This window comes from Bubalus kerabau, chromosome 14 (assembly GCF_029407905.1).
Source record: "Bubalus kerabau isolate K-KA32 ecotype Philippines breed swamp buffalo chromosome 14, PCC_UOA_SB_1v2, whole genome shotgun sequence".
Taxonomy (NCBI): Eukaryota; Metazoa; Chordata; class Mammalia; order Artiodactyla; family Bovidae; genus Bubalus; species Bubalus kerabau.
The window spans coordinates 21,092,118-21,164,206 of record NC_073637.1 but is presented as its reverse complement, the minus strand read 5'-3'; the positions used below and the strand labels follow the sequence as shown (position 1 = coordinate 21,164,206).

At 43.5% G+C, this 72,089-nt stretch overlaps 1 protein-coding gene across 1 annotated transcript; it reads right to left on the bottom strand.

Moving 5' to 3' along the window:
- Positions 1-38,999: 38,999 nt before the first annotated feature.
- On the bottom strand, positions 39,000-39,401 carry LOC129627204 (small vasohibin-binding protein-like). Its single transcript, XM_055546837.1, has one exon. The coding sequence runs from the start codon at positions 39,399-39,401 to the stop codon at positions 39,201-39,203; it is 201 nt and encodes a 66-aa protein (XP_055402812.1). The 3' UTR covers positions 39,000-39,200.
- Between the last annotated feature and the right edge of the window lie 32,688 nt (positions 39,402-72,089).

Here is a 72,089-nt window from a genome sequence, read left to right as displayed (position 1 = left end):
CCCTGGGTCAGGAAGATCCCCTGGAGAAGGAAATGGCAACCTACTCTAGTATTGTTGCCTGAAAAATCCCATGGACAGAGTAGCCTGGCAGGCTACAGCCCAGGGATAACCTGATAGCAAAAACAGGCAGGGTATCACATGGAAAGAAAAATTCAAACCAGTAATTCTGAAGAACATCAATTCCAAAATCCTCATCAAAGTATTAGCAAAGCGAATTCAAAAATATATTAAAAGGATCATACACCATGACAAAATGAGATTTATTCTAGGGCAAGAATGGTTCAACATTTGCAAACCAGTCAATGTGATATACCACATAACAAAATGAACAATAAAAATTATATGATTATTTCAACAGATGAAGAAAAAGTGTTCTACAAAATTCAACATATATTTATGATTAAAACTCTAAACAAAGTGGGTATAGAGAGGGAGTTACCTTATGGTCCAGTGGTTAGGACCCAGCACTCACTGCTGTGCCCCGTGTTCAGTACTTGATCAGGGAACCAGGATCCTGCAAGCTGTACAGCACAGCCAATAGAATAAAATAAAACTCAAGAAAAAGTGGGTATAGAGGAAACATCTCAATATAATAAAAGCCATATGTGACAAGCTCACAGCTAGTATTATACTCAATGGTAGGAATTTGAAAGCTGTTGTCTAAAATCAGAAACAAGATAAGAATGACCACTGTCACGACTTTCTTTCAGCATAGTACTGGAAGTCCTAGGCATAGCAATCAAACAAGAAAAATAAATACATTGGGAAAGGAAGAAGTAAAAATCTTAGCACTTGCAGGTAACAGGATATTACATTAGAAAATCCTTAAGACTCCACTCAAAAAACTTATTAGAAATAGTAATTTATATAATAAAAATAATTGATTCAGACTAGAGAGGATATTGTCTAAGGCTATAAAATATGTTTTTATAGCTACTTTACCTGGAGAATTAGATGGAATTTTTTAAAGATGTGAGTTCTGGTCGAAAACTTGCAATATCCGTTATATTTATATGACTTTTCTCCTGTGTGAATTGTCTGATGACTTGTAACGTGTGACCTCTGACTGAAAGCTTTTGCACAGGCATGGCATTTTACAGTGTTCTCTTGACTGAATTCTCTGATATACTGTAAGGTGTGAGTTCTGACTGAAGGTTTTTCCACATCTGTTCCACTTAGAGTTCTTCTCTGGAATGAAATGCTTGCTGTGCTTCTTCAGAAGCGTTTTGCACACCAGTTACCTTGGTGGTCTCTCTCCAGGGTGACCTCTGGGATGTGTTGCAAGGTAGGAGCTCTGGCCGAAAGTTTTCTCACAGTCATTGCACCTGTGAGGTTTCTCTCCTGGGTGTCCCCTGATAACCAACAAGTGGGAATCCTGACTGAATGCCTTCTCACTCTCACTGTTTATGTAGGGACTGGGTTTCTCTCCACTGTGCTTTTTGATATTCACTGAGAGCCGAGTGTTCCTGAAAGGTCTTCCCACATTCAAAACATACATGCGGTTCCTCTTCCGTGTGAATGGACTGCTGCTGATTGTGCACTGTGAGGTCACTGAAGCCTTATCCATCCCTACCATACTTTTAGAGCTTCCCTGCACTGTGAATTCTCTGGTGCTCAGTGAAGGATGAAGCTTTGGCTGAAAGCTTTCCTACATTTACCACATTCATAGGCTTTCTCCCCAGTGTGAATTCCCTGATGTTGAGTAAGGGAATTTTTAAAAACGTGTTCATTTAATTTTGGCAGTGCTGGGTCTTCACTGCTGCGTGCAGGCTTTCTCTCATGGTGAGGAAAGGCCATTCTGAGTTGTGGTGTGTGGGCTTCTCGTTGCGGTGGCTCCTCTTGTTGCAGAGCAAGGGCTCCAGGGCACGCGGGCTTCAGTGGTTGTGGCTCGCAGGCACAGTAGTTGTGGCTCATGGGCTATAGAGTGCAGGTTCAGTAGTTGTGGCTTGCAGGCTTAGTTGCTTGGTTGTGGAATCTTTCTGGACCAGGGTTCGAACCTCTGTCCCCTCCATTGGTCCACCAGGGAAGTCCTTGAGTAAGGAATTGTTCTGAAGTCATTCTCTGAATTTGCTACATTTGTATGTGGTCTCTCTAATGAATTAACTGGTGCTGAATGAAAGATGTGGTGAGGCTGAAGAGTTTTCCACACTCATTACACTGAAAAGGTTTGCCCCCAGAATGGCTTCTCAGGTGCTGAGTACGGTGTGCTCTGCAGATGAGGCCTTGTCATGTTCTGTGCATTTGGATTTCCCTCCCACATGAATTATGTGGTGTTGAGTTACTGATGAACTTTTACTGCTGAATGCTTTCCCACATTCTTTGCAATCACAAAAATTCTCTCTAGTACCAAGGGTCTGCATCTGAATAGAGCATCCTCTGATCAGGGCTTCTTCTGCATCCAAGGACCCTCGTTAGCGTGAATTATCTGTGTTTCAAAAGAAAAACGCTGCTCTGGCTGATGGCTTTTTAACATTCACTGAATACAGCTTCTTTCCAGCATGAGCTCTGTTGTGTCCAAAAGTCTGGGAAGACCATCAATTTGTTGCCACATTTCTAGCACTCTGGAGTTTCTTCCCTGAGCTGACTGAGCATCCCATTTTAGAACCTTTTTCTGGTAGGGATGCTGGGCTGTCTACACAGAACTGACAATGCTGGTAGCCCCTCTTTCCATCAGTAATAGCCAACTGGTGTTTGTGACTTGCTCCAGAGTTGTGCTGAGTTGCCTCTGCCCCCCAGCCTCCAGCTGCCTTGGCACTTCCAGGCCTCATATACTCTGGTTTCTGGAAGATGGTTCTTGGTGAGGAAAGATGATCTCTCATCCCAAGTGTCTTTGTGAAGCCTTCAGTCTGAGAGATACAATCAATTAAAAGTTCTTTTGAGTACTATGGTGGAAATTAGATAATATGGCAATAATGAGACTGGGATAACAGGACAGAATTTAATACCTGGTGACATTAATTACCATGTTATTAAAATCCACAATTTAAAAAGTTTCCCTTAAGGGCAGATGCATGTTGATGTATGGCAAAACCAATACAATATTGTAAAGTAAAAAAAAAAATATAATAATAATAATAAAAAGTTTCCCTTAATTAAATGCTTTTTATGGTCCAGACATATTTTATAGCACCTTTTGTATAATTAATACATTTAATTCACACCACTACCGTGCCTCTGAAGTAGGTCCCATTATTATCTCCATTTTATAGATGATGAAACTGAAGAAGTTGCCAAAGGCTATATAACAAAATACAAACAAAAGTAGTCTGGCTCCACAGATATTGCTTTAAACGACTTCATTTCTCAGTGGAAAACAGGAAACAACTCAAATGTTCAATGGTTACAATATTACATTCCATAGAAATTTTGGAAAATAATGTGGCCTGGGTAGATGTCAGTTTTTATGTTAGATTAATGTAGCAGAACACAATTTATGTATAAGTACACTTTTAAAAGTTACATTAAAAGCCCTTTGTAAAAATGAAACTACCTCCTACTTTGGGCATGGTGAGGGATTACAGGTGACTTTTTCATTTTAAAAATTAATTGTAATCAATTTGTCTTCTTTTTCTGGGAATCTGGCAAGCTAGGTTATTCAGACCAATCATCGTCCCTCCCAAGAAAATGAAAAGTGTATGTGATATTGTGACTTAGAAGAAATACGTATTCAGTTATTCATAGGTCCCAATGTATTTCTCATGTAAATGGCTTCCGTCTTCACCTTCTGGCTCCAACTCCCAAACTGCTAGAATAGTCCAGGTGTTGAGAGTGACCAGTTATCTTTTGTTATGCGACTGAGGTGACTTTTGGAAGCACTTTAGAATGGGGCTGGCTGCCAGGGGAAGCAGCCTGTGAACAGAGGGTTGGGCTTTTCAAGACCACCCCGATTTCTGGGAAGGGGAGGGTGGCTGGGGGTCTGTCAGTCACCCGTGGATAATGATGTAGTCAATCTTGACTATGTGAAAAAGCCTCCATAAAAACCCTAAAGTCAGCTTTCTGGCCCCTTTGCAGAAAGCTTTAAATGCAGGGAACCCACATGCTTCCACCCATCTCCATGTGGAGCCCCAGGCCTCAGAGGACAGATGCTACTTTGTAGTTCTTCACCTGGCTGTTGAGTCATATCTTTTAATATCCTTTAATGATAAATCAGTGATCTAAAGAGTCATTGGGATAGTAAGCAAGAAGTAATAAGTAGGAGGAATGAACAAAACATTAAAAAATTTATAGTAGGTTAACAAAGTCAAAACTTGGTTCTTTGAAGAAACAAAGTTCACAAATGCCTATTGAGACCAGTCAAGAAAAAGAAACACCAAGAGTCAACATCTCAGATGGAAACATGTGCACATATAAAAAGATGAGTGTGTAATTTTGCCCATGATTCAGTGCTGTAGTTTCTGTGAGACAGAAACTTAATTTAGGGATCAGAGGATGTGTCCCTCAGGAAGTGGCCTCTATGATGAGAAGTGTGTGTCCATGTCTGTGGGTTGTGTGCCTGTTGTCTGTGTGTGTCTATCTGTATCTGTGTTGTGTGTGTGCCTGTGTTGTCTGTATCTGTGTGTTGTGTGTGTGTGTGTTGTGTGTGTGTCTGTGTGTGCCTGTTGTCTGTGTGTGTCTATCTGTATCTGTGTTGTGTGTGTGCCTGTGTTGTCTGTATCTGTGTGTTGTGTGTGTGTGTTGTGTGTGTGTCTGTGTGTGTCTGTTGTCTGTGTGTGTCTATCTGTATCTGTGTTGTGTGTGTGCCTGTGTTGTCTGTATCTGTGTGTTGTGTGTGTGTGTTGTGTGTGTGTCTGTGTGTGTCTGTTGTCTGTGTGTGTCTATCTGTATCTGTGTTGTGTGTGTGCCTGTGTTGTCTGTATCTGTGTGTTGTGTGTGTGTGTTGTGTGTGTGTCTGTGTGTGTCTGTTGTCTGTGTGTGTCTATCTGTATCTGTGTTGTGTGTGTGCCTGTGTTGTCTATATCTGTGTGTTGTGTGTGTGTGTGTTGTGTGTGTGTCTGTGTGTGCCTGTTGTCTGTGTGTGTCTATCTGTATCTGTGTTGTGTGTGTGCCTGTGTTGTCTGTATCTGTGTGTTGTGTGTGTGTGTTGTGTGTGTGTCTGTGTGTGCCTGTTGTCTGTGTGTGTCTATCTGTATCTGTGTTGTGTGTGTGCCTGTGTTGTCTGTATCTGTGTGTTGTGTGTGTGTGTTGTGTGTGTGTCTGTGTGTGTCTATCTGTATCTGTTGTGTGTGTGCCTGTGTTGTCTGTGTCTGTGTGTTGTGTGTGTGTGTCTATCTGTGTCTGTGTTTTGTGTCGTCTGTCTGTATTGTGTCTGTGTGTGTGTGGTGGTAACAGCACAAAGGCCTGAGTGCTCTGGTAGAAGGGCAGGAATGGCAGTGGGCTGGAGCGGGGGATCTTGGTGGGCTGATGGGGCACAGCTGTGGGTGGGGAGGGTCCTGAGAAGGCCCATCAGAGGCGGTGGTGCTGGGATGACGAGGGAGGGAGGTAAGCCGCTGAGTTTCCAGAGTGGTTGCTGCATCTCCACACTCTGGCCAGGCCAGGCGCAGGACTCCTTTCTCAGGCTGCCCATCTGCTCCCAAGATGACCCAAGGCTTCCTCCAGGCTCCGGGCTACAGCCTCTATCTCAGCACTTTGTCCAGGGAAAGGTTCCCAAGGGACTGGGAAGGCACGGGCTGGGCCAGTCTCTGACCTGAGAGGCTGCTTGGCATCCTCTCCTCTCCTTGGATGGGGAAGAAGGAACATCCGAGATCCCGGCACCTACTTCCTTTCCCTTCATCTCCTGCCCACTGAATGGACATGCAACTCCTCCCACTTCAGGGTGTGGGCATAGCAGGGAGGCCCCGTTCACACACACACCCCCACCAGACCACCGGCTCACTTCACAGAAGGTGCAAATCTAAGAAGCAAAGGCACAGCTAAGAAAACTTCGTGAAGCAAAGGAACCGTAGCTGGGGGGTGAAGGCGTGGTTAGAAGTCATCAAGGTTGTGTCAGGATCATGCAGGTTGGAAGATGTTTGCAAACCCCTGACGTCCTGAATACAGGGATGAGACTGGAGGGGAAGGGACTAGGGCTGCCAGGACTGGAAACAGCACCACCCCTGGCTGGGAGCGCTGGTGCACAGCTGGGGACCATCCTTGGGTCACCTTGAACTTAACAGAGGGACATCCCTGTTGGAAGGGACAACAGTGAGCCCAGGTGGGAGACTGGCTGGGAGAGTCCCTGTCCCCCACTGAGCAATACTCCCCTCCCCCCAGTTGACATAAACCTCCCCCTGTAGCCCCAGGAGCTGGAAGACCTTCCCTTCGGCAGTGCATGCTGCTCATTAGGCCTCCTGCTTAATCACGGGTAACTGCTGCTATACTCGCACCTGGGACACACGTGCACACCTCCCTGGAGATACCCAGACTCCCTGTTCAGTGTCAGTGCAGGTGACAGTGACAGCCGCTCTGGGGCCAGACTTGCAAGCCCATGCCTAAATCATGGCCGCAGACGCCCCCTGCACATCCTGCCGGTCGCTCCCTACCAGAGGCCCAGCAGCGCAGGTGAGTCTGAGTGTCCTTGGGGCTCAGGTCAGGGCTGGGCTGCTGGTGGGCTTGTGCTTCCTGGTGGAGGTGCTCGGGGCTCAGATCTGAGCCCACAAGAGCCTGGCCTCCAGTCTCAGGTAGCACCCAGTCTTGCCTGGGTCCCGTTTCAATAGGACTGTGTGGGCTGCGGCAGCTTGTGGTGGGGACTCTGACTCCCCAGAAGTGTAGGGGAGGTGTGTCTGTCCTAAAGGCTCCATGCGTGCTGAATTCCAGCCTGCCTCTGACTCTCTCTACTTTTCTGCCTTCTCAGTGAAGAAAGAGAAAGATAACCATTTTTGGTTATCATGCTATCCCCCTGGCTTTCTCCTTGCTGGTCTCCTTTTCATTCTAAAACTAAATTCAGATATCCTGGAGTCTGGACAACCTTCACATATTCCTTGATGTTACTTCCTCTAGACATTTGCACATTTCTTATTCTGATAATTTAAATTTAATTGTTAAATGTGTTTATGAGTTTGTTCCTCTAAAATCAGAAATGAAGACTTCACCAATCATTGAGTTGGGAATAAGCAGGGGTTCGATAGAGTGGAAGAAAGAGAAGGCCTGAGCCTGGGTGAGCATAAGCCGTCCCTCCGCATGCTCTGCTCACGGTGACCAGAGGTACTAACCATTGGCCATCCCAGTGAGCCATTTGATTTCTTTGGTTGACGAACTCTCTCAGGCCTTCAGAGTCCCTTCTCTCTCGGTGCAGATGGTGAGGGCCAGGGTCCCTGGGATCCCTTCTCTGTCAGTGCAGATGGTGAGGGCCAGGGTCCCTGGGATCCCTTCTCTGTCAGTGCAGATGGTGAGGGCCAGGGTCCCTGGGATCCCTTCTCTCTCAGTGCAGATGGTGAGGGCCAGGGTCCCTGGGATCCCTTCTCCATCAGTGCAGATGGTGAGGGCCAGGGTCCCTGTGATCCCTTCTCTCTCAGTGCAGATGGTGAGGGCCAGGGTCCCTGTGATTCCTGGGCTTACCATGCTCTTTTGTTGTGTTCCAGGAGGCCACCTGGTTCCCCGGCCACACGCTGGCACAGACATAGCACAGGTGACTACTGATGCCATGGTCCTGAAGGCTGTGTTCCTCTTCCAGGAGGGAGCTGGCATTCTGGGAAACGCCTTCCTCCTGTCCACCTATAACTCCTCCTTTCTCACTGCACACAGGCCAAAGCCCACAGACATGGTTCTGTCTAGCTTGGCTGTGGCCAACTCCTTGGTTCTCGTCTCCAAGGGGACACCTTATGTGGTGGGTGTGCTGGGACTCCCTGGTGCCCTGGAGACCGCTGGGTGCAGAGTCACCTACTACTTGCACAGGGTGTCCCAGGATCGTTCTCTCTGCACCACCGGCCTGCTGAGCTGCCTGCAGGCCACTGCCATTAGCCCAGGAGTGCGGCATGGGCAGCCCTCAAGGGCCGGGCGTCAAAGAACGTGGGCTCCTCCTGCCTGTTCTGCTGGACCCTGAATCTGGCAATCAACTCCTTCTCTCCCATGCAGATAAGTGTCTCCTGGGACAATAACAGTGTTTCCAGAACAGAGAACCTCCTCTTTTGCCAGTACAAGTTCTCCCTGTCTGGAATATCTGTAATCCCAGTCTCCTTGGTGGGTGCCATGTTAATAGTCCTTATGATCTTGGCCAGCGTCCACATGGTGTGTCTCCTGCATAGTCCCCGCCGGAGAGTGCATTACGTCCACCACTCCAGCCTAGCCCGTAGGACATCTCCTGAGAAAGGGGCCGTTGACACCATCCTGCTCGTGGTGGCTAACTTCATTCCCTTTTACTTTCTCAATTCCGTGTATATATTTTATGACACAAAGTCTTTTAGTTCCTACTTGTGGCTGCAGCACACGCTAAAGCTTCTTGCTATATGCTTTCCCTCCCTCAGCCCCTTAGTGCTGTTGCTTCAGAACTCCAGAGTCCTGGGGTCTTGCTTTTAGACCCTGGGAGTGTCAGCCAGTCTCTCCTCTCTCTTGCCTGCCTGCATAGCTTCCTTCCTTTCTTCCACAGGCTTTTCATGAAACTCCTGCAAAGTGCTTGTCATTAATACAAATAGATCCAGAACACTCTTACCAATCTTTGCAGGACCTCACAGCCTATCAAAAAGACAAAGTGTAACATTAATAAATCCAGTACAACACAGTGTGGTTTTAACTTAAGATATTTAGAGGAAAAATAATTTATCTCACACATATCAATATTAATGTTTTTCTTTCTCTTCCATGTGTATGGGAAGAAAGGTAGGTATAATCTGGGAGCACTCTATCGGGATTTTAATAAGTTTCTTTGCTGTTATAGAAAATTGAGTAAAATAAAGCAAGGAAGAGCATAGCATTAGCATTTATCAGATATAGTTTTCATCTGGACCATACCACTTCTTCAGGGCTGTGTGATTTTATACTATTTAGCCATTTTGAGTTTCAGTATATTTTATGTCATAGAATTATAATGAAGGTAACTGTGACTCTGTGACACTAAGCATCAGTGTCTAATGCTGCATGACTTTTTAGTTACTATAATTAGCAAAATATGTTATTAACAATGATAATTGATAGATACATGACAATTATGGAAAATTTAAGAATATTGGAACCACAATTCACATTAAGGTAATACTGATTTCATTAGTTTTAACAAACTCCATGAGTTATGTTTCATCACATATTCTAAGTCAGATATACTGTATACATTGTTATTATTAGTATAACTCTCTAACACACATGATATAATTATTGTCCTTTTCCATGTGGATTGTATGACTCCTGTATCATTTCCAAGGTTGCACAGCAAAGAAGTATAATGTTTTTAAACAGACTATTGGCCAACACTTAGATTCTTTATATAATTTAATATTTCACAAACAGATACTTAATAAAGAGCAGTAAACTATGAGTTTTAAGAAAAAAAAAAGAGAAGGTTTCCATTGGCTTACTTAAAAACAAGGGCTTCCCTTGTAGCTCATCTGGTAATGAATCCACCTACAATGCAGGAGACCGCAGTTTAATTCCTAGGTCGGGAAGATCCCCTAGAAAAGGCATAGTCTACCCACTCCAGTATTCTTGGACTTCCATGGTGGCTCAGATGGTAAAGAATCCACTTGCAATGCAGGAGGCCTGGGTTCAATCCCTGGTTTGGGAAGATCCCACTCCAGTATTCTGGCCTGGAGAATTCCGTGGACGGTATAGTCATGGAATCGCAAAGAGTTGGACACTTTGACTTTCACTTTCACTTAAAAACGAAGTAATCATAAGTTAAATCCTGTGACCTGCCTTGATTGATTAAGCTCATTTTACTTGTTGCTGCAGAAGACTTGTATGTCCTTCAAATGTAATCGAAACAATGTTTGCTCAAGTTGTTTTTGTTGAAGGAACTTGGAGTCAGATGGTGCAGTTTGAACTGAGCTACTAAAGGTGGGCTAAGACCACTGACCCTCCAGCTGGGCACATATAAGTTTCCACCCACTCACCTTCTGACTTCAGAGGGCTAAGAGCAACCCCCTGGGAACACCCTGGCGTTACCACTTCCTGAGTATGTGTTCTAAAGCGTGCAGCTTAGGTGTGCCTGTGCTGGACAATTACCTCACCTTCTTCTCATTGCCCGTTACATTTCCCCACACTTGCCACATCTCAGCTTTACCCGCACAGATCACAAGCCCTTCACTTTCTGGGAGGCTGGGTTCCAGACTTGTTCTGTCTCCACACTTGGCTGCCTCATGGATAAGCTCCCTCTCAGCTGCACGGCTTGGCTTCTCAGCATTTGGCTTGCTGCAGATGGCTCAGTGGTAAAGAATCTGCCTGTTGATGCAGAATGCAGGATATGCCAGAGACGTGGGGTCAATTCTGGGTCAGGAAGATTCCCTGGAGGAGGGCATGGCAACCCGCTCCAGTATTCTTCCTGGGAAATCCATGGACAGAGGAGCCTGTTGGACTACAGTCTGCAGGGTCACAAAGAGTCGAACATACCTGAGCACACATGGAATTTGGGGAAATCAAACCTGGTTTGGTAACTTATATAACTCAGAGAATTAAAAGTTGCAATATCTGTGAATTCCTAATACCCAGCCTAGTGTGTGTTAAATGCAGAGAAAATGCTCCCATTTGTCACTCAACTCGGGGGAGCTCATTGCAACGTTTTGCTGCCCACACCAAGGGACAATTCAGATGCTCACCTTGGTGTGTAAATAAAGCTCAGATGAATCCATGTTAAATGTTACAGCATAAAGGTATTCACATTTATTATTTATTTTGTGGTTCCAGTAACTATTTGCTCCAGGAAAAGCATAAACAATTCTGAATAATAAACATTGGGTTTCTGATTAGCTATAACTTTTCCAAAACCACGGATTCTCTGATGGCTCCATGTGGCTTCTGAAGGGAGTAAATAGCCCACAAAGAACAACTTTGAACCACATCCTAGAAAACAGACAAAGCTAGTGAAAAGTAAAAGAAGAAAAAACAGACCATCGCAGGTCCTGGAAATTGACGTAGGAGCAGGCCAAAATGAAGACACAATCACTCTGAAAAGTCAGCTGCGTCTTTGAAGAACAGAGAGGTCGGTGGCACCTAACCCTGACCCACACCCTCTTTTCCCTGACACGCCCCCTCTCTCCTGCTGAAAACTCAGGCTGCCAAGGATTCACTCCATCGGGTGTGACCAGGAGGATGGGGATTCCTCCTCCTCCGTCTCCAGGCAGGAGACTGGAAAGAATCTCCCTGAAAGAGTCAGGCTGCCAATACTTCTCATATCCCCAGCATCATGTGAAAAGGGCACAATTCAAGGATTAAGGTTAAGGGTTCCATCTCCTGTCAGTCTCCTCGGAAGCAGGAATCAATCTCTCCTGTGAAAGGTACACCACCTGAGAGCTGAGGCCTGAGGCTGCAGGGCTGGAGGCGTGCTGGCTTCTGCACATTAGTTCCTTCTGGAAGCCTTCTGTCATGACTGCTGAGGTGCCATTACTTTTGTGACAGCCGAGGCCAACTCCTCTCTCGGCCTATTTCTGAGAAAAGCTGAGCCTGAGCCTCTGCAGATTCTCTGCATTTCTTGGCACAGAGACTGACCCGCACCCTCCCATCCTGCCAGACCCCTTGTACAAACACCTCCCCTTTAAGAGTTCTTTTTCCTCATCCAGATAATAACACCCAAGTAAGCAAACCAGCCGACAAATCTCCAGCTGGTCCCTTTCTACCTCAGCCACTTCAGAGTCACTCTCTCAGAAGTACTTTAGCTCAATGACTTACTGCTGTGTCCCTTTCTCTGGCACAGTGCCATCCCTGGTGAGCCCCATCTCATGTCGCCATGACGGCCTTGCTCAGGTGAGCTGGACACAGTGCCCCAAAGTGGCCCGATGGAAGCACCGTACCTTCAAAATGACCGACACCCCAAATCCACCATCAACATGGTGGTCCAGAGACTGGGGATGTGCGTGTGCCTCCCACAAAACCGTTGCTCAGGAGACCCCAGCATCTATCAACAATCTTCTCCATGTTCTCCTGACCCTTTTCCTTCCTCTTTTCTGCTGATATCTTGCTAGATTGTTCATGGAGAGATTAGATACCATCCAGCAAGAGCAGACTCATCTCTCCAACACATGAGAAAAGAACAGACACCAGCCTGCACCCACTTTATCCTCCTCTGCCTGCCTGGCCCATCATGGCAGCAAAAGGTGTCCCTTCTCCCATCAGAAGCAAACCCCAGGTAAAAGACTTAGATGTGAAGGAAACCAGATTATTGTCTTGAGCTTCAGACACTTTAGGGCTTCCCAGGTAGCTCAGATGGTAAAGAATCTGCCTGCGATGCAGGAGACTGGGGTTTGATCTCTGGATCAGGAAGATCCCCTGGAGAAGGGGATGGCAACTCCCTCCAGTATTCTTGCCTGGAGAATTCCATGAACAGAGAAGCCTGGGGTCCATGGGGTTGCAAAGAGTCAGGCGTGACTGAGCGACTAACACATACATATACATACAGACAGACACTTTAAAAAACAGCAAAAACAAAGCAACCCCCTCAAGACAGCAAGTGCAAAAAGGGTGTGCTGAGCCTTCCCCTCTTTCTTCCTGGAAGCAGGAGAGAAAATATACACCCCTACCCCCGCAGAATATGTCCTTCATCTGCTGGAAGGTGAATGACATTGTTATTGTCAAGGGCAGAGAGTTGAGAACAAGGGAATTCTGTACAAACAGACCTTTTCCGCCTTAGCCTCTCCACATGGTGTACTTCCTTTTTCACAATCACCTCTCTTTGTTCAACTCAACAGAAAAGCATTTAGGTTTTGCCACTTCTCCGGGTCTTTCTTCATTTCCTTGGGAGGGTGCCCTGGGTCATGTAAAGCTCATGGGAAATAAATGTGGATGCTTCTCTCCTGTGCATCAGTCTTGTGTCCACTTTGTTCTCAGGATCAGCTGTCAACCCTCTGAGGGTGGAAGTGTGGTTTTGTCTTGGCGATGTCTTTCTTGCTGGGATCACTGACTTCTACCTCGTTCCTTGGCTTAATTCTCAGTATGCTAACATGCTGTTAGCTACCATCTTCAGAAATTCTGAAAATGAAACACATTCTCACCGTATGATCCAGCCATTGAACTGTTTGGTTCCATGGACCCAAGTGAGTCAAATGCTTACATCTAATGCTTATATAAGTCTATATAGGACTTTAATGGCAGCTTTATTCATAACTGGCAGAACGTGGAAGCAACCAAGATGCCCCTCAGGAGGTGAATGGACACACAGACTGGGCTTCATCCATCAACAGGATGTTCTTCAGTGGTGAAAAGTCGTGAGAGAGATGGCGTCATGGGGAGACAGGTGGGGAACCTTCAGTGCATATTATTCATTGAAAGAAGCCAATCTGGAAAAACGGCAAAGCTCAGGATACCAACTACCAGGACATTCCCGAAAAGGCAAACCACGAAAAGGGTGAAAAGATCAGTGCATAGCCAGGAGTTTGTGGCAGCGTTAAGGGGTGGGGGATGCTAAGCAAGTCAAGCACAGAGGATTTTTAAGACAGGAAATTATACAGTGTGATACATTCACAGTGAGATAAGAGTCGTCAAAACCCATAGATGGTACAACACTAGGAGTGATGCCTAATGTCGATGTTGGACTCTGGTGACATGATGTTTTCATGTAGATTCATCCATAGTAACGGGCACATGGAATGCTGATAGGGTAGTTGGGGAGCAGGAGGCTTTGAGCACCTGGGTGGGGGGTGGGAACAGCAGAGCAGGGAGCTTAAGGCACCTCCCTGTACTCTGTCTAATTTTGCTGTGAACTCAAAACTTCCTTAAAATAAGGATAAAGCCTGTTTAAACAAACATTCCAGTAGCATGCCATCGCTGTTCCTCTTCAGTTCCTCAATTTGTCTGATCCGCTTGAGAGTCAAACTTCAGCAGATGTTTTCCTTTCAACCTGCATCCTTTCTCAGTTTCATGTGACATCTGCTTTTTACTCTCACTATACTCTTTAACTTTTTAAAGAGTATTTTTCTTCTTTTTAAATTTATTTATTTATTTAATTTTTGTTTTACATGATCTTGGTTCCCCAATTAGGGATTGAAGCCAGGCTCTCCCAGTGAAAACACTGAGTTCTAACCACTGGACCACAAGAGAATTCCCTTTTTAAAAAATTGATATATAAATGACAATAAAAAATCAATATATAAATATATTGAGTTGGCCAAAAATTTCTTTCAGTGTTTAAGTAAAAATAAAAGACACAGTTTTGATTTTCACCAAGAGCTTTACTGAACAATGTATTCACCATTTCGTTTCACTGCCTTCTGCCATTTTCCAGGTATCTTTATAATTCCAGGTATCTGTCCTCCAAAAACTTTTTATCTTTTTGCACAAAGAACTGTTCCAGGTGCCTTTTACAGTTGTCCATGGAATTGAAATTTTTTCCATTAAGATAATTTTGTAAAGACTGAAATAAATGGGAATCTGAAAGTGAAATGTCTGCTGAATATGGTGACTAAATCAGAACTTCTTAGCCTAGCTGTAATAGTTTTTGCCTGATCATCAAAGAAACATGTGGTTTTACATTATCCTGATGGAAGATTATGCATTTTCTGTTGACTAATTCAGGACAATGCGAGTGCTGCTTTCAACTGGTCTAATTGAATGTACTTGTTGGAATTAATCATTTGGTTTTCTGGAAGGAGCTCATAAGAGAGGACTCCTTTCCAGTTCCACCATATACACAACAACACCTTCTTTGGATGAAGATTGGCCTTTGGTGTGGTTGGTGATGGTTCATTTCACTTGCCCCACATTCTCTTCCACTCCATATTTTTGCACAGTATCCACTTTTCATTGTCCATCAAAATTTGTTTTAAAAACGGGATGTTTTGTTATGTTTCAGTAGAGAACTGCATGTGGAAATATGGTCAAGAAGCTTTTTTTCCACTTATGTGGAACCCAAACATCAAAGTGATTAACCAAGTTAATGCAAATAATTTTCAATGCTTGATTTGGATATTTGAGTATGTCATCTATCTTCTGTGTGGTATAATGTTGATTGTTCTCAATTAATGTCTCTATTTGATCAGAGTCAACTTCAACAGGTCTACCTGACTGTGGGCATCGTCCATTGAGACATCTGCAGCACAAAACTTTACAAACCACTTTGGACATGGTGAAACAGTCACAACAGTTTCTCCATACACTGCACAAATCTTTTTTTTTTTTTTTGCATTTCAGTTGAGTTTTTACATTTCTTGAAATAATAAAGTATAATATGCCAAAATATTACTTTTTCTACCATTTTCAATATTAAAATTACTATATAAAATTCACCAATTTGGTAAGTTTTTAAAGTTTTCATTTACTTTAATTGAAGGGTGAGTACTTTACAGTATTGTGATGGTTTTTGCCATACATCACTATGAATTGGCCATAGGCATACATGTGTCCCTTCCCTCCTGAACTCCCCTCCCACCTTCCTCCCCACCCCATCCCTCCAGGTTGTCACAAAACCCCGGCTTTTGGTGCCCTGCATCATAAATCAAACTCCGACTGGCTATCTGTTTGTATGTTTCAGTGCTATTCTCTCAAGTCATCTCACCCTCTCCTTCTCCCACTGAGTCCAGAAGTCTGTTCTTTTTGTCTGTGTCTCTTTTGCTGCCTTGTATGTAGGATCATCAGTATCATCTTTCTAGATCCCACATATTTGTATTAATAAATGGTATTTGTCTTTCTCTTTCTGACTTACTTCACTCTGTATAATAGCCTCTAGGTTCATCCACCTTATTAGAACTGACTCAAATGCATTCCTTTTTATAGCTGAGTAATATTCCTTTGGGTATATGTACCAAAACTTCCTTATCCATTCATCTGCTGCTGGCTCTCTAGGTTGCTTCCATGTCCCAGCTATTGTAAATAGTGCTGCAGTTAACACTGGGGTGCATGTGTCTTTTTCAACTATGGTTTTCTCAAGGCATATGCCCAGTAGTGGGATTGCTGGGTTGTATGATAGTTTTATTCCTAGTTTTTAAAGGAATCTACTACTGTTCTCCGTAGTGGTTGTATCACTTTGCCTTCCCACCAACAGTGTAAGATAGTTCCCTTTTTCCACACCCTCTCCAGCATTTATTGTTTGTAGACTCTTTGATGATGGCCTTTCTGACCAGTGAGATGATACCTCGTTGTAGTTCTGATTTGCTTTTCTCTAATAGTGAGCAATGTTGAGCATCTCTTCATGTGTTAGTTAGCCATCTCCATGTATTCTTTGGAAAAATGTCTGTTTAGGTCTTCTGCCCACTTTTTGATTGGGCTGTTTGTTTTTTTCATATTGAACTGCATGAGCTGCTTGTATATTTGGAGATTAGTTTTTTGTCAGTTGTTTTGTTATTATTTTCTCTCATTCTGAGGGTTGTCTTTTCACCTTGTGTATAACTTCCTTTGTTATGCAAAAGCTTTTAAGTCTAATCAAGTCCTATTTGTTTATTTTGTTTTTATTTCCATTACTCTAGTGGGTGGGGCACAGAGGGTCTTGCGATTTGTGTCAGAGGGTGAGTTTTTTTTTGGGGGGGGGCTTTATTGTAATATAAAACACAGCTTACAATCACTCATCAAAGTGTACAATTCAATGGTTTTTAGTACATTCACTGCTGTTTAGTCACTAAGTTGTGTCCAACTCTTTTGCAACTCCATGGACTGTAGCCCGCCGGGCTCCTCTGTCCATGGGATTTCCCAGGTAAGAACACTGTTGCTGCTGCTGCTGCTGCTGCTAATGTGCGACCTCATAGATGGCAGCCCACCAGGCTCCCTCGTCCCTGGGGTTCTCCAGGCAAGAACACTGGAGTGGGGTGCCATTTCCTTCTCCAATGCATGAAAGTGAAACGTGAAAGTGAAATCGTTCAGTCATGTCTGACTCTTAGCGACCCCATGGACTGCAGCCCACCAGGCTCCTCCGTCCATGGGATTTTCCAGGCAATACTGTTAGGCAGCTATTAATTATAGAACATCTTCATAACTTCAAAATGGAAACCCATACTCATTAGAAGTCATTTCTCATTCTCTACCTCACACTCTCCCACACCCAGACTTAGACAACCACTAATATACTTTCTATTATGCCTATTCTGGACATTTTATACAAATGGAATCATACATTATTGGTCTTCTGTGGCTGGCTTCTTTCACATAGTATGTTTTCAGGTCCATCCATGTTGCATGTTTCACTATTTCATTTCTTTTTATGGCTGAATTATATTCCATTGTATAGATATACTACATTTTATTAATCTGTAACTTGCTAAGAATTTGGATTGTTTGCACTTTTGGGCTTTTATGAATAATGATCCTGTGAACATTTGTGTACAAGCTTTTGTGTGGATATATATTTTCATTTCTTATGGGCATATACTTGAGAGTGAAATTTCTGCATTGTAGGGTAGCTATACATTTAATATTTTAAATTATGAAACTGTTTTTTAATTTTATTGATATAATCTCACCAGCAATATATGAGCATTTCAATTTCTCCATATCTTCATGAATGCTTGTTATTGCCTGTCTTTTGATTTTAACCATGTAGGTGGGTATGAAATAACATCTCATTGTGGTTTTTTTTTTAATTTATTTTTTAAATTTATTTTTTATTGAAGGATAATTGCCTTACAGAATTTTGTTGTTTTCTGTAAAACCTCAACATGAATCAACCATAGGTATACATATATCCCCTCCCTTTTGAACTTCCCTCCCATCACCCTCCCCATCCCACCCCTCTAGGTTGATACAGAGCCCCTGTGTGAGTTTCCTAAGCCATACAGCAAATTCCAATTGGCTTTCTCTTTTACATATGGTAATGTAAGTTTCCATGTTATTCTTTCCATACATCTTACCCTCTCCTCCCCTCTCCCCATGTCCATAAGTCTATTCTCTATGTCTGTTTCTCCATTGCTGCCCTGTAAATAATTCTTCAGAATCATTTTTCTAGATTCCGTATATGTGCATTAGAATACAACATTTTTCTTTCTCTTTCTGACTCACTTCACTCTCTATAATAGGTTCTAGGTTCATCCATTTAATTAGAACTGACTTAAATGCATTCCTTTTTATGGCTAAGTAATATTCCATTGTGTATATATACCACAACTTCTTTATCCATTCATCTGTTGATTGGCATCTAGGTTGCTTCCATGTTCTAGATTTGTAAATAGTGCTGAAATGAACAATGGGATACATGTGTCTTTTTCAACCCTGGTTTCCTCAGGGTATATGCCTAGGAGTGGGATTGCTGGGTCATATGGTGGTTTTATTCCTAGTTTTTTAAGGAATCTCCATACTGTCTTCCATAGTGGCTGTATCAATCTACATTGCCACCAACAGTGCAAGAGCGTTCCCTCTTCTCCACACTCTCTCCAGCATCATTTATTGTTTGTAGACTTTTGACGATGGTGATTCTGGCCGGTGTGAGGTACTATCTCATTGTGGTTTTAATTTGCATTTCTCTAATAGTGATGTTGAGCATCTTTTCACGTGTTTGTCAGCCACCTGTACTTCTTATTTGGAGAAATGTCTGTTTCTTGAAGAGGTCTTCCCACTTTTTGATTGCGCTGCTTGCTTTTCTTATATTGAATTGTATGAGCTTCTTGTATATCTTGGAAATTAATCCATTGTCAGTTGTTTCATTTGCTATTATTTTCTCCCATTCTGAGGGTTGTCTTTTTACCTTGCTTGTAGTTTCCTTTGCTGTGCAAAAGCTTTTAAGTTTAATCAGGTCCCACTTGTTGACTTTTGTTTTTCTTTCCATTACTCTAGGAGGTGGGTCATAGAGGATCTTGCTTTGATTTATGTCATTGAGTGTTCTGCTCATGTTTTCCTTTAAGCATTTTATAGTTTCTGGTCTTATATTTAGGTCTTTAATCCATTTTGAGTTTATCTTTATGTATCGTGTTAGGAAGTGTTCTAATTTAATTCTATTACATGTAGCTGTCCAGTTTTCCCAGTACCATTTATTGAAGAGGCTGTCTTTGCCCCATTATATATTCTTGCCTCCTTTGTCAAGAATAAGGTGCCCATAGGTACCAGGGTTTATTTCTGGGCTTTCTATCTTGTTCCATTGGTCTATATTTCTGTTTGTGTGCTAGTACCATACTGTCTTGATGACTATAGCTTTGTAGTATAATCAGAAGTCAGGAAGGTTGATTCCTCCAGTTCCATTCTTCTTTCTTAAGACTGCTTTGGCTATCTGGGGCCTTTTGTGTTTCCATATGAATTGTGAAATTCTTTGTTCTAGTTCTGTGAAAAATGCCATTGGTAATTTGATAGAGATCGCATTGAATGTATAGATTGTGTTTGGTAGTATAGTCATTTTCACAATATTGATTCTTCCTACTGAACAACATGGAATACCTCTCCATCTGTTTATGTTGCCTTTGATTTCTTTCATCAGTGTTTTACAGTTTTCTGTGTACAGTTATTTTGTCTCCTTAGGTAGGTTTATTCCTAGATATTTTTTTCTTTTTGTTGCAATGGTGAATGGGATTGATTCCTTCATTTCTCTTTCTTATTTTTCATTGTTAGTATATAGAAATGCAAGTGATTTCTGTGTATTGATTTTGTATCCTGCAACTTTGCTAAATTCACTGATTAGCCCTAGTAATTATCTGATACTATCTTTAGGGTTTTCTATATACAGTATAATGTCATCTGCAAACAGTGAGAGCTTTACTTCTTCTTTTCCAATATGGATTACTTTTATTTCTTTTTCTTCTCTGATTGCTGTAGCTAGGACTTCCAGAACTATGTTGAATAATAGTGGTGAAACTGGACACACTTGTCTGTTCCTGATCTTAGAGGGAATGCTCTCAGTTTCTCTTCACTGAGAATAAAGTTTGCTGTAGGCTTGTCATATATGGCCTTTACTATGTTGAGGTAGGTTCCTTCTATGCCCTTTTTTTTTTTGAAGAGTGGAAGTGAGAAACAGATTTAAGGGACTAGATCTGATAGACAGAGTGCCTGATGAACTATGGATGGAGGTTCGTGACATTGTACAGGAGACAGGAATCAAGACCATCCCCAAGAAAAAGAAATGCACAAAAGCAAAATGGCTGTCTGAGGAGGCCTTATAAATTGCTGTGAAAAGAAGGGAAGTGAAAAACAAAGGAGAAAAGGAAAGATATACTCATTTGAATGCAGAGTCCCAAAGAATAGCAAGGAGAAATAAGAAAGCCTTCCTCAGTGATCAGTGCAAAGAAATAGAGGAAAATGATAGAATAGGAAAGACTAGAGATCTCTTCAAGAAAATTAGAGATACCAATGGAACATTTAATGCAAAGATGGGCTCAATAAAGGACAGAAATGGTAGGGACCTAACAGAAGCAGAAGATATTAAGAGGTGGCAAGAATACATAGAAGAACTGTACAGAAAAGATCTTCATGACCCAGATATTCACGATGGTGTGATCACTCACCTAGAGCCAGACATCCTGGAATGTGAAGTCAAGTGGGCCTTAGGAAGCATCACTACAAACAAAGCTAGTGGAGGTGATGGAATTCCAGTGCAGCTATTTCAAATCCTGAAAGACAATGCTATGAAAGTGCTGCACTCAATATGCCAGCAACTTTGGAAAACTCAGCAGTGGCCACAGGACTGGAAAAGGTCAGTCTTCATTTCAGTCCCAAAGAAAGGCAGTGCCAAAGAATGCTCAAACTACCACACAATTGCACTCATCTCACACGCTAGTAAAGTAATGCTCAAAATTTTCCAAGCCAGGCTTTAGCAATACATGAACCGTGAACTTCCAGATGTTCAAGCTGGTTTTAGAAAAGGCAGAGGAACCAGAGATCAAATTGCCAACCTCTGCTGGATCATGGAAAAAGCAAGAGAGTTCCAGAAAAACATCTATTTCTGCTTTATTGACTATGCCAAAGCCTTTGACTGTGTGGATCACAATAAACTGTGGAAAAATCTGAAAGAGATGAGAATACCAGACCACCTGACCTGCCTCTTGAGAAACCTATATGCAGGTCAGGAAGCAACAGTTAGAACTGGACATGGAACAACAGACTGGTTCCAAATAGGAAAAGGAGTACGTCAAGGCTGCATATTGTCACCCTGCTTATTTAACTTCTATGCAGAGTACATCATGAGAAACGCTGGGCTGGAAGAAGCGCAAGCTGGAATCAAGATTGCCAGGAGAAATATCAATAACCTCAAATATGCAGATGACACCACCCTTATGGCAGAAAGTGAAGAAGAACTAAAGAGCCTCTTGATGAAAGTGAAAGAGGAGTGTGAAAAAGTTGGCTTAAAACTCAACATTCAGAAAAATAAGATCATGGCATCCGGTCCCATCACTTCATGGCAAATAGATGGGGGAACAGTGGAAACAGTGTCAGACTTTATTTTTTGGGCTCCCAAATCACTGCAGATGGTGATTTCAGCCATGAAATTAAAAGACGTGTACTCCTTGTAGGGAAAGTTATGACCAACCTAGACAGCATATTAAAAAGCAGAGACATTACTTTGCCAACAAAGGTCCGTCTAGTCAAGGCTATGGTTTTTCCAGTGGTAATGTATGGATGTGAGAGCTGGACTATAAAGAAAGCTGAGTGTAGAAGAATTGATGCTTTTGCACTGTGGTTTTGGAGAAGACTCTTGAGAGTCCCTTGGACTGTTAGGAGATCCAACCAGTCCATCCTAAAGGAGATCAGTCCTGGGTATTCACTGGAAGGACTGATGTTGAAGCTGAAACTCCGATACTTTGGCCACCTGATGGGAAGAGCTGACTCATTGGAAAAGACCCTGAAGCTGGGAAAGATTGAGGGCAGGAGGAGAAGGGGACGACAGAGGATGAGATGGTTGGATGGTATCACTGACTCGATGGATATGGGTTTGGGTGGACTCCGGGAGTTGGTGATAGACAGGGAGGCCTGGCATGCTGCAGTTCATGGGGCTGCAAAGAGTCGGACACGACTGAGTGACTGAACTGAACTGAATCATAAATGGGTGGCTTAATTTTGTCAAAGGGTTTTTTTGCATCTGTTGAAATGATCATATGGTTTTTATCTTTCAACTTGTTAATATGGTGTATCACCTTGATTGATTTGCATGTATGGAAGAATCCTTGCATCTGTGGACTAAACCCAACTTGATCATGGTGTACGAGCTTTTTGATGTGTTGCTGAAGTCTGTTTGCTAAAATTTTGTTGAGGATTTTTGCATCTATGTTCATCTGTAATATTGGTCTGTAGTTTTCTTTTTTTGTGTTCCCTTTGTCTGGTTTTGGTAACAGGGTGATGGTTGCCTTGTAGAATGAATTTGGAAGTGTTCCTCCCTCTGCAATTTTTTGAGAGTTTTAGAAGGATAGACATTAGCTCTTCTCTAAATGTTTGATAGAATTTTCCTGTGAAGCCATCTGGTCCTGGGCTTTTGTTTTTTTGGGAAAATTTTGATCACAGCTTAAATTTCAGTGCTTGTAATTGGGTTGTTCATAATTTCTATTTCTTCCTGGTTCAGTCTTGGAAGATTGAACTTTTCTAAGAATCTGTCCATTTCTTCCATGTTATCCATTTTATTGCAATATAGTTGTTCATAATAGTCTCTTATAACCCTTTGTATTTATGCATTGTCTGTTGTAACCTCTGCTTTTTCATTTCTCATTTTGTTCACTTGAGTCTTCTCTTTTTTTTCTTGATGAGTCTGGCTAAAAGTTTATCAATTTTGTTTATCTTCTCAAAGAATCATATTTTAGTTTTATTAAACTTTGCTATTGTTTCTTTCATCTCTTTTTCATTTATTTCTGCTTGGATCTTTATGATTTCTTTCCTTCTACTAATTTTGGGGTTTTTTGTTCTTCTTTTTCCAGTTGTTTTAGGTGTAAAGTTGGACTGTCTATTCGATCCATTTTTTGTTTCTTAAGGTAGGATTGTATTGCTATAAACTTCCCTCTTAGGACTGCTTTTGCTGCATCTCATAGGTTTTGAGTTGTCGTGTTTTCATTGTCGTTTGTTTCTAGAAATTTTTTTAATTTCCCTTTTGATTTCTTCAGTAACCTGTTGGTTATTTAGAAATGTGTTGTTTAATCTCCTAGAGTTTGTGTTTCTTACAGTTTTTTTTCTTGTAATTGATATCTAGTCTAATAGCATTGTGGTCGGAGGAGATGCTTGATATGATTTCAGTTTTCTTATTTACTGAGGTTTGATTTGTGACCCAAGATGTGGTCTGGCCTGGAGAATGTTCCATGTGCACTTGAGAAGAAGGTATATTCTTCTGCATTGAATGGAATGTCCTGAAGATATCAATGAGATCCATCTCATCTAATGTATCATTTAAGACTTGTGTTTCCTTTTTAATTTTCTATTTTGATAAACTGTCCATTGGTGTCGGTGGGGTATTAAAGTCTCCTACTATTATTGTGTTACTGTCAATTTCTCCTTTTATGTCTGTTAGTGTCTGTCTTACCTATTGAGGTGCTCCTATGTTGGATGCACAGATATTTACAATTGTTGTCTTCCTCTCGGATTGATCCCCTGATCATTTTGTAGTGTCCTTCCTTATCTCTTGTAATCTTCTTTATTTTAAGGTCTATTTTGTCTGATATGAGGATTGCTACTCCAGCTTTCTTTTGCTTCCCATTTTCATGGAATATATTTTTCCATCCTCTCACTTTCAGTTTATATGTGTCTTTAGGTCTGAAGTGGATTTCTTGTAGACAGCATATATATGGGTCTTATTATTGTATCTATTCAGCCAGTCTGTGTCTTTTGGTTAGAGCATTTAATGCATTTACATTTAAAGTAATTATTGATATATGTGTTCCTATTGCCATTTTCTTAATTGTTTGGGGTTGATTTTGTAGATCTTTTTTCTTCTCTTGTATTTCTTGACTATATAAGTCTGTTTAACATTTGTTGTAGAGCTGGTTTGGTGGTACTGAATTCTCTTGACTTTTGCTTGTCTAAAAAGCTTTTTATTTCTCCATCAGTTTTGAATGAGATCCTTGCCAGGTACAGTAATCTTAGTTGTAGATTTTTCCCTTTCAGTACTTTAAGTATATCCCGCCATTCCCTTCTGGCCTGCAGAGTTTCTGCTGAAAGATCAGCTGTGAAGCATATGGGGTTTCTCTTGTATGTTTTTGTTGCTTCTCCCTTCCTGCTTTTAATATTCTTTCTTTGGGTTTAGTACTTGTTAGTTTGATTAGTATGTGTCTTGGCATGTTTCTCCTTGGGTTTATCCTGTATGGGACTCTTTGTGCCTCTTGGACTTGATTAACTATTTCCTTTTCCATGTTGGGGAAATTTTCAACTATAATTTCTTCAAAAAGTTTCTCATACCCTTTATTTTTCTCTCCTTCTAAAACCCCTATTATTTGAATGTTGGTGTGTTTGATATTGTCCATGAGGTCTCTGAGACTATCCTCAGTCTTTTCACACTTTTTACTTTTTTCTGCTCTTCAGAAGTTATTTCCACCATTTTATCTTCCAGCTCACTGATTCATTATTCTGCTTCATATATTCTGCTATTGATTCCTTCTAGAGTATTTTTAATTTCAATAATTGTGTTGTTTGTCTCTGTATGTTTATTCTTTAATTCTTCTAGGGCTTTGTTAATTGATTCTTGCATTTTCTCCATTTTGCTTTCAAGGTTTTGATCATCTTTACTATCATTAATCTGAATTCTTTTTCACATAATTTGCCTATTTCTTCGTCATTTATTTGGACTTCTGTGCTTCTAGTTTGTTCCTTCATTTGAGTAGTATTTCTCTGCCTTTTCATTATTATTTTTTTTTAATTTATTGTGTTTGAATTCTCATTTTCCCAGGCTTCAAGGTTGAATTCTTTTTTCCTTTTGGTTTCTGCCCTCTAAGGTTGGTCCAGTGGTTTGTGTAAGCACTTATAAGATAAGATTTGTGCTGAGTTTTTGTTTGTTTGTTTTTCCTCTCATGGGCAAGGCTGAATGAGGTGGTAATCCTGTCTGCTGATGATTGGGTATGTATTTTTGTTTTGTTTATTGTTTAGATGTACTGCACAGGGTGCTATTGGTGGCTGGGTGATGCTGGGTCTTGTATTACAGTGGTTTCCTTTGTGTGATTTCTCACTATTTAATAACCCCTAGGGTTAGTTGTCTGGTAGTCTAGGGTCTTGGAGTCAGTGCTTCCACTCCATAGTCTCAGGACTTGATCTCTGGTCAAGAACGAAGATTTCACAAGTGGTTTGTTATGGCATTAAGTGAGATTAAAACAAATATCCAGTTCTAATGAGGTGGATGAAACTGGAGCCTATTATACAGAGTGAAGTAAGCCAGAAAGAAAAACACCAATACAGTATACTAACGCATATATATGGAATTTAGAAAGATGGTAACAATAACCCTGTGTACGAGATAGCAAAAGAGACACTGATGTATAGAACAGTCTTATGGACTCTGTGGGAGAGGGAGAGGGTGGGAAGATTTGGGAGAATGGCATTGAAACATGTAAAATATCATGTATGAAACGAGTTGCCAGTCCAGGTTCGATGCACGATACTGGATGCTTGGGGCTGGTGCACTGGGACGACCCAGAGGGATGGTATGGGGAGGGAGGAGGGAGGAGGGTTCAGGATGGGGAACACATGTATACCTGTGGCGGATTCATTTTGATATTTGGCAAAACTAATACAATTATGTAAAGTTTAAAAATAAAATAAAATTAAAAAAAAACAAAAAAACCCCCAAATATCCAAAAACTAGAAACCAAAGATGAACTCCAGACAAATGGCAGTTACAAAATCAGGCAAATAATAATCAAAATAATGGAATATACATATATACATCCATGAGCAAAGTCAAAACAGCCCAACAAAAATAAAGCACAATAGATTGATCCGGCAAGCAAAGGAAATCAAAAATTTTATTTACCAGTTAAGAGCAAAGCTAACTAAAGCATGAACTGGAAAACAAAACTAAAGCAAGGTGCCAAGGGGGGAATAAAGCAATGAAAGTAAAACTAACAAATATGCTGAGAGGAACAAAAAGAAAGAATAGATATGCAAAGTTAAATAGAGGTAGATGAAGAAGATTTATATATATTAAAGATTAACTGAAAGGGGAAAAGAACAGTAGGAAGGGCAAACAAAGGAATAAATGTAGAAAAATATAATAGGTTTTAAAGAATCAAAAGTTAAAATTATAAAAAAAGAGAAAAGATTTTAAAAATGGAAGAAGAAAGAAAAAAAAAGAAAGGAAAACTCCACAGAACTGCAAAAGCCCAACGTAGATGCAGAGGTTTATAACAACAATAAAAAGTGTGACCGAATACACACACACACACACACACACATACACTCAATAAGCAAAATCAAAACAGTTCAACAAAAATAAAGTACAACCTGGCAAACAAAGGAAGCCTAAAATTATATCTACCAGAACAAAACTAACTAAAGTACAAACTGGAAAACAAAACTAAAGCAAGGTGCCAACTGGGGAATAGAGCAATGAAAATAAAACTAACAAATATGTTGAGAGGAAAGGAAAGAAAGGAAGCATAGCTATGCAAAGTTAAATAGAGGTAGATGAAGATTTATATATATTGAAGATTAACTTCAAGTGGAAAAGAACAGTAGGAAAGGCAAACAAAGGAATAAATGTAGAAAAAATACAATAGGTTTAAGAAAATTAAAAATTAAAATTATAAAATAAAGAAAAAAATATGGAAGAAGAACAAAACTAACTAAAGCACAAACTGGAAAACAAAACTAAAGCAAGGAATGAATTGGGGTATAAAGCAATGAAAATAAAACTAACAAATATGTTGAGGCTAAAGGAAAGAAAGAAAAGAAAGACTAGATATGCAAAGTTAAATAGAGGTAGATAAAGAAGATTTATATAAAAAATTAACTGAAAGGGGGAAAAGAACAGTAGGAAAAGCAAACAAAGGAATAAATGTAGAAAAAAATAATAATAGATTTAAAAGATTAAAAACAACAACAACAACGAATCCTCCCCCAAACTGCAAAAGCCCAATACAGAGGCAGAGATTTATAACAACAATAAAAAATGTGACTGAGAAAAGAAAAAAAGCTCAAAAGCTTAGTTAGATTTCATAGTGCCAATAAAATTGACAACTACAACAAAGGGGGGAAAAAGAAAAAAGAATCTACAGAACAAGTCAAAATATAAGAATATTAAATGTTTTTCTTGAGTCACTGCTGTCAGAGTCCTTTCCCTCGTTGGGAGGTACAGTCCACTTCACCTCCCTAGGATGCCCTCTAACACTGTGCTGATTTCTGAACATGCTTTGAGGGCAGCTCAGATTCTAATCTGCTCCTATGCCTCTGTGTTCTTGCCTCCAATGTCCACAGCTATCAGAACTAGTGCGTCTTCTTTTGTGGGAGCTCTCAATTAACTTTTATCTATTCCACAGATGCAGAGTCTGCCTAGTTGATTGTGTGGATTTAATTTGCAGCTTGTACAGCTGATGGAAGGGTTTCAGGTCTTCTTCCTTAGTCACACTGCCCCTGGGTTTCAATTGTGGTTTTATTTCCACCTCTGGATATGGGTTGTCCTCTGGGGTTTGCTCTTGAGGCTGCCCTGGAGAAATTGGGTTTGCCCCTGTGAGGGCCAGATGTGGAGGCGGTGCAGCTGCTTGAGTCGCAGGGGTTCTGGCAGCACCAGGTACTCAGGGAAGTTGGCAGCTAGGGCAGCAGGAAATAGAGTGCTCTAGAAGGGTATGGCAACCAGTATTGGCCAATACGCTCCAGTATTCTTGCCTGGAGAACCCCTCTCTCTGATAGAAAAGCCTGGCAGGCCACAGTCCACAGGGTTGCAAAGGGTCAGACACTACTGAAGTGATCCTGCATGCCTAGGCGAAGGCTGCCTTGTGGCAGCTCTGCCCCAGTGAGAGTTGAGAATGAAGGTGGCACAGCTGCTTGGCTTGCGGGGACCCTGGCGGTGCCAAGTGTGCAGGGACACGGACTGCCTCTGCTGCAGGAGTTATGGCCCTATCAGAGTCTTTTTTCAAGCCTCTTGTAGCTGGCAATCAGAAGGCCTCTTTGACCAGTCTTTCTTCATATCTCCACCCGTTCAGGCACTTAGAGGTCTGTTTCATTACCTGGGGTCCTTCTCTGTTGTTCGGTGCCAGGGTCCTACTCTATAGATTGGTGCATCAGGCACTTAAAGGGGCACCCGGGGTGGGGTCCTACTCTGTAGTTCAGTGCGTCAGGCATTTGATGGGCCAGGCTCTCTATTGTTCAGCTGCCAGTGCTGGTGTGTGGGGGCTGAGAGGCTGTGGTGATGATTCCACCCTCTACGCGTGACTCAGCAGTATCGCCTTGTTTCCATGGCTGCCTGGCTTTCCTCCACAGGCATTTCCCCCCACAATCTCCTCCGTCACATCCCCTCAATCCATCTCTCCATAGTCAACAGCAGCCCTTGCCCTGATTGCTCCACAATCCCTAAACTCCAACTCCCAGCCACTGCGACATCCAGGGTATGTATGGCTGTGGCAAGGTCTGTCTGATTCTCATTCCATTTAGGCTGCTACATTTCAGCGGTTTCCCTCTCAGCCTTAAATGTTTCTCCTCTGACTCAGACAATTGCCCCCGATGTGGGGGTTGGACCCCTGCTTCAGTTCCCTCACCCGCCGAGGGCAGGCCCAGTCCTACTAACACTCCCGTTTCCCCCCCTACTTCCTTCATCCTACCGAGTTTTGTGGCTCTATATATTCTTTTCCGCTGGTCAGGTACTCCTGTCTGCTCTCAGCTGGTGTTCGGCATGCACTTCTATGTCTGCAGGTGTGTTCCTGATGTATCCGTGGAGAGAGATGTATTCCATGTCCACCTACTCCTCCTCCATCTTGTCGATCAGAGGGTGAGTTTTTAACAGATGCATTCTGACAGCTGTCAAAATACAATTTAAAAAATTGTTTCTAATGAAGTTAAAGACAACTAAGCCCTACCAGAGCCCACTCCAGCATTCTTGCCTGGAGAATCCCCATGGACAGAGGAACTTGGCGGACTTCAGTCCATGGGGTCTCAAAGAGTCGGACACGACTGAGTGACTATGCACAAGCACAGAGCTGCCTCACTGAAAAAATGAACAAAGTGTTTGGCCAGCCCAGTGTTAATTTTCTGGTATACAACATAGTGATTTTATGTTTTTATACATTACACGATGACGACCAAGATACATCTAGTTACCGTTCATCACCATACAATGTTAGTGCAATATCATGGACGCTATTCCCTAGTCTGTATGTTGCATCCCCATAACATTTGTTCTACAAGTGGATTCAGTACTTCTCAGTCTCTCTCACCCTTTGCACTCACGCCCCTGCCCCTCTCCCCTCTGTCAACCACCAGCATGTTCTTGGGAATCTATGAATCCATTTCTGTTATGTGCTTGTTTTATTTTCTAGTTTCTACACGTAAGTGACATCATAAGGGGTTTCTCTTTCTCTGTCATATCTCACTTTCTCTGCCATTCTCCCTCTAGGTCCATTCATGTTGCTGTAAGATATCTTTTTTTTTTTTTTGTGGCTTAGTCATATACCAATGGGGCTTCCCTGATGGCTCAGATGGTAAAGTGTCTGCCTGCAATGCAGGAGACCCAGGTTCGATCTCTGGGTTAGGAAGATCCCCTGGAGAAGGAAATGGCAACCCACTCCAGTACTCTTGCCTGAAAAATTCCATGGATGGAGAAGCCTGGTGGGCTACAGTCCATGGGGCCGCAAAGAGTTGGACACGACTGAGTGGCTTCACTTCACATATAGCACTGAGTGTGTATGTATATATATGAAAAGTTCTTTATCTATGAGTTGATGGACATTTTGTGGCTTGCGTGTCTTGGCTATTATCAACAAAGTTCCATGAATATAGGGGTGTGTATATCATTTTGGATCGTGGTATTGTTTCATTGGAAAGATACTCCCAAGTGTAATTCCTGCATCACATGTTAGTTCTAGTCTTAATTTCTTGAGGACCTGTATACTATTTTCTGTAGCTGTACCAGTGAACATTCCCAACAAAATGCATGAGGGTTCTCCACATTCTCGCTGATACTTCTTATTTATTGTGTTTTGGATGGTAGTCTTTTTATTTTAGGTGTGAGGTGATAATCTAAATTCCTTGTTCTGTTGATGTGCATTTCCCAAATGATAGGTGATATCGATGATAGTTGCATGTGTCTCTTTGCCATCTGTACTACTCCTTGGAAAAACGTTCAGTCCCAATTTTTAATTGGGTATTTGGAGGTTCAGTTGTGTCAGTTCTTCATCCGTTTTGGATATGAACCCCTTTTCAGGTAATATTGTTCGCAAATATTTTCTCACATTCAGGTTGTCTTTCATTTTGTGAATGGTTTCCTTTACCCTTGGAAAGCTTTTCAGTTGGATGGAGTCTCATTTGTTCTGCTTTTGTTTCTCTTGCCTGGGGGGACAGATCCAGAAAATATTTCTAGGACTGATGTCAGAGAGTGTACTGCTTGTGTTTTCTTCTAGCAGTTTTATGGCTTCAGGTTTTGCATTGAAGTGTTTGATTCATTGTGAGGTTGCTTTTGAGGATGGCATGAGAAAGGATTCCAGTGTGATTCTTGTGCATGTATGTGCACTTTTCCCATCACTACTCACCGAAGAGACTCTCTTTTCCTCCTTGTGTAGTCTTACCTCCTTTGGCATAGATGAATTGACTATATCACTTCACTTCTCTTCAGTCGCTCAGTCGTGTCTGACTCTTGGTGACCCCATGAACCACAGCACGCCAGGCCTCCCTGTCCATCAACAGCTTTCCCGGAGTCCACCCAAACCCATGTCCGTTGAGTCAGTGATGCCATGCAACCATCTCATCCTCTGTCGTCCCCTTCTCCTCCTGCCCTCAATCTTTCCCAGCATCAGGGTCTTTTCAAATGAGTCAGCTCTCTCTCTATATATGCTTATTTCTGGGCTCTCAATTCTGTCCCATGGGTCTATGTGTATATCTTTTGTTCTCATACCATACCATCTTGAGTATTATTATTATTGTAGTATATTTTGAAATCAAGGTGGGCTTCCCCGGTGGCTCAGATGGTGAAGAATCTGCCTGAAATGCAGGAGACCTGGGTTCAATCCCTGGGTCGGGGAGATCCCCTGGAGAAGGTAATGGCAACCCACTCCAGTATTCTTGCTGCTAGACCATGCTGAATGAAAGTGGTGAGAATGGTCAGGGTTAGTTAGGTATAAGCTCAACTGGCTCTCTTCCCCGTGCTCCCTCTCTATCTCTCTGAGGCTTCCAGGAGGGACAGGACTAGTCCACGGTCACACATGGCTCAAAGAGTCAACTGGACCATTGTTTTTCTACTCCCCAGTCCTGGGCACAGTTTTGTGAACTGTGTACCTTCTTTGACCCAGTGTCCATTTAGCGCTTTCCTAATTTTAATGGGGTTGTGTTAGAGTTCTTTGTATATTTTGAGATAAAACCTTTATTAAATATGTGTTGGCAAGTATTTTTTTCCCAGTTGCGTTGTTTTTTGATTTTTTGAATGAGGTTTTCACAACAGTAGCCATCTTTAATTTTATAAAGTCCGTGGAATCTCTTGCCTTTCTTTCTGGAATGGTGTGTTTTGTGTTGTGTGTTACAACTACAAAACTTGTGATTTACATGACCAAACCCAAGCTCATGTCAATTTTGTTTTGTGTTTTCTTCTATAATTTTGAATAGTTTTGCATTTAAAATTTGTGAGAAGGTAGCAGGAAGGCCAGAGGTCCCCAAGCAGCAGGGGGAACTGCAAGTGGCAGACGTTTTTTGTTTTCTTTTGTTTTCCCCTTCTCGGTTGATCAAACAGGTTCTGCCTAAGACTAACTTTTTTTTTTCCTTTTCTCAAACCTTGGGCTGATAATGGCTCAACAAAGCAGTATTCATGTCAATTGTTTCATGGCCAGGAATGATACACCTTGTGCCATCCTATCTCAAAAAATGCGTATTTGTGAGAGGGGGGCCTGGTGAAACTCCCCTCACCCTTGAGGTGTTTCTTTTATCTGATTAGAAGCTCGCTAACAGACATAAAATGCCTTGCTAAAAACTAGCAAGTGGGCATTCTATCTGCCCCCTTCTGATGTCCATGTCCTAAGCTTTCTCCATCTCTCTTATACTTGAATAAAATTCTGTTACACAAAAAGCTCCAGGGGCGACGCCTCGTCTCTGGCCCCGGATCAAATTCCTCTCCTCTGGAGGCGGCAAATCTCAGCATAGCACGTGGATAGCAGCAGCAACCTTTCAAGTTGTCTATAAATAATTTTGAGTGAATTTTGTGTACCTCATAAAATTTGCGTCTACATTTATTTCATTCTATATGGCTTTCAATTCTTTGTTCTTTACCTATTTTTGAAAAGTTATGGGATATTGTCTTCATTTGAGTTTGAATTTCCAGTTTAATGGATTTCCCTAGTGGCTCAGCTGGTAAAGAATCTGGCTGCAATGCGGGAGACTTGGGTTCGATCCCTGGGTTGGGAAGATCCCCTGGAGAACGGAAAGGCAACCCACTCTAGTATTCTGGCCGAGAGAATTCCATGGACTGTATAGTCCATGAGGTTGCAAAGAGTCCGGCTGGACTGAGCGACTTTCGCTTTCCAGTTTAACAGACTCAGCAGTTCTGCCTGCAGGGGCCACTGTGCCCCGTGACCTGTGAGTGAGGCGTGGCCGGCACTTTCCTTATTGACCACAGGGTGGCGCTGAGCCCGCGTCACTGACTCACAGCGCATGCGTGTTCCCTGCAGCTCCGGCTTAGCGTAGCTGAGGGGAGTTTCGTCCGCTCAGGCGCTGCAGGGCTTCGGCTGGGACTCCCAGGTGAGAGCTCAATCGCCTTGGAAGTCGCTGGGGTGTCGGCTTCAGGACAACACGGGGCGGCGTAAACACTGATGGGAGCTGGGATTCCTGACGACTCAGGCGACGTCGAGAAGAAAAGGTGGGGAAAATTCAGGAGAAGTTTGGTGAAGTTTCCTGTGTGCGAATGACTACTGTTTTCAGACGACCCAGGAGGCTGTGATGGAAAGCGGGGGTTTTAGTCAGTTGTAGACGGTGTCCGGGGCCCGTCTTTGAATGTGGTGTCCAGTTTTCCCAGCTCTGTTTATTGTGGGGACTGTCCTTCCCCTTGGTGAGTCCTCGGCCCCTTAGTCATGGATAACGGACCATCCATGTGGGCTGAATTCTGGGCCCTCTGTCCTGTACCTCTGGCCGTGTGCCTGTTTTTTGTGCCAATTCCGCACAGTTTTGGTGACTGTAGCTTCACCAGATTTAGTGTGGAGTCAGGGAGGGAGATGCCTACAGACTGTTCTTTCTCGGGGTCACCTTGGCTATTTGGGGTCCTTTGTGATTCACACAAATGTTAGGAGGATTTGCACTTTCTGTGAAAAATATCATTGGAAATTTAGGAAGGATTGCATTCACTGTGTGCTTTGAGTAGAATGGACATTTTAACAACCGTATTTGTTCTGTTCATGAACACAAGTTGCTGTTCCGTCACTCAGTCCTGTCCGACTCTTTGCAACCCCATAGATTGCAGCACGCCAGGCTTCCCTGTCCGTCATCAACTCCCGGAGCTTGCTCAGACTCATGTCCATCCAGGCAGTGATGCCATCCAACCATCTCATCCTCTGTCACTCCCTTCTCCTCCTGCCCTCAGTCTTTCCCAGCATCAGGGTCTTTTCCAATGAGTCAGTTCTTTGCATCAATACTTTGGCCACAAAGTATCGGAGCTTCAGCTTCAACATCGGTACATCCAATGAATATTCAGGCTATCAATGAATATTCATGATGAGCAGAAGTATCTTTAACTAATTCTTCTGTTCCATGAGCACAGGTATCTTTGCAGTGATTTGTATCTTCTTTGGTTTATTCATCATTGTCTTAAAGTTTTCAGTGTAAGGGTCTTTGACGTCCTTTGTTAAATTTATTCCTTGATATTTAGTTCTTTTTGATGCAATTGTAAATAGAGTTTTTTCACTTTTGGATGGTTCATTATTATTGTTTAGGAATGCAGTTGATTTCTGTGTATTTATTTTGCATCTTTACTGAATTCATTTATTATTTCTAGTAGTTTTTTGGTGGAATGATGTAGAAAATTGGAATTTTAAATCCCAGTTTCTGCCACATCCAGGTTGTCCACAACAGGGAGGAAAGGGAAGTCCTTTATGTTGTTGTTGTTGTTGTTGTTGAGTTGCTCAGTTGTGTCCGACTCTTTGTGACCCCATAGACTGCAGGACACCAGGCTTCCCTGTCCTTTGCCATCTCTAGGAGCTTGCTCAAACTTGTGTCCATTGAGTTGGTAATGCCATCCAACCATCTCGTCCTCTATCGTACCCTTCTCCCCTGCCTTCACTCTTCCCCAGCATCATGATCAGGCTTCCCTGGTGGCTCAGATGGTAAAGAATCTGCCCACAATGCAGAAGGCCTGGGTTCAATCCCTGGGTTGGGAAGATCCCCTGGAGAAGGAAATGGCAACCCACGCCAGTGTTCTTGCCTGGGAAATCCCATGGACAGAGGATCCTGGAGGGCTATAGTCCATGGGGTTGCAAAGAGCCTTTATAGGGAAGCCCTAATATAGTCTTCCCACAGTGCCTTCTGAATTCCATGTGGATTTTGAGTGAACTGGATCTGGATAAGGCTTGGCCTCTATATGGAAGTTTAATATTTTCTTTGCTTTTCTGGCATGGTTTTGACATGGTGCTTTGAAAAGTATTTTATTTTCCAGTAATTCCAGATGTATAGACAACTTTATGTACATGAGAGCAAGTTTTGTGTCTTGATTAGATATATCCCTAAATATTAATGTTAACATTTAAATGGAATTATTTTTATAAGCTCATTTGCAGATTATTTATTGCTAGTGTATATGTACAAGATAGGTTTTTGTAAAGTGATATTTTGTCCTATGACTTTGCTGAATTAGTTGACTAGTCAAATAATTTTTTGTTGTTATAGGAAGTTTTGCATATAAGATAGTGTGATCTGTGTTCTGTGAGCAGACAGTTTTAATTTTTCTGTTCACGTATGAATGCCTTTTATTTCTTTCCTCAGACCTCTGGGTAGAACTTCCAGTACCCTATTGAGTAACAGTGGTGAAGGCTGGCTTCCTGTCCTTGTTCCCAATTTCAGGAGTAAATCTTTCACTGTTTTACATTGAGCATGAAGCTTGATGTGGCTTTGTATGCTACTCTCACATTGAACAAATTTCCTTTTATGCCTACTTTCTTCAGTGTTTGCATCATGAGATAGCACTGGACTTTGATTATAGCTTCTTCTGCAGTAATTGAAATGATCATGTGTTTCTGCTTCACAGTTTATGGTGGTTCAATACACTGCTTAGTTTTAATAACCTGACATTTCTGGTGTAGAGATATTGCTTATGGCTCCATCCATTCAATGTTCTGATGGTTTCATGTTGCTGTAATTTGTGGGGAACTCTTGCTTTCGTGTTTATACGGTATACTGGTGTAGTTTTCTTATTATTACGTACTGTGTGATTTGATTAGCTTTGGCTTGGTGTTGGTGGCTTGAAGGGATAGCGTTAGGGCTGAGACTGGTGTGCGGGCTGGGTTATGGATTATGGTTGCTGTTAAGTGACACCCACGTTGCAGACCAGGCCACCTGCCTCTGACATCCCCATCCTGCCAGCTCCTGCCTGGCCCTCTAGAGACTGCTCATTGCCCACAGGGCAGGGGTGGTCCCCTGGTTGGCCTCCCTCCTACCTCTGCCTGTCCATCTGTCCTCCCTGAGTCAGAACACTGCTTCCTCCATGAGGCTTCTGGATTCTGGCCTTGGAACCCTGTCCCCCGCCCCCAACACATCCCCACAAGCTGTGTTGACCACGAGGATTTGTCACCTCAAGAGGCCCAGGAACTTGGACTTCCTGGGACCTCAGAATGGGACTTTGTGTGCAGATGGGCCACTGCAGAGCTGCCCAGGTTGAGATGAGGTCACTGACCTCTATGTGAGGGGGGAGCAGTCCTCATGGGGGAGAAGGCAAGGTGAGAGCAGAGACAGAAATGGGAAAAGAGAGACCTGGAACCAACTGACCACAGAGCCTGCAGGAGGAGCAGGCCCCCAGCACCTGGATCTAGGGCTCCAGGCCTGAGGGTAAGTGTCCCCTATTACGCCCCTCACACCTCCCCCCACACGCATCTGGTGTTCTGTGCTGGGGCCACAGGAATCCCAAACCTGGCCTGTGGAGGCTGGGGCGTCCTGCTTGTTGAAACCCAGGGCAGTCACTAGCTGCCTCCCTCTGGACGTAACCCCGCCCCTTCCTGGAGGAGGGACCCAGCGTCCAGGAAGAGCCACTCTTCCCTGTGGTATGGCTGCCTGCCCCCTGTCCACTGGGCATCTTAGGCCCGAGAAAGAAGCCACAGTGGTGTAGTGACCATGGTGAGTGCCTGCAGGCCGCCCGTACCCACCTCCTGCCCTGAGTGTGGCCATCTTAGAAGGGGCCCTCCAGCCCCCGACGCAGGCGCCTCGTTTCACAGGGCAGGCCCTTGCGCCTTGTTCTCGGAGGAGGGTGTCAAGAGCCATGGTGACCAACATCTGTGAGTCTGTGGGCCAGAGAGGTCTTCCCCAAGAGCCCAGGCACAGCTGGGCCAGGATGGATCCACCCCTCCCCTCCCGTGTATCCCATGGAGTGAGGATCAATTCCCATTGACCCCCAGGAAGAGACAAAACCCCCAGAGGACTAGACCGTCCACAGATCGGGGACTGAGTGTGTGCCTCATTCCCTCAGAGAGAGCGATGTCTTCACCAGGGCCTCCAGATTGGCCCGTGTCCCCACCAACATCCAGCCTCGGGGACCAGCCAGACAGAAACCCCCTTCCAGGGGCAGGGGCCCCTGTGCTTATAGACCCTGCCTTCGGGAAAGGGGGCCGGCCCGAGGGACGATGGACATGCCCCAGTGCCCCGCACTAGCAGACCATCGCCCCCACCCCCCTGCCCGCTCCTGCTCCCTGTGGCCTCACCTCCTCATTTGGAGACCCTCTTCTCTAGGCTCCAAGCACCCATGCTTCCCACCTCATCCCCATCTCTCTCCAGTTCAGTTTGCCCTTTTCCACGCCTGGTGAAGAGGAGAGTGAACGCCTCATGCCGGTGTTTGCACCTGTGTTGATGGGCTTCCCTTGTCTTCCTGGCTGCGGTCTAGATGGACACCGGGTGGTTTCCAAGGGTGCAGGGCTCGGCGTTGCCCAGCAGGGAGCAGCTCTGACACCCGCACCCCACACCCCTCGTCCAGCCTCAGGGGTGACCCAGGACCCTCCCTGGGCTTCCCCGCCCCTTGGTCGGTGTCCTCCGTCATGTGCTGACAGGCGAGGGTTCCCTCCAAATGCTCCTAAACGCTTCACCCCAACACCCTTCCCACAATCGGCCCCTTGTCCTGTGGGGATGCTCCACCTTCACCAGGTCTCGACTGCATGGCAAAGGCAGACGTCAGGCCCTCTGTATGCACTGCTGTGCATCCTGCTGTGTACACAGGTATGACCCTGCCCCAGGACTGGGAAATGCATCCTACGGGGGATGTGGGGAGACGTGACTGACCACAGGGTGGATGTCAGCTCTCAGCTCACGGGCAAGGGCAGCTGGCTTCTCACTGCTGGGACCCTTTCTCACCCAGCCTGACCATGACCTGGCTTTGTTCCGCCCTGTTGTCCCTCAGTTGGCCTCGCTCTGTGAGCAGAGCAGGCCAGTGTGGCCAGTGGCCACAGACTGAGGCCCACGGACACTAGCTGACCCCTCTGCGCCCCTGCTGGCCACTCGGGATGGGCGCCGTCCTGGGGCCTGTGTGCTGGAGGCTCGCCTGCACACAGAGGCCAAGCCTCTGCTTCTGGCTCTGGAGTCACCTGGAGTCTGCTGGGGGTGTCTCTGCTGCCTGGGCCTCTCTTCCAGGCTGGTCTGTCGTCATGGCATGCTGCATGGTGGGGCTTCCCAAGTCCCCGGAGGGGCTGGGGGCTGAGGTCAGGCACATCCTGGCCCCATGTTGATGTGACAGACCCCAGTAAACCCTGCACCTCAGGATTCAGGTGGGCTTCCTGGGCTGCTACAGCCGAGGAGGCTGGTCTTTGCTCCACACCTGTCCTTGCTGAGTTTAACTGCATCCTTCATCATAACTAATCCCGAGTATAACAGCTTCAGGGACTTCTGGGAGGCGGTCTCTGCATCCCTGACTCTGCAATCAGGGTCAAAAGTGGTGGAGGGTCTTGGGGCCCTGGAATCGAAGGGCCCTTTACCAGGGGGGTGGGTAGGAGACCCCAGGTGGTAGTTAGCTGAGTCCAAGGCCCTCCCAGGTATGAGGCATCCTAGCCCCTGTGCATCACAAAGAGGCCTGGTCCCTACTTCTGAGAAATTCCCTAGGGTGGGTCCTGGTGCCAGAGGTGCCCCTATGCTGTGGCTCCTGAGTTTCCAGGGAGGATAGAGGAGTGAGGAGAGACTTGTCCACAGAAAGAGAGCTTCTGTCAGAACATAGCCTGGGGCTGCCACACCCCGACCTCCACCACCAGCCCCAGGTGCACTGCGGCATGACCATGAGAGCGAGGCTCCTTCCCCCCACAAGACACGCAGGACACATGGGGCACTGGTCATTGGACCCCCACTCACTGTTAAAACCTCCCACTCAGGCCTGTTGAGTGAGAGACACCATTTGAAGACTATTAATGGGGTGGGGTGGGCTGGGAGTGAACGCCCAGGGCGCTGAAGCTGGGGTGGGGCAACTTGGAAAGTCACCCAAGGCCAGGCTCTCCCTGCAGCAACCCCCCATGTGAGCCCAGATGGAGGTGGACCCCTCGAGTCAGAGCCCCAATGGCTCAGACACCACATTCTGGGCCTTTGGGGCACCAGTGCCCAAGCAGCCCCCGTTCTTGTCTATACCTGCTGCAGTCAGGGCCGGCCCTGTCTTCGTCTTCTTACTAGTATTTTATTTGTATTTTTGGAGAAGATTTTTTCACAAGAAACATGGATTTTTTTTTTTTTTTCCTAACAAAAGGTTTACACATTAAGAATCTATTGTCTTGGAAGAATAGAAAAAGTCTCTTTGGCTAGCAAGGCACAATTCAGATCGGAGGAACTAGTGAAGCAAGTTATATCCTGGAAGTTCTGATTGATCCAGTTTTAGGAATAAGATTGACTGTCTTCTTATCTAATTGTGTAAGGCTCCTAATGTGCTGTCTCAGCTCGAGACTGGTAACACTCACAACCGAGCCTCCATGGTCCCATCTGGTGTGGACACGGCTGGCTCACTCTCCAGGAGGCTGCATCTGTTCACAGAAGCCACCAAGCTTCTCCCCAGGTACCCCAGTCTTGTTGTTACTGTTGAGGGCACAGACCTCTGCTCTCTGTCTGTTCCAGTCCTGCTGGGCTGACTTCTGTTTGGCCTTCTCCCCTCTACTGACAGGCTCTTTAACTCTGGGTTTTTCTTTACATGCAGGTGGATCCATGGCTTGGCTTCTGCAGACTTCTTCATCAGCGTTGACCTGGATGGGACAGAAGAAGGTTGATCCCTGGGTCCAGAGTCCAACCCCGCCACTGCCCTGTCTTCTTCATGGCCAAGTTCTCACCCCTCCCAGCAGGCCTCTTGGGGGCCACTGGGATGGGGTGTCCATGGCAGGAGCAGGGGTCCACGACTGGATGGGGGTGTCCACACCTGAACTTGAGGGTCTTTGGGGGGCTGGAGGCCACGGGCAGGCAGAAGGGCTCCCAGCGTTCAGGCGGGTCCACACGTCATGGTCGTAGGCCCGCACACAGTGCACCAGGCTCTCGATGTGGTAGAAGGTGCAGTGGTCCAGGGACCAGTCCAGCCCGCGCAGGTACCTGACCACCAACTGGTCAGTGTAGAGTATGCACAGGGAGCCCTGGCCATGCTCCCGCACTTCCGGGAGGACACTCAACATGGTCCCTGGGATCACCAGGAGGTCAACCAGCAGGGTCACCCCATACAACCTCACTAAATTACAGTAAGAAACAAAAGACACCTCCATGCAGGAAGACGGAAAGTCACCAGCCTGAGTGCTGTCCTGAGGAAGGCAGGCTGGCATCTGGGAACTGGGTGCTGTATGGGGTGAATGAGTGGCTCCCAGATGCTATATCCATGTCATGACTTCAGAATCTGAAAATGGAACCTTCTTTGGAAGTAGGTCTTTGCAGATATAATTGGTTACGAATCTGGAGAGGAGGTCATCCTGGATTGGGGTGGCCCTAAATCATTGAGAGCGTCCTTCTAAGAGACACAGACACAGAGGAGATACCAGGTGAAGATTGAGCCAGAGGTGGGAGGGAGGGGGCCACAAGCCCAGGAACACCTGGAGCCCAAAAAACTGGAAGAGGCAGGAAGGACCCTGTGCTGGAGCCTCTCGAGGGACCGCAGTACTGGGACACCCTGACCACAGACAGCTGGTCTCCACCTGAGAGGGGACAGGCTTCCGGTGTTCAGAGCCTCTGTGTGTGGTCGTTTGCCACCGCTGCCCCAGGAAGCTCATGCAGCTGGTGGGAAGCTCCCTGCCCTGTTCTAAAGCCTCCCTCCCATTAGGAGGAGGCCCCTGCACCGGTGCTGTTTGCACTAACCACGAGGTTCATGCTGAGCCTTCTGGGCACTGGCATTTTGGAGGGGGAGGGCAGACACCGCCACATGACCAGCCCCCAGCTGGGTGCCAAGTCTCCAGTGAGCTTCCCTGGGGAGTTGGGGTAGGGGTGACTGTCAGGGCTCTGCCCTTTGTCACGGGGGAAGAGACACCCCAGACACCCTCGAGGAGGGAGAGGCACGATGGGTGAGTGACCGGCTCAGAACCCCAATGATGCCTCCCCACTGCGCCCTGAGGCCTGTCAGAGCTGTGAGCACCCCAGCCGGTGCTGAGCCCTGGAGCCCCCCAGCAGGCTCCGCCCCTTCCTCCACCTCTAATAGATGGGACACCCCTTCCCCTTGTCACTTCAAGAACACTGCAGGCCCTGCCTGCTTTGTCCTCTTCTAGTTGGTGCGACACCCCTTCTTGTCATTCCAGGAGCACTGCAGACCTCGCCCTCTTCCTCAATGTCTAGTAGGTATCATACCCCTTCTCCTTGTCACTGTAGGAGCACAGCAGACCCCGCCCTCTTCCTCCACATCTAGTAGGTGGGACACCCCTTTTTGTCATTCCAAGAGCACAGGAGACCCTGTACCTTCTTCCATGTCTAGTAGGTGGGACACCCCTTCTCCTTGTCACTCCAGGAACAGTTCTGGAGCCGATGTGTGAGTGGTTCTGGGGTTTGCAGGCTGAGCCCCTGATTCTGTGCCCCCTTCACCACATGAGCACTAAGAGCAAGCTATCTGCCCTGCTGCCTGAGTGCCCTCACCCCCACTCAGTATTCTCAGGGAAGGATTAGGGGCTTCTGTAGCAGCATCTGAACCTTCCTTTAATAGGGGTGTCCTTGTTCACAACCCTTTAACCCCAACCTTTAGCAGGAGGTAACAAAAGTCTCTAAGGTAAAGGTTCTAGAGAAGAATGGTAGCTACAAGCAAAACTAGATGGAACCAGCTGGGACCAAGCTGGCAATGAATCTGACTTCCAACAGACATTGTGTGTTGATTTTACTGTATTATTGATGTAGGAGATAGATGGGCTCTAGATTAGACATAACTGGCCTCCTGTTTGCATTTCATGGGACACAAATAAGTGTACTTCATTTCATGGTGGATACTTACAACTGTTAGCATTTCTGAGGGAAGAGTTAAATGGGCTAGGTATTTACAATCAGCCTCCTGTTTGCCCTCTGAAATGGAAATAACAACAGAGAGTAAATAGCCAGTGTTTGTCTCTTGCAAACACCTTAAGGTAATAGTCATGGCAAGGACAAAGAGGGGGGCGCAAAATCCTGTATGAGTAAAGAGTTAAGGGATCTCTGCCCACCACTCTTTTGGGACAAGGGAGACACTACGCATGCACAGAAAGTCATCTTATGGGTCAAAACTCAAGAGATAATGCCAGGAGCAATGAGTCTTGCTTTTCCCAGAAGACTTCACTTCAAGATCCATCCTAGCTGAAGAGTGAATGTGCAACCAGGGGAGGGTCCCAGGGTAGGTCAGGTGTGGGAAAAGAAACCGGATAATCAGCCTGAAGGAAAACAACGACCCGGAAGAACTGCCCCATATAAGTGACTTAACCATCTCTTTACTCTGCTCCTCCTCACTAGAGGGGATGCCCACACCCTTTCTCTGCTGTGCTTCTATCTTAACAAGCCATTTCTCCATGTGCTTCCCCTTCTATGTCTCTAAAAAATTTATACCTGAATTTACAGTTTCTGTCTCTGTGATAAATACACTTTTCACTGTGGGCAAAGATCCAGGGAAAAATGGCTTCTGGCTTCTAGCCCTTGCCGATCTGGTGGCTAGGATTCATGGTTCTCATCCAGGTTTCCCAGGTTCAATTCCTGGGCAGGGAATTAAGATCTCCTTTCATGTCACCACTGGCTGCTAACTTGATCATTATATTAAGTGACACACCTACCGGTGGCCATACCCAACGTGAAGAACCAAAAAAAGTAAAAATGAGGTGGCCCCCTGCTAATTCGGAAAAGCCCTGCCCTTCCCCTAAACATACCTGCCTCCCCAGCATTAGCCTCACTCCTCCTCCCAGTGTCTTTACTGTTTAAAATCAAACCACTTTCTCCAGGTGGGCAAGAAGTTGAGCTGTGAACTTAGTTCCTGCTTCTCTGTTCTTTGGCGTCTGAATAAAGCCTGTGCTGTGTTGCTCTTGGCTTTGATTTCATAATCACCTACTTGAGCCCAAGTGGAAAAAGGAAGCCTTCCCTGTTGAGGCAGAGAGCCTTGGCCAGGCTAGGGCCTGAGCAGGGTCCTAGGACAACTTGGTGACAGTCTGTGAGGGGATGGTGGTCTCTGCCTGGGATGGTGGAGGGCGCACCTACAGCTACTGGCTCTGTGGACGAGCGTCAGGACGCAGAGATGATGCGAGCCAGGCTCTTGTGAGGGCACGAGTCAGGGCCCAGTGAGGCTGTCCTGAGGGCCAGAGTCAGGGCCCAGTGAGGGCCAGAGCCAGGCCCTAGAAAGGATGAGATTCAGGCCCTGATGAGGATGAGTGTCAGTGCCTAGTGAGGACCTGAGTAAGGCTGTAGTGAGGACCAGACGGGGCCGAGTGAGACCCAGAGTCATGTCCCAGTGAGGCAGAGTCAGGCCACAGTGAGGCACAGTTTCAGGCCATATAGGAAAGAGTCAAGCCATAGTGAGGAAGAGAGTCAGGCCAGGGTGAGGTCGAGAGTCAGGTCCTAGTTAGGACAAGAGTCTGGCCAAAGTGAGGATGAGAGTCAGGCCCTAGGTAGGACTGGAGTCAAGCCACAGTGTGGACCAGTTAAAACCCCATGATGACCAGATTCAGGGTCTAGTGAGGAAGAGTGTCCGGCCCTGCTGAGGACAAGAGTCATGCCATGGTGAAGATCAGAGCCAGGCCATAGTGAGGACCAGATTCAGGGCCCAATGTGGAACAGTGTCAAGCTCCAGTAAGGACAAGAGTCAGGCCCCCATGAGGTAAACAGTCAAGCTGTAAGTAGGCAAGATTCAGGCCATGGAGGACAGAGTCGACATAGGATGAGAGTCTGACCATGGTGAGGATGAAAGTCAGGACAAAGAGAGGACCAATGTCAAGCTGTATTGAGGACCAAAGTTAGAGCCCAGTGAGGACCAGACTCAGGGCACCGTGAGGACCAGAGTCAGCATCTAGTGAGGACAAGTGTTAGGCCCTAGTGAGGACGAGCGTCAAGACCTAGTGAGGCCAGAGTCAGGCCATTGTGAGGACCAGAGTTGGACTGTAGGGAGGACTGGACTCAGGGCCCATTGAGAACCACAGTCAGGGCGTATTGGGTACCAGAGTCAGGCCCCAGTGAGGCGAAGAGTCAGGTCATAGAGAGGCAAAGAGTCAAGTTGTAGAGAGGACAAGTAATGTCATAATGAAGACCAGAGTTGGACCATAGTGAGAACCAGAGTGAGGGCCCAGTGAGGAACAAACTCTGAAGTCAGTGAGGACCAATCTCAGGGTGCAGTGAGAACCAGAGTCAGCATCTTGTGAGGACAAGAGTCAGGCCCAGTGAGGACGACAGTCAGGCCCTAGTGAGGACCACAGTCAGGTCCCAGTGAGGCAAAGAGTCGGGTAGTAGAGAGGACAGAATAAAGTCAAAGAGAAGACCAGAGTCAGGCCATAGTGACAAAGACAGTCAGGCCACAGAGAGGACCATAGTCACAGCATATTGAGAAGCAATGTCAGATAATAGAAAAAGTGTGAGGATGCCGTGAGGACCAGAGTCAGGCCCAGTGAGGATGACAGTCAGGCCCTAGTGAGGACTCAGGCAAAGAGTCAGGCAGTAGAGAGTAAAGAATCAAGCCTTGGTGAGGTGAATCAGGCCATGGTGAGGAGCAGAGTCACATCCCAGTGAGGCAAAGAGTCAGTAGAGAGGACAGAATAAAGTTGAAGAGAAGACCAGAGTCAGGCCATAGTGACAAAGACAGGCCACAGAGAAGACCATAGTCACAGCACATTGAGAAGCAGTGTCAGATAATAGAAGAAGTTTGACGATGCTGTGAGGACCAGAGTGAGGCCATACTGAGGATGAGTCAGGCCCTAGTGAGGCCAAGAATTGGGCCCTAGTAGCATAAGAGTTAGTGCCTTGAGATGATGAGATTCATGCCATAGTGGGGCACAGTCAGGCATAGTGAGGACCAAAATAGGGCCAGGTGAAGAATTATCTCAGGCTCCAGTGAGGACAAGAGTCAGGCCCCAGTGAGTCAAAAGTCAGACTCAAGTGAGACAAAGAGGTAGTTGAGAGGACAGTGTCAAGCCATAGAGAGGACCAGAGTCTGGCCACAGTGAAGACCAGACAGGTTGTATAAAGTACTAGAGCCAGGGCCCAGTGAGGACCTGAGTCAGGGCCCAATGAGGACTAGAGTCAGGCCCAGTGAGGCAAAGCATCAGGCCATAGAGAGGACCAAAGTCAGGCCATAGGGAGGGCAAGAGCAGGCTGTAGAATGGACCAGAGTCAGGCAGTAAAGAAGACCAGTAACAGGGCCCAGGGAGGAACAAAGTCTGGGCCCAGTGAGGACCGGAGACAGGCCCTAGTGAGTATGAGAGTCAGGCGCTGGTGAAGATTTGAGTCATACCATAATTAGAACTAGAGTCAGGCCACAGGGAGGACCAGACTCATGGCCCAGTGAGCAACAGTGTGAGGCTCCGATGAGGACAAGAAACAGGCCCCAGTGAGGCAGAAAGGAGAGAGGAAAGAGTCAGGTCATAGGACGAGAGCCAGGCCATGATGAGGAGGAGAGTCATGTCAGGGTGAGGACGAGAGTCAGGCTAAAGTGAAGATGAGTCAGGCTTTAGTGAGAACCAGAATCAGGCTGTATTAGGGACCACAGTCAGTTTGTAGCGAGGACCAGATTTAGTGCCCAGTGGGTCCAAAGTCAGGCCCTTATGAAACGAGAGTCAGGCTTTAGGACCAGAGGCAGGCCATATTGAAGACCAGCATCAAGGCCCATTGCGGACCAGATAAAGGGCCTAGGGAGGACCAGAGTCAGGCCATAGCGAGGACCAGTCTCAGGGCCCAGTGTAGACCAGAGTCAGGCCCAGTGAGACAAAGTGTAAGGCCACAGTAACGCAAAGAGGAGGCCCTAGAGAGGACCAGAGTCAGGCCATATAGAGGACTAGATTCAGGCCATACTGAGGATCAGAGTCCAGCTGTAATGAAGACCAGTGTCAGGCCATAGAGAGGACCAGATTCAGGCTGTAGAGAGGACCAGAATCAAGCCATAGTGAGGACCAGGGTCAGTGCGTAGTGAGGACCAGAATTAGGGCATAGTGATAAGCTATGTCAGGTAACAGGAAAAGAGTGAGTATGTATTCATGACCAGGTGAGGCTGCAGTGGGGACCAGAGTGAGGACACAGCGTGGACTAGAGTGAGGCTGTAATGAGGACCAGAGCCAGGCCATAGAGAGGGCATGTGTCAGGGCTCAGTGCAGACCAGACTCAGCGCCCAGAGAGGACCAGGGTCAGGGCCCAGAGAGGACCAGACTCAGTGCCCAGAGAGGACCAGGGTCAGCGTGTAGTGAGGACCAGGGTCAGCGTGTAGTGAGGACCAGGGTCAGCGTGTAGCGAGGACCAGGGTCAGGGCAGAGTGAGAAGAAATGTCAGCTAATAGAAAAGAGTGAGGATGAAGTGAGGACCAGAGTGAAGCTGTAATGAGGACAAGGGTGTCAGTATGGTGAAGATCAGAGTGAGGCCATGGTGAGGACTAGAGTCAGGCCCTAGTGAGGGTGAGAGACAGGCACTAGTGAGCACGAGAGTCAGGCCATAGTGTGGATGGGTTCAGGCCATAGTGAGGACCAGAATCAGGGCCCAGTGAAGAATTGTGTCAGGCTTCAGTGAGGACAAGAGTTAGGCCGCAGTGAAGCAAAGAGTCAGGCCATAGAGAGTACAAGAAGCAGGCTTTAGTGAGGACCATAGTCAGGGCTTACTGAGGACAGAGTTAGGCCCCAGTGAGGCAAAGAGTCAGGCCATAGTGAGGCAAAGAGTCAGGCAGTTGAGAGGACTGAGTCAAGCCACGGAAAGGACAAGAGTCAGGTCACAGTGAGGACCAGACAGGCTGTAGAGAGGACCAGACTCAGGCCCTTGTGAAGACGAGGGTAAGGCCCTAGTGATGACCAGAGTCAGGTCATAGTGAGGCAAAGAATCAGGTCGTAATTAAGACCAGATTCAGTTGTAGACAGCAGCAGGGTCAGGCCATAGAGGAAGAGAATCATGCCACAGAGAGGACCAGTGTCCTGAAATAATCAGGACCAGACTCAAGGCCCATGAGGACCAGAGTCAGGGCCTAGTCATAAGCAGTGTCAGGTAATAGGAAAAGAGTAAGGATGTAGTGAGGACCAGAGTGAAGCTGTAGTGAGGACCATGCTGCTGCTGCTGCTGCTAAGTCGCTTCAGTCGTGTCCGACTCTGTGCGACCCCATAGACGGCAGCCCACCAGGCTCTGCTGTCCCTGGGATTCTCCAGGCAAGAACACTGGAGTGGGTTGCCATTTCCTTCTCCAATGCATGAAAGTGAAAAGTGAAAGGGAAGTTGCTCAGTCGTGTCCGACTCTTAGTGACCCCATGGACTGCAGCCCACCAGGCTCCTCCGTCCATGGGATTTTCCAGGCAAGAGTACTGGAGTGGGGTGCCATTGCCTTCTCCAGTGAGGACCATAGTGATGTGGTAATGAGGATCAGAGTTTGGCTATAGTGAGGAGTAGAGCAAGGCCCTAATATGGACGAGAGCCAGGCCCTAGTGAGGACCAGAGTCAGGGCCCAGTGAGCCAAATACCCAGGCCTCAGTGTGGCAAAGAGTCAGGCCATAGTGATGCAAGGAGTCAGGTTTCAGTGAGGATAGCATCGGGCCATAGATGGGACATGGTCAGGACCTAGAGAGGACCAGAGTCAGGCTGTAGGAAGTACCAGGGTTAGGCCATCGTGAAGAACTAGGGTCAGGCCATAGTGAGGACCAGAGTCAGGGCCTAGTGGCAAAAGAGTCAGGTCCCAGTGAGGGCCTGACTGAGCCTGACAGCAGAGTCAAGCTGTTGTGAGGCAGAGATTCAGGTTGAGTGAGGCAAAAGTCAGGCTACAGTGAGGCATAGAGTCAGGCTGCAGTGAGGACCAGAGTGAGGCCATAATGAGGACAAGGGTTAGGATGTAGTGAGGACCTGGGTGAGGCTTCAGTGAGGACCAGAGTCAGGCCATAGAGAGGAGCAGGGTCAGACTGTAGTTAGGACCCTTTGGAGGACCAGAGTCAGGCCATAAGGATGACCAGAGTCAGGGCCCAGTGAGGACTGGAGTCAGGCACCTGTGACAAAATAGTCAGGCCCAAGTGAGGGAGAGTCAGGCTGAATGAGACAGAGTCCGGCCACAAAGTGGTCCAGAGTCAGCTGCAGTGAGGACCAGAGTCAGGCCCAGTGAGGATAAGAGTCAGCTTAAGTGAGGACAAGGTTAGGACAAACTGAGGACCAGAGTAGGGCACAGTGAGGACCAGATCAGGCCATAGAGGACAGAGACAGGCCATAGTGAGGACTTTGTCAGGCCATGGTGAGAATGAGAGTCAGGCCATAGTGAGAATGAGAGTCAGGCCCTAGTGAGGCCCAGACTCAGACTGTAGTGAGGACCAGCCTAGGGAGCAGTGAGATGAGTGTCAGCACTAGTGGGGACATAGTCAGGCTCTAGTGAGGCAAAGGGTCAGGCCATAGAGAGGACAGAGCGGAGCCACAGAGAGAGCCAGAGTCAGGCCCTCATGAGGAAGAGAGTCACCAGAGAGTGAGGACCAGAGTCCGGCCATAGTGAGGGCAAGACTCAAATCACTGAGTCAGCCATAGAGAGAAGAGGAGTCAGGCTGTAGAGAGACAGTCATGCCATAGAGAGGACCAGTGTCTGGGTCCAGTAAGGAGAAGACTCAGGGCTCAGTGAGGACAAGAGTCAGGGCCTAGTGATAGATAGTGTCAGGTAATAGGAAAAGAGAGGGCATACAGTGAGGGCCCGAGCAAGGCTGTAATGAGGACCAGAGTGAGGCCTTAGTGAGGGGCATGGTGAGGCCCTAGTGTGTATGAGAGTCAGGCATTAGTGAGGACTAGAGTCTGAGACCAGTGAGCCAAACAGTCAGGCCCCTTTGTGGCAAAGAGTTGGGCCACAGTGATGCAAAAAGACAGGTTGTAGTGAGGCAAAGTGTCTGACTTTGCGACTCCATGGACTGTAGCCTGCCAAACTCCTCCATCCATGGGATTTTCCAGGCAAGAATACTGGAATGGGTTGCCATTTCCTTCTCTAGGGGATCTTCCCAACCCAGGGCTTGAACCTGGGAGTCTGCACTGCAGGCAGACTCTTTACCATCTGAGCCACCAGGGAAGACCAGAGCCATTATAAGAGCTATGCAATTGGATATTTGAACAATTTATCTTCAATATGAAAATAAAAGTGTAATTTCTCAGTTGTCTCAGACTCTTTGTGACTCCATGGACTGTAGCCTACCAGGCTCATACATCCATGGGATTTCCCAGGCAAGAGTACTGGATTGGGTTATCATTTCCATCTCCAGGTGATCTTCCCAACCCAGGGATTGAACCTGGTCTCCTGCATTGCAGGCAGATGCTTTACCATCTGAGCCACCAAGGAAGCCCATATCTCCAATATAGAGGCTGTTAATGCTGTACTGTAAACCTCTCGCACTTGTCACCATCTTTGTTTAGTTCAGTAATATTTTGTGGTTTAGCTTCTGTCTTCTGTGTATAGTAAGCTAATCACTGATTGAAAATATGTATAACTTTGCTTTATGCTATTTTATATTTCACAGCAATATCCCTGTTAACATCTGTCAAAGAACTTGCTATGGAAACTGAACCATAACATACCATATTATACATGCAGATTTAACATTTTGTTTCATATCCTTTCTGGTGGAAATTTTGTCCATATGTTCAATTTTATATTACTCTGTATTTCAGTGTTTTAATTTTCTTTTCAATAAAAGTAGAAGTTATTTGATATGCTAATACTACACTGTCATACATAGGGAATTTCTTTTTAGCCTTTAAAACTAAACTATTTTTGCTGTATGATTTTAGAAAATAGAGTATATGGGAAAAGACAGCTAAAACAAATTATGCTTTAGAACTTTCCCATACCTAGAAATTAGAAAACTTTAAATATTGAAAATTAATAATTATATAGAAAATATTTGAATTATTAAGATTATGTTATTATTTAACCTTCATAAGTAAAATAAAAGTATTGTATCTAAAATACTTTATGGTAATATAGGAATCAGGTATTGATTCCTTTGATATTTTATTGGAGTGTAGATGCTTTAACATGTTGTGTTAGTTTCTGCTGAACAGCAAAGTGAATCAATTATACCTATACATATATCTACTCTGTTTTAGATTTCCTTCCCATTTAGGTCACCACAGAGCATTGAGTACAGTTCCCTGTGCTATACAGCAAGTTCTTATTAGTTACCTATTTTATATATTGTTACTGTTGTTTAGTCCTTAAGTCATGTCTGACCCTATTACAACCCCATGGACTGTAGCCCACCAGGCTCCTCTGTCCATGGGATTTCCAGCAAGAATATTGGAGTTGGTTGCTATTTCCTTCTCCAGGGCATCTTTTCAACCTCAGGGATCGAACCCATGTCTCTTGAGATGGCAGGTGAATTCTCTACCACTGAGCCACCAGGAAAGCCCATTTTATATATAGTAGTATATATTAATAAATGTCAATCCCAATCTCTCGATTCACTTTAAAATAAAAAAAAAATGCAGGTAGAAAAGAAGAAGTAAATTAGACTTATAAAACAATCATTTAAAATTATTTAACTGGGTACGTTGAGTTGTTTCAAGACATTTACTGATTACTGAGTTGATTTCTTAGTGGATTAGTGTTAACATTGCACTTTGCAGCATAGGTCAAAACTATGGCCTTTCAGGCCATTTCAACCAAGTTTAGGTCTTTGTGGAGGACAGGGAACTGAAGATGGGGAGATGGTCTGAATTGAATTACCCATCTGGTGTATCACAAAGCATTCCACATTAACATTTATTGTATCATTGAGCAGTATACTTGTAATCAATAACATTGCAATTTTGCTTCAAAAATAATAAAACAACTGTTTAAATGCTAACTCCCATTTTAAGAAAAAGAAAATCTATCCTATTACATTTTAGCTAAATTCTACTTTAAACTGCTTGATGTCCTTGCTTATTATTCCTGAATTGTTTCATATCTATTTTCATTAAGTACTCAATTCCTAATCTTCAGATCAGAAACTTCTCTTCTATGCATTCCTCTGATACACAATAGGTCTTGCTTTTGACACTGTATTAAAAATCTCTCTGTAACCATCGTGTGGTAGGCAGAATCTGGATGGCCCCCTAATTCCCTCCTTGTTGATGCACAAGACCGGCACAACAATGGAGAAGACCTATGAATATGAGGGTTATTATTCTCTTGTGTGGAGGTACGTTTTCCTGCTGGCTTTAAAGAAGCTGCCATATTGTGACAGGGCCAAGGTGACTAGGGTCTGAGGGTTGTCTCTAGACTCTGAGATCAGTCCCTGGGGACCTCAGTCCTACAGCTGCAAGAGACCGAGTTCCGCCAACAACTTGAATGAGCTTGGAAGAGGACTCTGAGCCCCAGATGGGAACGCAACCTAGGCCAAAATCTTGGTTACATCCGTGTTAGACCCCAGCAGAGATCCCATCTCCATTGGGCCTGGACTTCTGACCTACAGATACTGTGAGACAGTAAGTGGATGTTGTCTTAAGTCTTTAAGTTTGTGGTAATTTGTTTATAGCAATAGAAAACTAACACAATCTGAGTTCCTTTTCTATACTCTTTTTCACTTCTTTTCTGCCATAGATTAACTAGTAGCAAGTGGGCCCTACATGATTAATCTCAAAATGGGCAATTAAGATAATGATTGTAATGGAAACTTGGCTAATCAAAGCTGGTTTACCTTGTGTTAATGCAGAAGAAAATGGCAACTCATTCCAGTACTCTTGCCTGGAGAATCCCATGGACAGAGGAGGCTGGCAGGCTACAGTCCATGGGGTTGCAAGAGTCGGACATGACTTAGCGACTAAACCATCACTGCCAAGGCAACATTCTGTAAGTGCTGCTTACCTGAGCCGCTTCTATATTTGTACTTGTGTGTTTTCTGAATTCAGATATAATATTCTTAAAAATCCCTTGTTGTTGTTCATACTGTTAATGCTGTTTATGGGGTTCTCAAGGCAAGAATACTGAAGTGGTTTGCCATTCCCTTCTCCAGTGGACCACATTTTGTCAGAATTCTCCACCATGACCCATACATCTTGGGTGGCCCTACATGGCATGGCTCATAGTTTCACTGAGTTAGACAAGGCTGTGGTCCATGTGATCAGTTTGATTAGTTTTCTGTGATTGTGGTTTTCATTCTGAATGCCCTCTAATGGATAAGGATAAGAGGTCTATGGAAGTTTCCTGATGGGAGAGACTGACTGAGGGGAAACTGGGTCTTATTCTGATGGGTGGGGCCATACTCAGTAAATCTTTAATCCAATTTTATGTTTTTGGGTGGAGCTATGTTCCCTCCCTGTTGTTTGACCTGAGACCAAATTATGGTAGAGGGCCTTCCCTGGTGGCTCAGAGGTTAAAGCCTCTGCCTGGAATGCAGGAGACCAGGGTTTGATCCCTGGGTCGGGAAGATCCCCTGGAGGAGGGCAGGGCAACCCACTCCAGTACTCTTGCCTGGAGAATCCCATGGGGTCACAAAGAGTCGGACACGAATGAGCGACTTCACTTCACTAATGAAGATAATGGTGACCTCCTTCAGAAGGTCTGGTGCACGCACTGCCACACTCCCAACCCTGCAGCAGGCCACTGCCAACCCAGGCCTCCTCTGGGGACTCCTGGACACTCACAGGCAAGTCTGAGTCAGTCTCTTGTAGGATCAGTGCTTCTTTCTCCTGGGTCCTGGTGCACACAAGGTTTTGTTTGTGCCCTTCAAGAGTCTGTTTCCCCAGTCCTGTATAAGAACATTTCATTCAAAGATGGGCACAATAAAGGACAAAAAAGATATAGACCTAACAGAAGCAGAAGATATTAAGAAGAGGTGGCAAGAATACATAGAAGAACTGTACAAAAAAGATCTTCATGACCCAGATAACCATGATAGTGTGATCACTTACCTAGAGCCAGACATTCTGGAGTCCAAAGTCATGTGGGCCTTAGGAAGCATCACTATGAACAAAGCTGGTGGAGGTTATGGAATTCCAGTTGAGCTATTACAAGTCCTAAAAGATGAAGCTGTTAAAGTGTTCCACTCAATATGCCAGCAAATTTGGAAAACTTAGCAGTGGCCACAGGCCTGGAAAAGGTCAGTTTTCATTCCAATCCCAAAGAAAGGCAATGCCAAAGAATGTTCAGTTTACCACACAATTGTACTCATCTCACACGCTAGCAAAGTAATGCTCAAAATTCTCCAAGCCAGGCTTCAAGAGTACGTGAACTGTGAACTTCCAGATGTTCAAGCTGGATTTATAAAAGGGAGAGGAAGCAGAGATCAAATTCCAACATCTGTTGGATTATCGAAAAAGCAAGAGAGTTCCAGAAAAACATCTGCTTCTGCTTTATTGAGTACACCAAAGCCTTTGACTGTGTGGATCACACAAACTGTGGAAAATTCTTCAAGAGATGGGAATAGTAGATTACCTTACCTGCCTCCTGAGAAACCTGTATGCAGGTCAAGAAGCAACAGTTAGAACCAGACATGGAACAACGGACTGGTTCAAAATTGGGAAAAGAGTATGACAAGGCTGTATATTGTCACTCTGCTTATTTAACTTCTTTGCAGAGTACATCATTCAAAACACCAGGCTGGATGAATCACAAGCTGAAATCAAGATTGCCAGGGGAAATACTAACAACCTCAGATACGCAGATGACACTACCCTAAAGGCAGAAAGCAAAGAGAAACTAAAAAGCCTCTTGATGAAAGTGAAAGAGAAAAGTGAAAAAGCTGGCTTAAAACTCAACATTCAAAAAACCAAGATTGTGGCATCTTGTTCCTTTACTTAATGGCAAATAGATGGGTAAAAGTGGAAACAGTGATTTCTTGGGCTCTAAAATCACTATGGACAGTGACTGCAGCCATGGAATTAAGAGATGCTTGCTCCTTGGAAGAAAAGCTTTGACTAACCTAGACAGTATATTAAACAGCAGAGACATCACTTTGCTGACAAAGATCCTATGGTTTTTCCAGTAGTCATGTGTGGATGTGAGAGATGGACCAAAAAGAAGTCTGATGCTTTAAAACAGTCATGGTGGAGAAGACTCTTGAGAGTCGTTTGAACAGCAAGGAGATCAAACCAGTTAATAATAAAGGAAATCTACCCTGAATATTTAGTGGAAGGACTGTTGCTGAAGCTGAATCTCCAATACTTTGAATACCTTATGCGAAGAACCAACTCATTTTAATGAGTCTTTTAGACCCTGATGCTGGGAAAGATTGAGGGCAGGAGGAGAAGAGGGTGACAGAGGATGAGATGGTTCATGGCATCTTTGATTCAGCGGACATGAGTTTGCGCAAATTCCAGGAAACATTGAAGGACAGGAAAGCCTGGCATGATGCAGCCCATGGGGTCACAAAGACTCAGACATGCCTTAGTGACAGAACCAGAGAATTTCAAAGCCCATGAGAGACATCTTAAAGAAAGAGGGGAAAGGAAAACATTTTGCTCATCTGTTCTCTTTAATTTATGGAGAAAAGTTTACAAATGATGGCCATATACCAGGCACTGGATCTGATGCTGGGCCTGAGACAGGGCAAGTCATGTCTCTCCAATGAGCTGAGTAAGCCAACTATTCAATACTTGGCCCAATGTATGTCTAAAAGGCTACTGAGAATGGGTAAGAAAGATGTGCAGCTTGGGAGATGAAACTTGAACTATACCTGAAAGAATGGACTAGGGAGCAGAAAAAGACAGGTAGGTGGGACATCTGCAAAATCAGGAAAAGAGGAAAGGACAAAGCCACAACCATGCTGGGAGCAGAGGGCAGGTGGCTTCTCAGGGACAGTGCTTGTGTACCATGATGGGACTAGTGGACTTCTCTGGAGGCCATAAAGAGTAATAAAAGGAACTTCAGCAGAAAACTGAAAGATGGCCACAAAGCTCCTACCAAGACCACCAGAGACTGATCACATGAAACTATTCAACTTTCTGAGTAAAAGTGAGCACCACCTCCAGGAAATCTTGATAACATCTCAAAGCGAGAGTGAGGGCAGGGTGCTGAAAGGTTTCAGATGGTTCTGGGGCAGGTTTGGACAGCGAGGACGTGCCAGAATTTGTAAACCAAGGGAGTTGCTGGCACAGTCTCATTTTTGGAATCCTTGAGTCTTTGTGGAACCCCTGAACTAAGGGCTTATCTTGGAATATACAGACCTGAAATAGCTTGTGTTAAGCCAATTTGAGCTTGAGGTAGTTTTTCTTGTCATGTCGTAGTTTGAGACAATTTATCAGTTTTGAGATTCACACTGTTAGTTTTATAAATTGTGGTTTCTGTTTCATTTCTCATTATTTTGAATTTTAAAAAGATCATCAAGAATTAGTATGAGGAAGGGATCATATGGGGATAGATAAAAGGCAAGGAGACTTTGAGACTGTAGAGTAACACACAACACCTAAGGGACAAGGTGGAACCATGGAGCAGTGAGCAGGTGACGGCTGAGGAGTAATACAGAGCAACTGTAGCAAGTTGTGGAAACCAAATAATTTGGGGGAGAGGAATAGGGCAGGATGAGAGAGATGGAGAATTTGGGAGTGATACCCGCCTGCCAGCTTCAATGGATGGGGAGGGAAAAAAAACTTGGAAAAATATAAATAAGTTCAAGGTGGAACTGTTGCCTGTGGACATCTGGGTGCTGCTCCGAGGACACTCACTCATTTTCCAACAATCATTTCTTGAGAACTCTCATGTGCCTGGTTCACTTCTAGTTACTGGGATAGATTAGTGCTTTGTCTCCTGCAAAACACCCAGATCTCTGTCCGTGTGTAGCTTATATTTTAGTAAGAGGAGATAAAAATAAACAATAAACACAACCAGTGAATTATATGGTGTGTTAGAAGGTGACGAATGTTGCAACGAAGAGAGTAAGAAAGGTAAAGGAATTTGGGTGTGGTAGCGAAAGACCCAGAGAAGGCAATGGCACCCCACTCCAGTACTCTTGCCTGGAAAATCCCATGGGCAGAGGAGCCTGGTAGGCTGCAGTCCATGGGGTCGCGAAGAGTCGGACACGACTGAATGACTTCACTTTCACTTTTCACTTTCCTGCATTGGAGAAGGAAATGGCAACCCACTCCAGTGTTCTTGCCTGAAGAATCCCAGGGACGGGGGAGCCTGGTGGGCTGCCATCTATGGGGTCGCACAGAGTCGGACACGACTGAAGCGACTTAGCAACTTAGCAGTAGCAGGGAAAGACCTGGGTGGTAATTTTAAATGGGTACTAAGGGTGGGCCTCACTGGGAAGGAGACCTTTCTGAGAAAAGACTTGATAGAAGTTAGGAGCACTCCACGAAGTGCTGGCAGGCAAAATATAGGATACCCAGTCACAGTTGAATTTCAAATAAGTAGGGAGTAATTTTTTCATGTCAGTATGTCCCATGCAATATTTGGGACATAGTCAAATAAATTATTTGTTTATCTGAAATGAAAATTTAACTGGGCATCTTGTATTTTTATTTGCTAAGTCAGGCAGCATGATTCCAGGCAGAGAGAATGTTCCATGCAAAGCCTCTAAGAAAGGAGTGTGTCAAGGAAAATCAAAGGCCTGTGTGGCCAGTTCCATGTGGGTGGGGATGGGGTGGGTACGTGGGCTGAAAGGGCCACTATGGGGTCATGGCTTTAAAAGGGATAAAATGGGCAGCTGCTGCAGGGCTGAAGGCAGAGGGCTCAGAACTGCCCTGCTTGTTAACAGGATCACTCTGGATGTTGAGTGAGACTAAACTGTAAGGGAGAAAGGGGGGAAGCAGGGTAACCCCTGAGTGACCTCTGGAAAGGGACTGTGTGTGCAGAAAGGTGGGTGGTCAAGATTCCTTAGCTTTTCTGTACTTCAGAAGAATATTTTAAATTTAAGAAAAAGGAAAGGAAGAGACTAGGTTTGTTTGTGATTTCATGGGCATTTGTCTTGCTGTCTCAAAATAAATAAATAAATAGACACAGACCAAAATCTCCTCTCCAGGAGTCTGCAAACACTTTTTATAAAGAGCTAGATGGTAAATCTCTTTTAGGTTTTACAGGCCAAGTTGCAAAATTGAAGGTATTAAGGATATATCTACATGACAAGAGAGAAACAAATTTCCATAAGATTTCATAAACAAAAGCTAAGCATGATATTTTACAATACAGGAACACTAATGGAAAGAATGGTAGTATTTGGGGGATGACATTTTGCTTAGTTGGGGTTAAAAGTTACTGTTTCCTGTCATCAAAATTGATTGCAGGTGTTCATCTATTACCGCCGACCTGTAATAAGATTTCACATATTTTACCTTTGAAAATTTTTTTTCACACAGGTGAATACTAGCAAATACTGACCCCTAAAGATATGGTATTAATTGAGAGTGTTTACCATTTGGGAGACTTTTATAGAATTCTGCTATATTCTCCTCTTGATATCTGCCTTTTAGCATGTCATTACAATGCAGATTATCAGTTCCAATCAAAAGTTAGGTGGAAGCCCATCAATTTCTCAGGTAAATGGATTTTGCAATAAGGACATTTTCTTTACACTTTGGTTGCAGTCCAAAAAAATATTGTTACAACTGTAGTTTCAGATCAGAATGTACACTTACACAAAGTTGTCTGGGAATAGAGTTTGCACCTCTTTTTCTTTTTTTGGTTTTTAAAATTTTCTATCTTTAATTGAAGGATAATTGCTTTACAGAATTTTGTTGGTTTCTGCCAAACGTCAACATGAATCAGCCATAGGTATACATATGTCCCTTCCCTCTTGAACCTCCCTCCCACGTCCCTTCCCATCCCACCCCTCTAGGTTGTTACAGAGCCCCTGTTTGAGTTCTATGAGTCATACAGCAAATTCACATTGGTTATTTATTTTATGTACGGTAATGTAAATTTCTATGTTACTCTCTCTATACATCTCACCCTCTCCTTCCTCCCCCCAAACCTTGACTGTGTCCATAATTTTTGATAGCACAGGAGGTACATAAAGCAACTTGCCTTTACTTGTGATTTAAACATTAGCTGTTGTCTAATTTGCTTTACTACAGTATACATTTTACACACAAGCTCTATATTTCCTTAGAGTTTTAGGTCGATTTTCACTAAGAAACATTATCAAATCTGTAACCAAAGCTAACTTTCAAATTCAACCCATGGTTAATAATAGTGATTATCTTAGAAAAAAATTCAATTCAGCCCTGAGCTAAAAAAAAACCCAAAAAACCAAAGCATTAACACTTTATAATTGCTAACCTATTGAATTGCTATGTGGTTGGGAAAGTTAGGATATTCAGTTTTTCTCCTGACAAAAACTCACGAAAGTAATAAAGGTGAAGTCCAAATGAGGGTCACTGCTGACTACTGGTTCAATAACACATGATAGATCCCAATGTTTTTTGCAAAGTCCCTGCTGTTGAATAACAAAACGACTGACCATTCACATTAAAGGGTTTGTATTTTCAGAAGTTTTGCAAATTTGTCCAACTAAGCCTTTTTTTGCTCCACAAATGTTTTTACCATCATCTACTGTAAAGCAGCTTAACAATTTGCATTCAGGTTGTACTGAATTTGTGTTTTCTGAACCTCTTTGAAAATGTCCCCCTGCTCCACACACACACTAGTTACAGTGTAACTCAGGTGCTTCAAACTCAGTACTGGTTTCTCAAATAAGCAACACCTATCAAGCAACCCCATTAGGCTTATCAAAGGCCAAAGAGTATCACTTGAAAACATTTGCCCTATTTTAATCAGCCATTAATGTTGCTCACAATGTCCTCAGCTCTTCAAGAAAGTTGTAGTTGAATGACCAATAGTCTTAAACTAGTTTATTTTCAGGTACTGCAGTAAATCAATCTAATTAACTCACCATTAGTAACTTGTTTGTCCAACACTTGGAGACTTACTTTAGTTGCAGCCTCATTTTTGTTTTTGTGAAGAAATTGTGCTCTGATGAGCTATTTCATTTTAAAATTTCTAATTTTTTTTTCTGACTCGTCTTCCTGTAAGTTGGGAATGCTGTGGTGAGTGCTTAGTCTCATAAGGTCAACACTTTATTCTTTTTAGCCCAGTTACTGTTGTATAATAAACACAATGCTTTGCCATCTAATTGGATAACAAAATAATTGACACTTCAATGTGCTTTAAAAATAAAACATGAAGTCCACTCTTCTTTTTTTCTTTTAATGTGATGGGTATGTACCAATAATAAAAGCAAATATAATGTCACAGTACATGGCACTGGGACAAATGTCTAGTTGCAACTGAGTTGGTTACATTTTGAGTGCACCAGGCAGCTTTCCAAAGTGGGAAACTGAGACATTCTGGCTCTGTCTCAATTACCCAACTCTGTGTATTTTTCAATTCTATTGTGTTGAACTTGCTGCTTTTTTTCATATTGAGAAGATGACATTGCTCCAAGAGCCAAAAATAAATGGGAACTGAAAATAAAAAATAAATAAACAAATAAAATTTTCCTTTAGTTCTTCTTTATCCTCTATTTCTTTGCTGGAGATTTTCCTTTTTTTTTTTTTTTTTTTAAATGTATGTTGATCATGTTGATGACTGGTCCTTGAAATATTTTTAGGATGACTCCTTTAATATCCTTGTCATCTTGGTGTTGGCATCTATTGTCTTTTCTAATTCAGGTTGAGATTTCCCCATTTTTTGGAAAGAGGAGTGATTTTCAACTGAAATCTGGACATTCTGGGTATTATGTTATGAGACTGAGTCTTTTAAAAGAATTTTATTTATTTAGTAATTTTTGGCTACTCTGGGCTTTCATTGCTGCTCAGGAGTTTCTCTAGTTGCAGTGAGCAGGGGTTACTTTCTAGGTGTGGGACATAGGTACTAGAGTGCATGGGCTCAGCAGTTTCAGTTCTCAGGCTCCAGAGTGTGGGCTCAGTAGTTCTGATGTTTGGGCTTCGTTGCTGTGCAGTATGTGAGATCTTCCTGGATTGAACCAGCATCCCCTGCATGCAAGGAAGACTCTTAACCACTGGACCACCAGGGAAGACTGAGACTGTCTTTTTACACCTTGCATTTTAATTGGCCTCCTGACACCACTCCAGTAGTGCCACCTTCTTCAGCCAGTTCAGTCGCTCAGTCATGTCCGACTCTGCAGCCCCATGAATCGCAGCATGCCAGGCCTCCCTGTCCATCACCAACTCCTGGAGTTCACTCAAACTCATATCCAACGAGTCGGTGATGCCATCCAGCCATCCTCTGTCGTCCCCTTCTCCTCCTGCCCCTAATCCCTCCCAGCATCAGAGTCTTTTCCAATGAGTCAACTCTTTGCATGAGGTGGCCAAAGTATTGGAGTTTTAGCTTTAGCATCAGTCCTTCCGATGAACACCCAGGACTCATCTCCTTTAGAATGCACTGGTTGGATCTCCTTGCAGTCCAAGGGACTCTCAGGAGTTTTCTCCAACACCACAGTTCAAAAGCATCAGTTCTTCGACGTTCAGCTTTCTTCACAGTCCAACTCTCACATCCATACATGACCCCTGGAAAAACCATAGCTTTGACTAGACAGACCTTTGTTGGCAAAGTAATGTCTCTGCTTTTTAATATGCTGTCTAGGTTGGTCATAACTTTCCTTCCAAGGAGTAAGTGTCTTTTAATTTCATGGCTGCAGTCACCATCTGCAGTGATTTTGGAGCCCCCAAAAATAAAGTCTGACACTGTTTCCACTGTTTCCCCATCTATTTGCCATGAAGTGATGGGACCAGATGCCATGATCTTCGTTTTCTGAATGTTGAGCTTTAAGCCAACCTTTTCACTCTCCTATTTCACTTTCATCAAGAGGCTTTTTAGTCCCTCTTCACCTTCTGCCACAAGGGTGGTGTCATCTGCATATCTGAGGTTATTGATATTTCTCCTGGTAATATTGATTCCAGCTTGTGTTTCTTCCAGCCCAGCATTTCTCATGATGTACTCTGCATAGACGTTAAGTAAACAGGGTGACAATATACAGCCTTGATGAACTCCTTTTCCTATTTGGAACCAGTCTGTTGTTCCATGTCCAGTTCTAACTGTTCCTTCCTGACCTGCATACACATTTCTCAAGAGGCAGGTCAGGTGGTCTGGTATTCCCATCTCTTTCAGAATTTTCCACAGTTTATTGTGATCCACACAGTCAAAGGCTTTGGCATAGTCAATAAAGCAGAAATAGATGTTTTTCTGGAACTCTCTTGCTTTTTCGATGATCCAGTGGATGTTGGCGATTCAATCTCTGGTTCCTCTGCCTTTTCTAAAACCAGCTTGAACATCTGGAAGTTCACAGTTCATGTATTGCTGAAGCCTGGCTTGGAAAATTTTGAGCATTACTTTACTAGCGTGTGAGATGAGTGCAATTGTGTGGTAGTTTGAGCATTCTTTGGCATTGCCTTTCTTTGGGATTGGAATGAAAACTGACCTTTTCCAGTCCTGTGGCCACTGCTGAGTTTTCCAAATTTGCTGGCATATTGAGTGCAGCACTTTCACAGCATTGTCTTTCAGGATTTGAAATAGCTCCACTGGAATTCCATCATCTCCACTAGCTTTGTTTGTAGTGATGCTTTCTAAGGCCCACTTCACTTCACATTCCAGGATGTCTGGCTCTAAGTGAGCAATCACACCATCGTGATTATCTGGGTCATGAAGATCTTTTTTGTACAGTTCTTCTGTGTATTCTTGACACCTCTTCTTAATATCTTCTGCTTCTGTTATGTCCCTGCCATTTCTGTCCTTTATCTAGCCCATCTTTGCATGAAATGTTCCCTTGGTATCTCTAATTTTCTTGAAGAGATCGCTAGTCTTTCTCATTCTGTTGTTTTCCTCTACTTCTTTGCATTGCTCGCTGAGGAAGGCTTTCTTATCTCCCCTTGCTATTCTTTGGAACTCTGCATTCAGATGCTTATATCTTTCCTTTTCTCCTTTGCTTTTCACTTCTCTTCTTTTCACAGCTATTTGTAAAGGCCTCCCTAGACAGCCGTTTTGCTTAGTGCTAGGTGATGAGGCAGGATGTGTGAAGTCTATGTTCCCACTGACTTCCTGCCGATGTCAAGACCCAAATAAAATTCACGTTCACTGTTATTTCTTTAATTTCTGAAAATTGATCTGTGGATAAGGGAAATAATATAATTTTCAAGAGTAATAGGCTAGTTGTACTGGAGTTATTCAAGGCTTTCACAGTGGATTTATCAGAAGTCTTTCCAAGCTTTGTGGAAATTTCAGAAAACTAATTGTGCTGCCAGGAACCACAGGGACCCACTGTAGACAGCAGGGCACACAGACCTTGGGATGAGTCAGAATCATCTTTCTGAAGCAAAGGACCTTTTCTAAAGCAACAGGAGAGAGAAACAAGAACTGACATTTTAATTATTTCAAGAGACATGAAAGTTAGGACTTCAATATGGTATAAATTTGTTAAAAGCACATAAACTTGGACCTAGATGCAAGTATATCCAACTGCATGAAACAAAACAAAAAAAACTTGCAATGTAAACCAAAACATAAAATGTACTTAATAGTGTTACTACCCATGCTCGTCTCTGTAGGAAGGCATATCTGTCCTTTGACTATTCTCCTCCAACTGTGTTGTAAGGTGCATGGGTATTTTTAAAAAGAAAAAGATACAATAATTTGTACATTTAAAATCCACACACAGTGTGTAGTTTGTGTAAAGAAATGCTCAGGTCTCACAGAAAGTGAGAGAGAAGAGATGATGAGGCCTGATCTGAGGTATACTGGTCCCCTTGGTAACAGACAGGCCTGGGTAGCAGACAGTGCATTATACTCCTCCACATCATTGCACTATTTAGAAGTCTTATTTTTAAATTAAAATGCTATATGTTCATTTTTTATATTTACACAATGAAACTGAGTAAAGTTGGGGAGCCCAGCCTGGGACTCTTTGACAACCTAGAGGGGTGAGATGGGAGAGGAGAGGGAAGTTCAAGAGGGAGAGGTATATATTATGTATGTATGTATATATATATATGTATGTATTATGTATATATATATACACATATATGTATGTATTATGGCAGGGGTATATATATTTTGACTGATTTGCATTGTTGTATGGCAGAAACCAATGTAACATTGTGTATCAATTATCCTCCAACTAAAGAAAAGTGTGTAAAGTACTGAAATTTTGCTTCTCATTCACACAATCCATTGTCCCCCTTTTAACCCATGGAATAGTCTAAAATAGGGCTTCCCTTGTGGCTCACCTTGCAAAGAATCTACTGGCAACATGGGAGACCTGGGTTCAATCCCTGGGTTGGGAAGATCCCCTGGAGAAGGGAAAGGCTACCCATTCCAGTATTCTGGCCTGGAGAATTCCATGGACTGTATAGTCCAGGGGGTTTCAAAGACTCAGACACTACTGAGTGAGTTTCACTCTAGTCTAAAATAAACATTTGAAAATCTTTTAGCAGGATAGCCATTTTTAGCAAATAAAAATTTAAGTTGACCACTTAACATGTAAAAGATAAATTGGGGAGATCTAACGACCCCTCCCGAGAAAGCAATGGCAACCCACCCCAGTTGCCTGGAAAATCTCATGGGCAGAGGAGCCTGGTAGGCTGCAGTCCATGGGGTCGCAAAGAGTCGGACACGACTGAGCGACTTCACTTTCACTTTTCACTTTCAGGCATTGGAGAAGGAAATGGCAACCCACTCCAGTGTTCTTGCCTGGAGAATCCCAGGGACAACAGAGCCTGGTGGGCTGCCATTTGTGGGGTCGCACAGAGTCAGATACAACTGAAGCAACTTAGCGGTAGCAGCAGCAACGAGCCCTCCACGCTTCCCATGTACTGCTAGTGGTAAAAGAATCTGCCTGCCAATGCAGGGAACATAAGAGATGTGGGTTTGATCCCTGGGGGAAGATCCCCTAGAGGAAGGCATGGTAACTCATTCCAGTATTCTTGCCTAGAGGATCCCCATGGACAGAGGCACCTGGCAGGCTACAGTCCATAGGGTCGCAAAGAGTCAAATACAACTGAAGTGATTTAGCACGCACAGTGACCCCTCCACTCCCTCTGGATAGTGTCAGAAAGACCTTGGGGAACATAGTGCTCATTCATCCAATTAGTATGAATTAATTACAGGCTCTGTGCTATGTGATAGAGATACACAGAGAACATTGTGTACAGTACCTTCTAGCAGAGAGACACATAAACAGCTACATGCATATATTTCAGCTGGTGAAAACACTCAGGGCAAAAATAAACTTGGTTGAATGAGACAGGGTGAGATGGTCTGGGCAGTGGCAGCACATGGGGAGCTTCTTCAGGGAGGGCCTCTCTTGCAGTGATGTTTGAGCAAAGACTGAGAGGGATGGGACAGCAATTCCACAGACATCTGGGGAGAAGTGTCTCAGGTGGAAAACACAAGTGCAGAAGCTCTGGTGAGAAAGTTCTCTGCATTTAAGGGACAGCAGAAGGACAGGCCTGGTGAAGGCGAATTCTGAGAGGAAGCCCAGGCACATGGTGGTGGGCATGAAGGCCACTTGAGGGCTTTGGCCTCTATTCCTACAGAGTTGGGGGCCAGAGGAGAGCTTTGAGTTGAAGAGAAATATAATGCCTCTTATATCCTGAGTGAACCACCTGGCCACTGTGCAGGGATCAGTATATAGGTTGAAGTCAGGCTGAGAAAATGAGCCTGTGGAGGGCTGGTGCACTACTCAAGTGATGGAAGGTGCTACTGCCTTACCCAGGCCAAGGGAGCAGTGGAGGAGGCACTGAAAAGGGGGTAGATTCCATAGTATGTGCCACCAGACTGGATGTGAGAGTAACAAGAAAAAGAGTCTGGGATGATTCCAAGGTTTGGGTGTTTCCAAAGTGCTGGTAATGATAAGAGCTGGCTGGTGCACAGTTCACAAGAGCAGGCCCCACCACTGAAAACACACACATACACACACATTATCTTTTATATGTCTGTCACTAACTCTCACTCTCTGATTAATACAAAATGCTTAACAGAAAAGAAGCATGCCACAAGTCAGTCAACAAGTGAACAGTAGTGATTGTTTTGTTATTTTTATATATGATACTGTTGACCTTGTTACTTCCTGTACTCAGTTGATGCATTAGCCTTTATTCCTAATCAAGAGAACTAAGTTTGAACTACACAGTTTTCTCTAATTTTCATTAAATCAGAGAAAAAGAATAGAACTCTAGCTCAATGTCTATCTCACTGAGATAAATTTAAATGGGAAAAACTACTAAATAATAGAACACTCCACTTGAAGTAGCTTAAATAGTAAGGGCATGTGATATTTCTCATTACAAGGAATTTGGAAACAGGCAATTACAGGAGGGTTCATCATTGGCTTGACCTTGTTACCAGACCAAACTTGGGTCTGCTTGCATGTGTATAATAAAGCTAATCTACAAATATGGGTTGTGGTAAAGGAAAGAACAGCAATTATTGCAAGGGACTCAAAATGGGGCCAAGCAAGGAGAATGGGCAGCTCACCCACAAAAGACCCAAGATCCTCAAAGTCTTTCAGGGAAAGGTTTCTAAAGGTAAGATAAGGGAGAGGTCAAGGGGTATGTGGATTTTGGCTTTCTTCTGATAGGTTGGTGGTGTGGTGACAAGGAGATATTTTGGAAGTTAACATAATCAGTTTTCTGATTCCAAGCCATCTGGGGTCTATGTGCTTGTATTCAGCATATAGCTAACTCCTTCTATCTCATGGAGGTTTTAGTATCTGCAAAACAACTCCAGAATATGACTCATAAGGTTATCAGCCGATTTTTCAGTAGAAGTTATGTACTTCAAAAGTGAGTTGCAGGATATACTAAAAGTGATGAAGGGAAAATTTACAACCAAGAATACTATACCAGCAAGGCTCTCATTCAGATTCAACAGAGAAATCAAAAGTTTTTCAGACAAGCAAAAACAGAAAATTCAGGACCACCAAGCCAGGTTTACAACAAATGCTAAAGGAACTTCTCTAAGTGGGAAACACAAGAGAAAGGAACTAAAGAGGAAGGGAAGAAACAAGGCCTACAAAGCAAACTCAAAGCAATTAACAAAATGGCAATAGGAATATACATATTGATAACTGCCTTATATGCAAATGGATTAAATTCTCCAACCAAAATATGTAGGCTGGCTGAATGGATATATAAACAGGAACCATATATATGCTGTCTACAAGAGATCCACTTCATATCTGAGGACATATACAGACTGAAAATGAGGGAATGGAGAAAGATATTCCATAGAAATGGAAATCAAAACAAAGTTGGAGTGCTTGCATGTGTGCTCAGTTGTGTCCAATTTATTGCAACCCATGGACTGTAGCCTGCCAGGCTCATCTGTCCATGGAATTTTCCAGGCAAGAATACTGGAGTGGTTTGTCATTTCCTTCTCCAGGAGATCTTCCCAACTCAGGGATTGAACACACATTTCCTGTGTCTCCTGCATTGGCGGTCAGATTCTTCACAATTGCACCACCTGCAATACTCATATCAGACAAAAGAGGGGTGGGATGGGGTGGGAGATGGGAGGGAAGTTCAAAAGGGAGAGGATATATATATATATATATACCTATAGCTGATTCATGTTGAGGTTTGACAAAATTCTGTAAAGCAATTATCCTTCAATTAAAAAATAAATTAAAAAAACAAAAAACAGACTTCAAAGTAAAGACCATTCAAAGGCACTACATACATTCATCAAGGGATGAATCCAAGAAGACATAACAATTATAAATATATATGAACCTAAAATAGGAGCCCCTCAATATATAAGACAAATGCTAACAGCTGATGCGAAGAACTGACTCATTTGAAAAGACCCTGATGCTGGGAAAGATTGAGGGCAGGAGAAGAAGGGGATGACAGAGGATGAGATGGTTGGATGGCATCACCGACTCAATGGACATGAGTTTGGGTAAACTCCAGGAATTGGTGATGGACAGGGAGGCCTGGCATGGTGCAATCCATGGGGTTGCAAAGAGTCAGACACTACTGAGCGGCTGAACTAAACTGAACAGCTATAAAAGGGGAAACTGACAGTAATACAATAATAATGGGGGACTGTAACACTTCACCTTCTTGTGGCTCAGTGGTAAAGAATCTGCCTAGAGACTGAAGAACAACCAAAATCTAAAGTTAGTGGAAGGAAATAAATCCTAAAGTTCAGAGCAGAAAAAATAAAATGGAGACAAAGGAAACAATAGCAAAGATCAGTGAAACTAAAAGCTGGTTCTTTGAGAAGATAAATCTTTAGCCAGATTCATCAAGAAAAAAAAAAAAAAGTGGGAGAGGAATCAAATCAATAAAATTAGAAATGAAAAAGGAGAAGTCACATTTGACACCATGGAAATACAAAGGATCATAGACTACTACAAACAAATATATGCCAATAAAATGGACAACCTAGAAGAAAAGGACACATTCTTAGAAAGGTACAACCTTCTAAGACTGAATCAGGAAGAAGTTGAAAATATAAACAGACCAATCACAAGTAGTGAAATTGAAACTGTGATCTGAAATCTTTCAAAAAGCAAAAGCCCAGGACCAGATGGCTTCACATGAATTCTGTCAAACATTTAGAGAATTAACACCTACCCTTCTCAAACTCTTCCTAAAAATTGCAGAGGTAGGAACACTCTCAAACTCATTCTATGAGGTCATCATTATTACCCTGATACAAAAACCAGACAAAGATATCCCACAAAAAAAGAAAATAACAAGCCAGTATCACTGATGAACATAGATGCAAAAATCCTCAACAAAATACTAGCAAACTGAATCCAAAAGCACATTAAAAGGATCATACACCATGCTGAAGTGGGAGTTACTGCAAAGAAATCAATGTGATACACCGTATTAACAAATTAAAAATAAAAACCATATGATCATCTCAATAGATGCAGAAAAAGCCTCTGACAAAATTCAACAAAAATTTATGATTAAAAAAACCTCTCCAGAAAGTAGGCATAGAGGGAATCTACCTCAACATAATAAAGGTCATATACAACAGATCCACAGTAAATCTCATTCTCAAAGATGAAAAACTGAAAGCACTTCCTCTAAGATCAGGAATTAGACAAGGATGTTGACCCTCTCCACTTTCATTCAGGATAGTTTGGAAATCCTAGCAATGGAGTAAGAGAAGAAAAAGAAATAAAAGGAATAGAAACTGGAAAAGAAGAAATAAAATTTCACTGTTTGCAGATTACTTGATACTATACATAGAAAATTCTAAAGATGCCATCAGAAAACATCAGAAAATCAATTAATTTGGTAAAGTTGCCAGATACATAATTAATACACAGAAATCTCTTGCATTTTTATACATTAACAAAAAAATTCAGAAAAAAAGGAAACAATCCCATTTACCATCTGATTAAAAGGAATAAAATGCCTAGGAATAAATCTAGCTAAGGAGGTAAAACAGCTATACTCAGAAAACTGTCAGACACTGATGAAAGAAATTGAAGATAACACAAACAGATGGAAAGATGTGCTGTGTTCTTAGACTGGAAGAAACAATATGTTAAAGTGACCATACTACCTAAGACAACCTGCAGATTCAATTCAATCCCTATCAAATTACCAATGGAATTTTTCACAGAACTAGAAGGGAAAAAAAATTGTATGGAAATACAAAGACTTTGAATAGTCAAAGCAATCTGAAAAAGAAAAACAGTGCTCGAGAAATCTGGCTCCCAGACTTGGACTATACTACACATCTACAGATATCAAAACAGCATGGTTCTGGCCCAAAAAAGAAAAACCAGAAATATAGATCAATGAAACAGGATAGAAAGCCCAGAAATACACCCATGTGCATTTGGTCAATTAATTGATGACAAATGAGGCAAGAATATACAATGGAGTAAAGACAGTCTCTTCAATATGTGGGAAATTCTGGGAAATACTGTGAAAACTAGAAAGTTCCATGTAAAAGAATGAAATTTGAACAGTATCTCACACTGTGTATACAAATAAACTCAAAATGAATTAAAGACCCAATTGTACAACTGGACACCCTGCAACTCCTAGAAGAAAACATATGTCCTTTGAAATAAGTCTTAGTAAACTTTTTTGGATCTGTCTCCTCAGGCAAGGGAAAGAAAAGCCAAAATAAACAAGTATGACCTAATTAAACTGAAAAGCTTTTGCACAACTATGGAAACCCTCAAGAAAACAAACAAACAAACAAACCCAAAGGGCAACATATAGAATGGGAGAAGATATATATATATATATTTTTTTTAAATATAAATTTATTTTAATTGGAGGCTAATTACAATATTGTAGTGGTTTTGCCATACATTGACATGAATCTGCCACAGGTGTACATTTGTTCCCCCATACTGAACCCCCCTCCCACCTTCCTCCCCATCGCATCCTTCTGGCTCATCCCAGTGCACCAGCCCTGAGCACCCTGTTTCGTGCATCAAACCTGGACTGGCGATTCATCTCACATATGATAATATTCATGTTTCAATGCCATTCTCCCAAATCATTCCACCCTCGCCCTCTCCCACAGAATCCAAAAGACCGTTCTATACATCTGTATCTCTTTTGGTGTCTTGCATATAGGGTTGTCATTACCATCTTTCTAAATTCCATATATATGCATTAGTATTCTGTATTGGTGTTTCTCTTTCTGGCTTACTTGACTCTGTATAATAGGCTCCAGTTTCATCTACCTCATTAGAACTGATTCAAATGTATTCTTTTTAATGGCTGAGTAATATTCCATTGTGTATATATACTACAGCTTTCTTATCCATTTGTCTGCTGATGGGCATCTAGGTTGCTTCCATGTCCTGGCTGTTGTAAACAGTGCTGCGATAAACATTGGGGTACACGTGTCTCTTTCAATTCTGGTCTCCTCGGTGTGTATGCCCAGCAGTGAGATTGCTGGGTCATATGGCAGTTCTATTTCCAGTTTTGTTTTTTTTTTCCTTTTTTTTTAAAATTTTATTTTATTTTTAAACTTTACATAATTGTATTAGTTTTGAACCTCCACACTGTTCTCCATAGTGGCTGTACTAGTTTGCATTCCCACCAACAGTGTAAGAGGGTTCCCTTTTCTCCACACCCTTTCCAGCAGTTATTTTTTGTAGACGTTTGGATAGCAGCCATTCTGACTGGCGTGAGATGGTACCTCATTGTGGTTTTGATTTGCATTTCTCTGATAATGAGTGACATTGAACATCTTTTCATGTGTTTGTTAGCCATCTGTATATCTTCTTTGGAGAAATGTCTGTTTAATTCTTTGGCCCATTTTTTGACTGGGCTGTTTATTTTTCTGGAATTGAGCTGCAGGAGTTGCTTGCATATTTTTGAGATTAATTCTTTGTCAGTTGCTTCATTTGCTATTATTTCAGAATGGGAGAAGATGTTTGCAAATGATATGTTTGATAAGGGGTTAATAGTCTCTCTCTGTATATATAAATGTATAACTCAAATTAAAAAAACAAATAATCTAATTAAGAAATGAGCATAAGATCTGAATAGTTTCCCAGAGAAGACATACAAATGGTTAATAGGCACATGAAAATATGCTTAACATCAAAAATCATCAGTGGAAATGCAAATCAAAACACTGATAAATTACTTCACACTTGTCAGAATGGCTACCATAAAAAAAGTCTACAAGTAGCAAATACTGATGAGGATGTGGAGAAATAGGAACCTTTGTTCACTGTTGGTGGTAATGTTAGTGCAGCCACTATGGAAAACAATATGGAGGTTCCTTAAAAAAAAAAAAAAGGCTCAGTGGTAACAAATCCACCTGCTAATGTAGGAGACTCAGGAGATGTGGGTTCAGTCCCTGGATCAGGAAGATCTCCTGGAAGAAGAAATAGCAACTCACTCCAGTATTCTTGCCAGGAAAATCCCATGGAGAGAGGAGCCTGGTGGTCTACAGTCCATGGGTTGCAAAGAATCAGACATCACTTAGTGACTGAGCATGTATGCATGCATGGTAGACCATAATGGAAAAGAATATAGAAAAAGAAGAATGTATACAATGAATCACTTTGCTTTCAGAAGTAATTAACACAACATTGTAAACCAACTATACCTCAATTAAAAAAAAAACAACAGAAAAAAAAAATAGAGTTACCATATGATCCAACAATCTCACCTCTGGGCACATATCTGGAGAAAACTCCAATTTGAAAAGATATATTCATACTGATATTCATAGCAGCACTATTTACAATAGCCAAGACACAAAAGTAACCTAAATGTTCATTATAGATGAATGAATAAAGAAGTTGTTGTAAATATATGCAATGGAGTATTACTAAGCTATTGAAAAAAGAATGAAACAATGTTACTTGCAACAATGTGGATGGATGCAGAGATTATCATATTAAATCATACAGAGAAAGACAAATATATTACTTATATGTGTAATGTAAAAAAAATGTGATAAAAATGAACTTTTTTCAAAACAGAAATAGACTCATAGAGACAGAAAGCAAACCTTATGGTTACCAAAGGGGATTGAGGGGATGAGGGAGAGACATAAATTAGGAGTTTGGCATTAACATATACATACTGCTATATATAAAATAGGTAAATAACAAAAACCTACTGTATAACACAGGGAACTCAATGTCTTGTAATATCCTATAATGGAAAGGAATCTGAAAAATGTGTGTGTGTGTGTGTGTGTGTGTGTGTGTGTATGAGTCACTTTGCATTGTACTTGAAACTAACATGACACATAAAAAGGAAGATATTGGAAGAATTTATTAAAATTTAAAAAAACATTGTCTACCTGTGAAACACTCACTAGAGATACAAAGATAAAATAAGTTGAAATTTAAAGCATGGAAAAAGATATTCCACACAGTAACCAAAGAGAGCAGGAGTGGCTGTTTTATCAGACAATATATATTTTAAGAAAAAAAGGTGCAAGAGACAAGAAGGATATTATATATTGATCAAATTTTAAATTCATGAAGAAGATACTACAATTCATAAACATATGAACAAGTTCCATGAAGTGAAATTGACAGAACTGAAGGGTGAAATAGACAATTCTACAGTAATAGTTGGAGAATGTGATATCCTATTTTCAATAATGGATAGAACCAACAGGCAAATGACAAGTAAGGAATAGAAGACTTGAACAACTACTAACTAATTAGACCTAAAAGATATATACAGAACACTCTATTCAACAGCAGCAGAATATACATTTTTCTCAAGTGTACATGGGCCATTCTCCAAGGTAGACCATACATTAGTCCACAAAAATTCTAACTGCATTTTAAAGACTGAAATTGTACAAAGTGCCTTTCCAATCACAATGGAATGAAACTAAAAATCACCAATAAAGGGAAAACTGAGAAATTCACAAATATGTGGGAAGTAATCAACAAACTCTTA

Coding starts and splice junctions, on each gene's coding strand:
- LOC129627204 (XM_055546837.1), bottom strand. CDS start 39,401: ATGGATCCACCTGCATGTAAAGAAAAACCCAGAGTTAAAGAGCCTGTC.